Raw genomic sequence first — 72,089 nt, forward strand, 5'->3', positions numbered from 1 at the left:
AATTTCCGCTCAAATTATCCCTCTCACGGTATTCTATGACTACTGGATCGGTACGATGACCCCTGTGAAAAAAAAAATTAGGGGATGTTTCCCCCTTTTTTCGAAAATAAGACACATTTTTTCAGGCTCGTGACTTCTGATGGGTTAGACTAAATTTGATGAAACTTATATATTTGAAATCAACAAAAAAAATCCGATTCTTTTGATGTATCTAATGGTATGAAAATTCCGTTGTTTTGAGTTTCGGTTACTATTGAGCCGGGTCGCTCCTTACTTACAGCTCGTTACCATGAACTGTTTTATAAACAACCTTGATCATTACTTTTTTGCTTTTCAGTCTCTTCATATTCAAACGACTTATAGTGATTTATTAAATCATTGTTTAATCATGATTTATTAAATTCTCTAATGATTTATTAAAAAGCATTTTATGGCTAGTAGCCCAGTAAAAATAGCGTTTGAGGTCAAACAAATTGCAACAAAAATGCTTTTTGCACCAAAAAATGCAAAAAAATCAGGAGAATATCATACTAAAAGCCCACCAAAATCCATCAATGGTAAAAAGTTTGACAAGGGAAAAAAGAGGGGAAATAGGGAAAATTCTGAAAAAATGCCAGGACTTCTGATTTTCGCAATGTAAATACCCAGTCCTACGTAGTTCAAGTTACAGAACTCGAATTCTGCATCAGAATTATTATATCACACCACCAGAGGTATCTGATAGGGTTAGCGGTGGAAACAGGGGAAAATGAGGAAGACTCCGATTCTCTCGATTTCATCGCTGTAAAGACTATTCCTGATATTATTTGAGACGCAGAATCCAAATCTTCCTTATGAATACTAGTTTTTCCTCATCGGAAAAAACTGGCCAAGGGTGAAAAGTAGCAAAATTGAATTCTCTTTCTTTTTTTTTTTGGCTGCGGAGCCCATTTCAACAAGGATTCGATCACAGTATATTAAGAATCATCACGGTGTATAAAATTGGTGCAGATTGATTGTACTTCGGCAAATCTCAGACTTAAAACAAATCGAATAATAAAAAAACTAAAACAGGAACTTAGTTGTTAAAACCATCATCAAGGTCAATGCTTTCTGAATTTTGGCAGTCGGTACCATGACACTCGGCACATGCTTTTGTGCAGTGAAGTCCGTTTCTTTTGCAACTGCAACGCTTTGGTTCACAGCCTGACTTGTAAGCACATCGTACCATTCTCAGTAGTGCGTCGGGTGCTGGCTTCGAGTCCATCGTTACAGGTACGTACTTGATTCTGTCTAGCCATCAACCCCGGTCACATGGGTCCTGATCAGCTAAGCAACCCATCCATTCCATGACCTGTAGGAAAACTCTGAAGAAGTGAAACTTCGCAGCTGACAATGTCGAAAACCATCTTGCTGGGTAGGAGAACGACGTCGAAAAAGCCAGTTTTGTGACAAACATGGTGTGACGCAAATCCTGAAGGTTGGTATCAGCTTTAGCCCGATAAACAAGCAGTGTGAGCTTTTCACCTGCACCGATGATCTGATGCTTTTCTGAGTTCTTCCGGCAAAACACTGCCATATTTTTTCAAAATTCTTCATTGATCTTATCCAATAAAAGTGACGCTGGCTTTCCTACGCCGTAGAACCTAGAGGTCATATCGCATCCCAGGAAAGCATGGATGGGCAGTATAACCTCTGCGACTTCCCCAAGCTTGCTTTTTAGTTCTCATATGTTGTAGAGTTTGGCTGTTCCCGGCTTGGTCTCCGCTCGAAAGAAAAGTGGATAGCTTCCTGGCTGGCGATGGTGAAGAAGCAAGACGAGCAGGTCTATGTTATTGCCAAGAAGACAGGTTTCTACCTCAGAACAACTTGTCACTGCGACTGTTGCAATCGTGAAATCTGCATCACCTGAAGCATACACCACCTGACATCCTGACGAGCTTAGCACTCCACCAAGCAGGAGGATGAACTTTCCCTTGTTCTTCAGGTTGTTCTGGAAAAAGTCTTTTTTTGAGGGTTACCGTTGTTGTCCCAGTAAAGTCAATATCAGGAGATATTATGGCTTTCGATCTTTTCAAGTGAGTCTGGTCTTTTGTTGACGGCGAATCTTCGTATCCGTCGAACACAACCGTAGCATTTACAAAATGAGCTTTGACATAGCTGGCGTAGGCCAGACATATTTGTCCAAAAGTGGCAACGGTTGTCCAAGGCAATTTATGTAGGAGCTATCCTTCATCTACAACACATTTGTAACTCATTGAAAGATTCGCAGAAGAGCCTTCGATCATTTTCCAAAGGGCATTTGAGAGGGAAGCCTTGTCAGCTGTGCGTAGTAGTTGGTATGACCCGAAAAGTGCAGGAGGAAAAGAACAAAGTTCGTAACCAAGAGTATCCGACAGATCTTGACCGTCGGCAGTGGCTACAGCCGCTAGTCGCTGGAACAATAACGTTTGGTCAATCTCAACCGGCTCACCATCAAGCTTTGGAGCCGACTTTGCAGCCATAGTTACGACTTTATCTTTCCTTTTTATCACAAAAGTCTCTACTGGCTTTCCAACCATCCCTTGCAGTATTTGCAACCCAACGTCTTTTACTTCGTCGACGTTGACCTCTGGCGAAGCATTCACTCTGGTAACAATATTCATTAGCTTCTGACCTCTGTTGAACGGCTGCAAAGGCTCAAGGAACTTGAGCAACTTCTGCAAATGTTCGCTGTCTCTCAATATCCTCCAATATCCTGAATATCCCAATATCCTATAGCTCGCACTGGCATAGACAGTGTCCAGATTGACCGATGTGCTTCATTCATACCTCTCCCTCTAGTGAGACCGCTAGCGGTCTTCAGAGTTTTCATGAAGACTTGTTCTATAACAAGGTCTGCTGCCAGTCCTGACTACGAATGCTCGGTATTGTCAACAGAAAAGTGACCTTTGGATCCTCTCGTGTGGTTCTGGCTACGATTCTTTTAAACTGACCAGGCTTTACAAATAAAGACGGACTGATTCTAACTTTGTATTCTGACCTCTTACCACAAGATAAGGAAACTTACTAAACCCGCTTTCAAGATACAGGTTGAAATCTCCAGTCAGTTCAGCGCGAACTGACATCCTAAGAATTTTATTCATTTCAGAATACTGTTCAAGCCACAGTTTTGCAGTCCTAGATTCACTAACTAGCTCCTTCTTTGCCTGCTCAATTTCTTCTAAAAGTGAAACCATCGCTGGAGACGCAGAAAGGTCTTCAATAGAAATATTTTCGGATGTCAGCTCTGTATAGGTACTGGGTGCGCTCACCATTTGGGGTGCGGGTTCCCTTCGTAGACCGTTGGCAATATCTTCGAAATCACAGGCAAAAATTAAGATGTGCAGAGCTAAGTCAAGAGGAGAGTGTGCCGTCATTGCTCTTGAAACTGTTTTGCCAGAGATGGTGTGTTTTACAGTGTTCGGTGCGTAGATCTGTTCAGGCACTTCAGCCAAACCTGCTTCTTCCATAAAATAGCCCATACACCCAAGAAAACTCATTCTTCCATGATAGGACCCAAGCATCACTACAATCTCTTTCAAGTGGCTACTGAAAGGCGACGATTCAACCATCATTTTTGCTTTCTAATACAGTGGCTAGTCGAAAGTTACGACAGGAATCTGGTTCAGTTTCTTTGCCTTCTCTGCAATAAACATCAACGTTGTGTTGATGCACGTGATATCAGTTGGGTTTAAATCAATCATAGGCTGGAAAACTATTGATGAACGCTTCTGGGTTTGTTCAGCATGAGCTGATTGCATTGCACCTGACCAGCCAACCGGAGAACCTCGTAGAGCCAGCTGACGGTTTACCCACATGATATCAAGATGTCTGCCATTGTCTCTGAACTCTGGAAGTACCAACTCTACGTAAGTGGCCTGATATGTAAAGGTAGTATGCTTCAAGCCAGGTTAGATAGGTATAACAGTTTTTTCTATAATTTGTTTCAAGTAAAAATTTTTTCTGGGAAACACGCGTAACTCTTCTTTGCCACCCGGTGACTTAACCTCAAGAATAGCCATACGATGTGAAGTACCGTGCCCTTCCAGAGCGTTTGCGCTATGATCGTAATTGTCTGCAATGTACCGAACAAGAGTGCCTGTTGGTATGTTGAGTTCTTGGTCGGGGCTTTCAGCCATTGCCGCATATCTTTCAAATCGGAGGTTTTCTGCATAGCCAATAAAAAAGCCTTGGCTGCTTAGTGTGTCGACAGCGTCGCGTGAACCGAACCGAAGATGCATAGAATCAGCCAACCCCAGCTGCATTGTTTCAATAATACTTCAAGGTCAGATGTTTTGCATTATTGCCTGCCCTATTGCACTGACCACAAGTTTGGCGTTGTTGTATTTGATCCAAATGGACAGGGAAAGCCGTAGGGATGGAACAAGAAACTCGAGATTGTCCTCTGCCGAAACTAAGGTGCGTATTTGGTCATATTCTTCTTTGGACGATATCAGAGTCTTTGTTTCGCTCTCCACTATTCTTGCAAAAGCTTTCGCAATCTCTACTTTTTATTTCTCCGGATTTACGTCTTTTAGCAATTGGTAATAATCACGGAGAATGTTTGCAGCCGTCTCCCTAAGCGTCACTATACTTTGCTTCCCAGGAACTTCAGATATGATCACATTTTCGCCGAAGTACTAAACTAGCACTTTCTTCAGGTAAACGCTGCTGTACGGCTTCAGATCCGCTTCGGCTAAAATCTCTACCATTTTTATCAAAATATTGGGTAGTGTAACCTGTATATCGTCCAGACCGACAAAGAAGTTCGCAGCTTTGTAAAACGCTTCTTTTCGAACCTCGTCGGAAGGTCTGCCATTCTTACACTTCTTTACTTCACTCCGGAAGTTCATTGAACAAACTGTGTGATAGATAGCATCAGCTGCGTGGACATTAGCAGTAGCTGCATTTAACCTTCCCAAAATGCTAGTCGACCATTCGTCTTGTCTTTGTGAACACAGAAGTCTAACACTGGCTTGAAATGTGTCTGTTCTAACAGTCTTGGATGGCGAATAGCCTGGATGACGCGGATCAGCAATGACAAGGGTCGCACAAAACAGACAGTCTTTGTTGAATGCGAATAAAGAACTTGCAGAACGTAAGAATCTACTGTTACTTTCTTGGTTGCTTGCTGAATTACTTTCATTGCCATGTTTAAGACTAGAAATTCTTCTGTGGTTACTAAAGTCTCTTCGACAGTGAGCATGAACCTTGTCACCTGGGTTAACTTTGACACAATCACCTCTTTCTTTACTGGCAGCATTAATTGTGACAGCAACTTTGCTGCCAAGTATAGTGAGGCTGTTATCATATCCTTCGCTCTGCCGACGGATTGCACATTGCGTATACATACTTGTCTGATATAAAGATACGAAATATTTAGAAAAAGAGAACTTGATGAATAGCTTAATTAGAATATTAATATTAATATTAGAATATTAGAATATTAGAATATAATTAGAACATAATATTAGAATATTGTATAATTAAAATAATTAGAATATTTATATAGTTAGAATAATACACATAAACTTAGGAGTTATACATGTGGTTTTTAATGACGAACGCTGGAGCAAAGATCTAAATCAGTTCTTAGAACAAATTACACAAAACGAGAAGGAAAATCTCAATTATAAACTCCTCTGTAGGTACGCGACATGTTTCTTTTTTTTAGGCTCCTAAATACTGAACAAACATAAATAATATGAACATCATTGCATCAAGCCGCAATTGGTAAAAAAAAATAACCCAAATAATCATCAGTGAATTAAATAAGATATGCAGTAGATAATCATATCAACTAGTGTAAATATGACAAGAAACGGTAAAACCAATTAAACGAACCAATCCCCAACGCAAGAACAAAACTGAACACTTTACACGACTGATAAGATGTTGTCAGTACTCCCTGTTTGTTCACAAGATTTGTCCTCTTCTTATAGAAAACTGAAATTGAAGCACAAATTGAACGAACATAGTGAACTGTTGTCAGTAAGGTAACTAACACAGTTTCCACGGATTGATCATTTCAAGCATTAAGATTCGGTTCCAGGAGCCGCAAGATGGCGTTGGTAAAAATAGAGATAAAATGCCACGAAACTGAGTATCGTAGTCGCTTAAAAGCGAAAGAATTCTCAATGGTACAAGATAAACAAAAAATGACTAACATTCTTGAAGATAAGGAACAAAAATGACCAAATATTCACAAGAAAACTTACCTATTTTGAGTATTCAGCGCGTTACATTTTGGGTAATTCAGTCACTGAAGAGACACTAGATGTCAGTCCAGAGAACTCGTCGCTAGGTGTCATGCCGAATGCTAACTTGTTGATGCCAGGCCTATATCCTGCTAGCAGGATGGTCGCATCTTAACATCGCAATGACCTGTAAAACCAAAATCTCCCCTTCTTCCCCCCTTTTCCACCTCATAAATGTTCAGGGGACGGAGTAATCGAGATTCTGTTGCAAGATTTCGCTTCTACATTAAAAATTACATTGGAAATCATCTTGACTTGGATCAATCCGAACACTTCTGGATTTTTGAAAGTTCCCCTGGTTCCCCCGTTTTTCCCCTGCCACGGATTTTCCCACGAATCGATTTTGGTGGGCTTTTAGTATGTTATTCTATGATTTTTCTGCATTTTTTGGTGTAAAAATCATTTTTGTTGCAATTTGTTTGAGGTTGGGCCTTTTTTTGAGCTATTTTTACTGGGCTAAAATAAGTGATAAACAACTTGTCTCTGCTACACCAGATTGTTTCGCATAACTTCAGTTTGGCTATGAGATATCTTAATAGCCTCTAAAATACTGCAATGACTTTAACTAGCCTGAATAAGCATAACGAAATGACAAACGAGTGTCTCTGTTACGCCAGATTGTCTCTCATAATTTTAGCTTGGCAATGAGATACTTTATTAACCTCCAAAATACTGCAATCACTGTAAATAGACTGAATAAGCACAAAGAAATGACAATGATTGACAATGAATGAATGACAATGAATGACAATGAATGACAAAGAAATGATTGTCTCTTTTACACCAGATCGTCTTTAAGTTTATTTAGTTTGGGAATGAGATACCTTAATAGCCTCCAAAATACTCCAAACACTTAATACTCTAAAAAGCATGCAGAAATGACATAAGATTGTCTCCGATAGACCAGATTTACTTGATAAGCATAAAGTAATGACAAACAATTGTCTCTGTTACACCAGATTGTCTCTCGTATATTTTTGTCTTTGCAATGATATATCTTAATAGCCTGGAAAGTACTGCAGACATTGTAAAAAGTCTGAAAAAACATGCAAAAATGACAAAAGATTCTCTCTATTGCACATGATTGTCTCGTATAATTTCAGTTTGGCTATGAGATATCTTAATAACCTCCAAAATGCTGCAATGAGAGTAAAAAGTATTAAAAAGCACGCAGAAATTACATAAGATAGTCTCTGCTACATCGAATTGTCTCTCGAATAATTCTATGTTTGCAGCAATATAAATGAATTTAGTTGTGGTAATGATATATGTTCTTCAGAATACATTGAGATTTAATAACCTCTAAAATGCTGCAGTCACGGCTAATTATCTGAATAAGCAGGCAGAAATGACAAAAGATTGTCTCTGTTACATTAGATTGTCTCTCGTATAATTTAAGCACACAGAAATGATAAAAGATTGTCTCTGTTATGCTATATTGTTTCTCGTATAATTTCATTTTTACTACGATGTATCTTAATTGCCTTAAAAATGCTGCAATCACTGTGAATAATCTGACGAAGTATAAAGAAATGACAAACTTTTGTCTCTGTTACACCAGATCTCTCGTATAATTTCAGTTTGGTAATGATATATCATAATAACCTCTAAAATACTGCAATGACTGTAAAAAGCTTGAATAAGCACAAAGAAATGACGAACGATAAATTCTGTTTCACCAAGTCTGTCTTATATAATTTAGTTTGGTAACAAATATCTTAATAATGTGTAAAATAGAACAATCTCTGTAAATAGTCTGAATAAGTGAGCAGAAATCACAAAAGATTGTCTCTGGTACATTAGATTGTCTCTCGTATAATTTAAGCACACAGAAATTATAAAAGATTGTTTCTGTTATACTAGATTGTATCTCGTATAATTTTATTTTTGCTACGATGTATCTTAATTGACTAAAAAATGCTGCAATCACTGTGAATAATCTGACGAAGCATAAAGAAATGACAAATGTTTGTCTCTGTTACACCAGATCTCTCGTATAATTTCACCTTCGTAATGATGTATCATAATAACTTCTAAAATACTGCAATGACTGTAAAAAGCTTGAATAAGCACAAAGAAATGACAAACGATTATTTCTGTTTCACCAGATTCTGTCTTATATAATTTAGTTTGGTAATGAGATATCTTAATAACGTGCAAAATACAGCAATCTCTGTAAAGAGTCTGAATAAGCACGCAGAAATGACAAAAGATTGTCTCTATTACACCAGATTGTATCGCATAATTTCCGTTTGGTTTTTAGATATCTTGTATCATTGTAAAGCTAATTGAGGAAAGACGACAGACATCAAATGCATCAACTGCAGTAAATAAAAAAACATTAAGTAAACAAGACGACACACACACAGAGACGACACACACATAGAGACAGATTAAAACCATCTTACGTCAGGACCGCCGTTAATTTTGGGATAAGGTTGCCCTAGATAGGGAAAGAGCAGCGAGAAATAATGACACGAGAAGGTTGTATAGAACTCTCAAAGAAATTACCGGAACAAAGTCACCTATCACTGGTCGCTTAAACGACGATCAAGTTAATAAGATTCCGAACGTGCAAGGTCAACTTGATTACTGGAGGAATTAATGATCATTGGTGGATCACTGCAGATCCTGAGATCTACATGGCCTCTCCAAATGTTGTAGCGGAACAACTAGAACCCCCCTTTAGTCTGATATGGGACAAAAAGACCTTTCCATATGAATGGAAAGTGTCAGAAATAATCCCAGTATTTAAAAAGGGGAACAAAGGTGGCAGTCATAACTACAGAGGGTTATCACTCGTGGACATAGCCACCAATGTATTCGCAATGATTTTGCTGAAAACGTTCGAGGGAGCAAGAGATGAGTGTAACCCTTCACGTTCACGTTCGAGGAAGTCATCAGTGTTGACTTCGCACAGGGAGAGGGTACAATAACCAGATCTTCACCATTTTTCTTATTGTACAACGGTTCAAACGTTACAACATCCCAATAATTAGCTTTATTCTGGATTTTTTCGCTGTTTTCGACTCATTAGCCGTGAAAATGTTTTATGAAATGGCAGAAGATATTATGCCGGTTGAATTTATAGAGCTACTGAAGGTCTACTATGAGCATTTTAAATCGATTGTAAAAGTCCTGGGTGAAAAAACAGAGCCCTTCAATGTGGATAGCAGTTTAAAACGAGGATGCATATTGTCACTCATTTTGTTTAACTACTTTATAGATTGGGTGCTAGAATAAGAACTCTCGATTTTTGACGGTGTCATTATGGGACTGGGCATTAACTTGTCGGACCTGGACTACGTGAATGACATCCTCGCTCTTGCTACTGATCCAGCAACTGGCTAATAAATGCTATTAATACCTAAATAAAATAGTATATTTCCCTCAGCTACTAGGTATGAAGATCAAAACGGTGAAAACTAAATTCATCGAGCTATATGTACAGTCGGAACATCAGCTTATGCCTTACTGGCAGTATTTGGGAAAAGTCGATAGCTTCACCTATCTTGGATCGCTAATAGACTCTTTTGGAGGCTGTGACTTTCACGTACAGAACATAATTAACAAAGCCCAAGCCAAATGCTCTCAACTTCGCTGTCATTTGTGGAACTGACGGGAGATCAATTTGAAGACAAAAATTTGTGTCTAAAAAGTGTCTGTTAGATCTGTTCTCTTCTATGTAGTTAAGAATCGGCCACTGAACGTGTCTTTCTTACCTATGAATCCATCCCTTTGTCCCTTTGTTTCCAGTTACTCTTCCTCTATCTATTCCTCTATCCCTACATCTATCCCCATGTCTCTTTGTCTATCTATCTTTCCATCTCTGCCCATTTCTTCTCTTATGTCAAACTATTTATTCCTCTGTCCCTTTGTACATCCCTTTGCCTTCATCCCTCTGTCAGTTGATCCACTCTGCGGTTCATCTGCCTCTTCTTCTATCCCTTTGATCCCTGCTCCTCATCAATTCCTATTTTCATCTGTCTATGCCCGCCTATCTATCTCTCTGTCTCTCTATCTACCCTTTTGTCCCTCTAAAAATACATTTTACCCTATTTCGTTATCTTCCCTTTTGAATACCTCTATTTCTCATCCACTCTATCTATCCCTTTGCCCCTCTTTCAATCTCTCTTGAAAATTTCACTTTACCGGCATTCCTCACTTGATTTTTTTCACTCTGCTTTCAATTCTTTTCTACTTCTGGCTGCTTTGTTTTAAGAGATTTGGAAGGCTTGCGATTCTTGGACGTATCATCTCCTTCTTGGAAAACTTTCTCACTTTGGTGTAAGATCAAGTTTTCATTCTTGGTTCTCGTAATACTTATCATGATGTGTTATGTCGATTGGTCATCGTTTTATGAGACCTATCAGGTTGAATTCTGAGTACCTCAAGGATTGGTTTTGGGTCCGACATTGTCTGAATTTATCTTAATGACTTTTCTTTGCAGCCAATCAGGATATCTCGAGGTATATGTCTGAATTTGACGAAGGTCTGGTTGCTTTCACAAACAATAGTAACTTAATCACTTTGGCTAAGGACGAGTCTAGTGTGCGCCTGAAACTCTCAGTTCTTTTCGAGCATGTTGTATCGTGGTTTGAGGCAAAGCATCTTATATTGGATGTTTTCAAACCAGAACTTCCCTTTTTGTTTAGAGTTTCTCAATGTTACCCTGGTTTAAAGGAAGTCTGAACCTCCCGAGAATCCATCCCAATACCTGATGGTGGATTTCTACGTTTTCTGGGAATTCTGAAAGATGAAAATATATTATTTAAAAACCAAAAAAATTAACCGAGCTGAAGGATGCAAGACCCACGGTGCTCTTCGGAAGCTTAAACACTCATTTCCTGGTGGCATTCTGAAACTTCTCTTTCTCATTGGTTCTTTCGTATGTTTTTTTTTTATTTTCCGATAATATGGATGTCTACTTTACTGTCATCTACACATTCATTATCTCATGTCCACGAGAGGGCATATTTCACTTTCTCTTTAGTCTTCGGGCAATCGCCAGCTGCCCGTGAGCTCTCTTGAAAGGAACATATATGAATCTCAGAAATATATTTTCTTCGTATTTTGTGGAATTTTGTTACAGAAGACAGTTAACTGCCATAGCTAGAACTAATTTTGTGTGCTTTTCATGCATATATTTTGTTTCTAATTTTTCGTCATTTGCCGTGCGAAATATTACTAATGTAAGAATTCCTGCAATGCGGTTCGTTCGGCCCGACTTTAATCTGGTAACGCAAGTTTAAAGGTATGGAATTAGCTATCAGCTGTGGCTCAAGGTAGTCAATCGTTTGGGACTTTCAAATAGCTGCATATCATTCAGAAGAGTTTGATTCTTAGGCTTAAATTAATAGTTTAAGTTTAATAGTATATCTTAAACTTTTTATTTATTATTTTTATTGTTGATGTATTTGTGGTGTTTACATTACCATAATTATGTTTTAGTATCATAAAGATTAAGTTTTTGGAAGGGGATGGCCTGTGCTGATCAGATTCATATTATTTTGAAGTTGTGAGTGTTGTGGTTTTGTTTCTCACTTTGCAGGGTCCTAAAGTTTAAAAAGAAAGGTAAAGAGCTGCAGTGAACCAAAGCAGAAATAGATTCTTATAATTCTCCAAGCGTAAAACTACAACAAATCACCATAAAAAAATAAATGAAACTCAAAACGAACAGAAACTAGGATGAGTAGGACTGACACGCTCCATGTTTTCTGAAGACTAGAACGTAGTTTGCCCTTTACTGAAAATAGTCCTTTTTTTTAGGCGATTGTGTCTGTTTCTAACCATATCAATAAAAACTGAAAAAACTGTACTGTAAAAAAAATAAAAAAATTAATGTGGATTGACATTTTAATATATATATATATATATATATATATATATATATATATATATATATATATATATATATATATATATATATATATATATATATATATATATATATATATATATATATATATATATATATATATATATATATATGTATATGTATATATATATATATATATATATATATATATATATATATATATATATATATATATATATATATATATATATATATATATATATATATATATATATATATATATATATATATATATATATATATATATATATATATATATATATATATATATATATATATATATATATATATATATATATATATATATATATATATATATATATATATACATATTCTGATTTTTATTCCTTAGACTATTAATCATTTTGGATTTATTAAAGTTGAAGCAATGAAAACACCTAAAATGTTTCAGTAGAGTACAAAAAATGTTATTGTCAAGAAAACGGTCATTATGCCCTTAGTTTCAGCTTTAGGGTAATAGGTTTGGAATAGCTTTCCCATGAGGTTTATTTGAGTGACAATGAAGACAATGACAATGACAGTGACAATAACTTGAGTGAAATAATTCTAAGTAACTGGTTTTCCTCTATTTTATGCATGATGATTTTCAAATCTTATATTCCAAGAATTTCCAGGTGTAGTTAGGCTGGTTTCAAAGCAAAAAAAAATTTTCCAAAGACTCGGTATGAAGATGTACGTGTTTTGAGTGTCAATTCCAATTGAATATATTTAAGAATCTATGACCTGAATTTTTTAGTTTTATATAAAAGGATTGCCTGACCGTAATTATTAGCTTAATCTCTTTCTTGGTGTTATGTCCTGTTTATTCAATTGTTAAGGAATGCAACATGTAAGTAAGCTTACCATTTACTTACCTGGGAAGTAAACATAGTTAAAAATGTTTCACAGAAACAAAGGGTTTCACTGCCATAATATTGCTAAATTGTATAATCTTGTTCACTTGAATGACCTTTGAGGAATAGTTTTCCCTAATATGGCTATATCATAATATGAATTAAAGCTATTACGATTTAATTTCATTTTATTTACTGGCAACTTTGAAAAATAATGGTTATTTCTAGCCCCAAAGCTACCTGGTCAATCTTTATACCCCCCTTGTCCATTTTAATTTTTAGTCCCCTCATCAGAGAACTGATCAGTGTAGTCATAAATCTCCATTCCCTTAACTTTATTTGTTTCATTATTTATCCCCCAATTCTAATACTTTGTGTGATTCATTAAGGGTAGAATTCCTCCTCCCCAGGATAACGAAAAATTAAAAAAATAAGAAATGCTTTAGTAGCCACCATTTCCAGATATGATCGAACTCTCAGAAAGATCTGGGAAAAACACCACCCTTGGGCGAGACCCCCCCTATAAACAGTTATCACGCAAGAAACACAAATTAAAACTAATCAAAAGTAGAAAGACTTTTAAGCAATAAATTTTCCAGAGTGTGTCTGGTCGAGAGGCAAAGTAAGATCGTAAATTATCTTAAAATTACCCACCTCCCATAAAAAATTGGAAAGAAGGAATCAAGGGCCCTCCCCTTCCAGTGAATTCTAAATTTGCAAAAAACTAAATTTAGTATTTTATTAATTTGTGAATCTGTTCTTATTTTAACAAAGGAAATGCCCCTAAAGTTGTGAATTCACTAAGAAATCTACTCCAGGTTATGTAATGGTCTGTGCTTTTGTGGCTCCTGCGGCTCTAATGATTTTCTCTTTGGCCCGATAAAAAACTTGAAAAAGTAAATAGAAACTTTTTAAAGTTAATTGAAAGCTTCAGAACAGAATATTTGAGATACCCCCTCCCCCTTCCACCAGACTGAAATGTTGGGTACTCTACTGTGCGATATAATATAAAGCCCTTAATGTCCTACTCGAAAGCTACCTGTGTATTTTGCATCTTTATTACACGATTTATGTACTACGAAAATAAGTTTTTTCTCGAGAAAAAAGAGAGAGAAAATAAAACTTAAAAGCAGATATAAATTATTTTGTATACGAAAGAGATTCGTCATTTCTCATCTCTACGCTCTCTACGCTAAGTATGTAGAATACTGTAGTGGTATCGTTTATTAGCGCAACATATGTACAACCGATTGCCTTTTAAATCTTTAGGACTGATTATTTATAGTCAATGCACAACATTCATTTTTCTTAAATCAAATCGCCCTTGTGCTTGAGTAGTGGTTCCTAGAGCGTAAAAGACAAAAAAACGTCGAACCCTAGCGTATTAATTAAAAAACTTTTTCCACAAAATAAGTTTTTCAAAGAAAAGTAAAGAACTCCATTAAACAAAAAATGAGCAAAAATAAAATCAAATAATCTACCAAGATTGAAACTACCACAAATCAGCATCGATAAATACATGAAACCCAAAACGAACAGAAATTACAATAAATAACCGAGTCAAACTCAAAACGAGCAGAAATTAACATAAATTGGGCGCAAAACCCTTATGCCTTCCCAAGGCCAGAACATAATTTGCACTTTACTGAAAAGATTATAAATGTTTTTACTTTTATAAATTTAATCAATCAAGTAATATTGACATTTTGATTATTAAATATCAGTATATGTATATTAAACTGGCAATGTACATTCATTTGTATTTTTTCAGTAAAGTGGAAATTTTGTTCTGGCCTTGGGCATAGGGGTTTTGCGCCCAAGTTACGTTAATTTCTGCTCGTTTTGTGTTTGAATCGGTTATTTATTGTAATTTCTGTTCGTTTCGGGTTTCATTTATTTATCGAAGCTGATTCGTGATAGTTTCACGCTTGGTAAATTTTTGATTTTGTTTTGGTTAATTTTTTGTCTAATGTAGTTCTTTACTTTTCTTTGCAAAACTTATTTTGTGGAAATTTTTTTTTTAATTAATTTCCGTTTTTTTTTTATTGACATAATATTTTCAGTGGAAAATAAAATAATTCTTTAAATCCTTTCGTTTTTTAAAGAATTTATAGTTTGGCCTGCTATTTTTATACTGGAGAAAATTTTCTAGCAATTTTTAAAAACATATACCCTTTTAAAAATCTGGACACAGATAATACTGTTTAATTTAGTTTCATACCTCCTCTAGTTGACCTGAAATGGAAAACTTGATACCATTCGCAAAAAAATCTGTTTGCTTTCTTTGATAGCTTGGATACACTTACACTATTTTGATTTGGTTAAATTTTCACAGCAGAAGTAGCCCCGAAAGTTTGAACATAATACCCTCAGTCGTTTTTGGGGTACTGCTGAGATGCGGTATTTGGAAATAGAAATATAACAGTGCATTTTTATTTAATATTAAGGAAACATTTAGTTTTTAAACATATTGGGAAATTGGATGGGGGGGGGTGGTTGGGTGGAGTGGAAGGGGGATTAGTTGCCCTCCAAAATCACTTTCGACTATTAAAAAGGGCATCAGCCCTTTTTATTTTCAATCGAATGAGCCCCTTTCGATCCCACGACAACTCCTTCGATACGAAGTGCCCTGGTCTAAACAACAGCAACAACAACAAAAAATATTATTATTCACTTTCGACTATTAAACAGGGTACTAGCCCTTTGAATTTCGAATCGAATGAGCCCCTTTTCAAGTTTCTACGATAAAGATTTCAATAAAAAACCTTATATGCCCCCAGCGCATAACTTATAACCCTTGCCCGGAGGGTCGTGGGGGAGTGTCCTCCTGAAAAACATATTTTCTTTCTGGAAATCAACTACGCTGAACAAAATAGCTATCTCAAAATTTTTATTGGATGTGTTTGGAGGAATGATGGGCGTGGGGGTTGGGGGCTCGTTGCCTCCAATCACATTCGACTATTAAAAAGGGCACTAGCCACTCTGAATCTCCAATCGAATGAGCTTTTTTTGAAGTTTCTAGGACAACGCCTTCATTAAAAACCGTATATGCCTCCAGGGCATAACTCAAAACCCTTGCCCTGAGGGCTGTGGGGGAGTATCCTCCTCAAAAACATATTTTCTATCTGGAAATCAACTACGCTGAACAAAATGACTATCTAAAAATTTTGATTGGATGTGTTTGGGGGAATGATGGGCGTGGGGGGGGGGCTAGTTGCCCTCAAATCTCTTTTAACTATTAAAAATGGCACTAGGCCTTTGAATTTCCAATCGAAAGAGCCTTTTTTGATGTTTCTAAGACAGCGCCTTCTATAAAAACCTTATATGCCCCCAGGGCATAACTTAAAACCCTTGTCCTGAGGGTTGTGGGGGAGTGTCCTCCTCAAAAAAATATTTTCTATCTGGAAATCAACTACGCTGAACAAAATAGCTATCTCAAAATTTTGATTGGATACGTTTGGGGGAATGATGGGTGCGGGGGGGGGGGCTAGTTGCCCTCCAATCACTTTCGACTATTAAAAAAGGCACTAGCTCTTTGAATTTCCAATCAACTGAGCCCCTTTTGAAGTTTCTACGATAACGCATTCTGTAAAAACCTTATATGCCCCCAGGTCATAACTTAAAACCCTTGCCCTGAGGGTTGTGGGGGAGTGTCCTCCTAAAAAAATATATTTTCTATGTAGAAATCAACTACGTTGAACAAGATGGCTATCTCACAATTTTGATTGAATGTGTTCGGAGGAAAGATGGGCGTGGGGAATATGTATATATATATATGGAATATGTATATATATATATATATATATACATATTCTGATTTTTATTCCTTAGACTATTAATCATTTTGGATATATTAAAGTTGAAGCAATGAAAACACCTAAAATGTTTCAGTAGAGTACAAAATATGTTCTTGTCAAGAAAACGGTCATTATGCCCTTAGTTTCAGCTTTAGGGTAATAGGTTTGGAATAGCTTGCCCATGAGGTTTATTTGAGTGACAATGAAGACAATGACAATGACAGTGACAATAACTTGAGTGAAATAATTCTAAGTAACTGGTTTTCATCTATTTTATGCATGATGATTTTCAAATCTTATATTCCAAGAATTTCCAGGTGTAGTTAGGCTGGTTTCAAAGCAAAAAAAAAATTTCCAAAGACTCGGTATGAAGATGTACGTGTTTTGAGTGTCAATTCCAATTGAATATATTTAAGAATCTATGACCGGAATTTTTTAGTTTTATATAAAAGGATTGCCTGACCGTAATTATTAGCTTAATCTCTTTCTTGGTGTTATGTCCTGTTTATTCAATTGTTAAGGAATGCAACATGTAAGTAAGCTTACCATTTACTTACCTGGGAAGTAAACATAGTTAAAAATGTTTCACAGAAACAAAGGGTTTCACTGCCATAATATTGCTAAATTGTATAATCTTGTTCACTTGAATGACCTTTGAGGAATAGTTTTCCCTAATATGGCTATATCATAATATGACTTAAAGCTATTACGATTTAATTTCATTTTATTTACTGGCAACTTTGAAAAATAATGGTTATTTTTAGCCCCAAAGCTACCTGGTCAATCTTTATACCCCCCTTCTCCATTTTAATTTTTAGTCCCCTCATCAGAGAACTGTACAGTGTAGTCATAAATCACCATTCCCTTAACTTTATTTGTTTCATTATTTATCCCCCAATTCTCATACTTTGTGTGATTCATTAAGGGTAGAATTCCTCCTCCCCAGGATAACGAAAAATTAAAAAAATAAGAAATACTTTAGTAGCCACCATTTCCAGATATGATCGAACTCTCAGAAAGATCTGGGAAAAACACCACCCTTGGGCGAGACCCCCCCCTATAAACAGTTATCACTCAAGAAACACAAATTAAAACTAATCAAAAGTAGAAAGACTTTTAAGCAATAAATTTTCCAGAGTGTGTCTGGTCGAGAGGCAAAGTAAGATCGTAAATTATCTTAAAATTACCCCCCTCCCATAAAAAATTGGAAAGAAGGAATCAAGGGCCCTCCCCTTCCAGTGAATTCTAAATTTGCAAAAAACTAAATTTAGTATTTTATTAATTTGTGAATCTGTTCTTATTTTAACAAAGGAAATGCCCCTAGAGTTGTGAATTCACTAAGAAATCTACTCCAGGTTATGTAATGGTCTGTGCTTTTGTGGCTCCTAGTAGAGATGGGGGTACCAGCGCAATCCCTCACCCCTGCTGCCACCTATAACTTTTTTGCACCCCAAATAAGGGCATAGCCTCCCTAGGGAGAACACGGTGTTAATGGGGTCAATGACCTAAATTTCCAAAGGTCGATGTTGTTGTTGTTTCCGAGGCAATTTTCAAGGTCAATGTTGTTGTTGTAAGTACACGCTCTCAGCGAATGTTATGATCAAGAAATAGTATTTGTTGTTGTTTTGGACATGTACATGCTCTCAGGGAATGTTATGATCCTGGAATAGTATTTGTTGTTGTTGTTCAAGCCAAATGTTATGAGTGTCCATGAAACAGTTAGATCACATGCGTTCTTCTCAGCCAATCAGAGGGCTTTGTTTACATATGGTTTTCCCCGTTACATAACAATTCGCCCTTGAGATTTCGTATATAACGGACATGGAATATGATTCAATTATCAGAAAGTATTTTGACACAGTGCAAACAACTAGAATGGATGAATAATTGATGTAATTGATGAGCTTGAGGCCTTGGCAACTACAATTTAGCCATGTAAGTTCCGTTTTAGTACATTTTCAAACGAATTTTCCTTGGACATCCTCCAGTATATTCAGCTAAAACGTAAATATATTCCTTTACCCCAAACCCCCCCCCCCCAAACCATACAAACATCATTATAATCAATGGAAAACATAAAATATATTCTTTTTACCCTAACCCCCCCCCCCACCAATTTTTTAAAATACCAAATTCTAGCAAAAAGAAAAAAATATACTTTAGTTAAATTTTGGCTTTTATCAATTTTAATATTTTATCTAAATGAGACATCCATCGCTCTGTTGTTATTATCGCGCTCTGATTTGACACAAGACTCCAATGTGAGGCCTATAATTAGCTGTCATCCTTTTCAGGTGTGTTCATGCTATCGGTCTAGTCAAAGGGTTTTGTTTTGGCTGTCAAATTAAAACAGTTTTAAGCAAAAAGAGATTGCTGTATATTAAGCTTGTAGTTTTGTAACCTTGTATTTGTCAAAGAGCTGGTGAAAGAGATTATTTTCAAATTAAGTTTAACAATATATTTAGAACATTATGTGAAAGGGGGGAGGGGGCAATACATTGCTTCTAACAGCTTCGTTGTAAGTAAATTATGTAAAGGGGGAGGGCAATGCCTTCAAACCTACCGCCATCAGTGTAAAATGAAAACAAAATATGTATTCTCATTAATTTAAAGGGTAGTTTATGGGTCTGAGTTGCGGTTAAATAGATTATTTTAAAATTATGTATACAAATATATTTAGAAAATTCTGTGCCCTGGCGTAGGAGGACCGATATTGATTATACAATCCTAGTGGTACGTCAATTATGTCAATGGGGCGCGCACTGCCTTCAATTCGACAGCAAGCAGAGTAAAATGAAAACACACTATTTCTTCGCATTAAAAGTAAGGGCCGTGTATTTGTCGGAGAAGCGGTGAAAGAGATTATTTTAAAATTAATTTTAACAATATATTTAGAACATTATGTGACAGGGAGGAGGAGGCAATACATTACTTCAAACAGCTTCGTTGTAAGTAAACTAGGTACAGAAGGAGGGCAATGCATTCAATTCTACCGCCATCAGTGTAAAATGAAAACAAACAGTACAGGGATAGAAAAGTCTTTGGGAGTTGCATGAAGCTAATATTATGCATAAACTAAATAGCATTTTAACCTATGTTTGCAAAATATAGGCCTACAGGTCGATGGGCTAACGATCTAATTTAAAGTCTATAGACAGGAAAATTTAATATTTTTCTAAATGGTAAAAAAAGAAACAATGATTCCTATCCTATCCAATGGCTATAGACTACTGATTGTCTAATAAAAACGTTTGATTTCTAAGCCTAATATATTTCTGGCGAAATTTTTACTTTTTGCTTTACTTAACAGAGATAAATGCTTTTCTAAACAAAATTATATGGACGAGGGCAATAACTTTCTTTCTGTAAAAAAGGGGCACATGATTTTGAAACTAATTTTTTCTCTTCTTTTTAAGGCAAATTATGAAGAATGCGTGCCCCCTCCTTCCAAGAAAGCCAGAGATGGTGAGGCAGCCCCATTAGTGCCAGCCCCAATGCGGCCTGACAGAAAACTTAAGAGAGAGTGGGTGGATAACTACAATGCCGAAGCTACGCAAGATCGTGAAATAGCCGGCCCGCCACCCCCTTATCATACAATGTCGAGGGTCTTAGGAGCTGCCCCGCCTATTCACGATCATGAGGATGCCCTTTAATACGCACTACCTAGACCTTCCGGCACCCAAGCCCACATGGATTATTCTGATGTAATAATTTTTTCCTACCCATATATTTATTCCAATGTTTTTTTCTTTTTCAATCCCAATATAAGCTTATCTCAGCAGGGAATTAACCCCTCACCCCCCAACCAGTGTTTTAAATTTCTCTCTCTCGGCGATATCTAAATATAAATTAATTTTTTTGAAAAGAAACCACTCTTTTCTAATCTTTGCTATCGATTTGATATCTCATAAGCAAATATTTTAAGGTAATTTCTATTAATAATCACCGCCTTTGAAACTGAAAATGCTATTTTTTCAAATCTTTGATCTTTTCTCTATTGCTATCACATATATTTTTAGGTACCTGTGAAACACTAACTGCTCTTTTTCACCTAATTTTAAAAGAGATTATCACATCTGCCAGATATTATCGTTCTAATTTACACTGAATATTTCTATCGTGCCATGTTTTACTCTTATATAGAATATAGATCTCCAATATCCTAAATATTAATTTTGCGGACAATTTGTTCTCCGCTATTTCAGAAAATACAGAATTGCGCAAAGGCCATTGAAACCTTGATTGAATAAAACTGCTAATGTAAAAACAAACATGAAAAGGACATGCCAAAATTATTTATAGCCTCGTACGGATAGCTTAATGTCAAAAAATAGCGATATAATGCCTAAGAAGTGTGGGGACAGCGACTTAACGGTTCTCAACATTTTGAAGTTCAAACTTATTAATCTAACCTCCTTCATTAACCTCGTGTTGAATGAACCTGTCCAGAATTATAAATATTTCAACTTTTTTGAGAGATTATAAAAAGTGTCGGGAGTCGCGGAGCCTAGGCTACGCCAGTGGGTCCGGGACGTACTGGGGGAAGCGCAGCGGGCCCAAGAAGCGCCACGAGTCATTGAAGCACCGCAGGGAGTCGCCCTAAGTCAAAAAGCACTACAGAATGCGCTTCTATGTAATATCTTTGATTATCTTCAGTTGAATTAACCAAATGTTATTAAGCAATAATCCAAATTTTAACAGTATGGGTGATTTGAAAACTGAAAATAAACTATTTTTTATTTATAGATTGCTTTGGTTCCATATTTACCATCTCCCCCCTGTTCGTAAGTTGGAGAAGGAGAGGAGGCCGCCGTGGAGTCCCCCAACACTTCAACATGGGTCGATAGCATTGAAGTACCTTTTAATATTGACGAGTTTTTAGATGATTTTCTTTTTAATTTAGATAATAGCACAGTTGAGCTGGTAGACTTGAGGCAAAATACCTTGCAAATTTTAGATGATTTTTACAAATTAATTAAGTGGTAACCCTCCTCCTCCAGCCTCCATGGCCCTACCGCGGCAACTTCTAAAACAGTAAGTGGCGAAGTCCTCTTTTTTTTTGTACAAACTTGGGGGAGGGGGTAAAATATACGCGGGGGAGGACGATACAACGTTTCCCAATTTTAAATTAAACAGCAGAATTCTATATAAAATAAGTGTTTACAATGCGACGTTCGGTGACCTCTATAATTCACTAATGGCGGGAAAATTTGTTTTGACCCTGTAAAAATTTGGCATACCTATGTAGATAAAATTCATGCACTTCTGGAAAATCAAATTAAATTTTGGGGGAATGAGTCACTCAAGGCCTCCATTGCTTTAAAAGTGTTCTATTTAAATGAGGGAAAAAGTGAAGTTTATTATCATTATGTACAGTCTAAGATGTAGTTGGTTTATTCGAATTTAGACAATTTTGAGGGAGCTTTCATAGATTGGGTAGCTAAAATTATAACACATCTTGTGAACTTTAATGAAAACGGTAGGGGGTCTCTAGTTCTTTTTGTTGAAAATTTAAGCGTTAATATTTGTAAATTTAAGAAATATTTTATTTTAAGAGGGGGGCCGGCGGGGGAAATTAAAGGGAGTCTGTTTTAAATGATAATCCAGATATAGAAAGTTGTAAAGGTGTCAAGCGTATTTGTTTTGAAACAGATCAAAAGTGTTTCAGATATGCTTTCCTCATATCAGCATTTGAGCCTCTAGCTCGGGACGCTACTAAGACGAATTTAGACAATTGGGCTGTGCATGGGAAGGACGGGTCCGATTTCCCCCTTGTAGATTTCTCATTCTTAGAGGGGAAATACCGAGTAACGCTTTAATCCATTGATATTTTTGAAAGGGGTAATACACACTTAAATATTGGCGTTTCTGTGGTAAAATATGAAGCAGAATTTGAAGATGGGACTCACTCTAAAAAGAAGAGGGGGGTAGTCACCTTAAGGAGTCCTTCAGTTGGTTTTGTTAAATTCTGTGTTTGGATTTTATACACACTACCTAGTCAACCGAACTTAATCGGAAACTTTAACTCTATCACAGACATTAGTAGACGTCTTGGGGGTGATAAAGATATAGGGGTATGTTTCTATTGTTCAACATGCCTGTCACAAGTTCGGAGTAATACAAAGTTGTGAACTAATATGAAGCATTGTAGATAACACGGACTACAGACAGAGGAAACGGTTTCTGGGGATAGGGCCATTCTACGCTTCAAAAATTTTCAGAACACACTTCTCCAGTGCGACAAAATATCTTTAGACTGTGAAGCTAAGCTAGTGGAGGTGAACGACCCCCAATTTCCAAACCGAGTCAAAGAACATCAGGCTATTGCAGTGTCCTATGCCCACGCACAAAGAGATAGTTCTAACACCATACGGTTGTTAGAAATAGTAGTAATAGTGGATTAGGGGCTCAATTTCATGAACAAGGCATTGACTAAACTGATTGGCGAATCTTATGGTGATATTTCTCGTTTTAGAAATACTCATTAACAATTGGTTTTGTCTGCTTTGGAGCTTTTAGATAATAAAAATAAAAACTTTGGTGGCTTTTGTACGGGAGAGTGTGCAGAGGTGGATAAGGAGACTAAAGGGAAAAGAGGCGGTGGGCAGACGACAGATAGAGCCAATCCACATTGGGCGCAGGAACGATCTTCCTGGTGTAGTAATTTTAGGGTGGTTGCGAATCAGTCGTGTAACGCCAATGTTATCCAGAATTTTTTTATCCCTGTTTTTATCCACAACTCTAATTATGACTTATAATTTATTTTACTGGCACTGACACGTCTTCATCGGGAGGGAGGGGGAGTAGATATTACATGAGTGAATAGTTCATTTACCTACAACATTATTCCCATATCAGCTGAGAAGTTATTGCTTCTCCAGCTGAAATGTCAGGTAGTGGATGATGAGCGAACGTGCTGGAATAAAATCAAGTTTTTAGATTCTTTTGGTTTTTTCCCCATAGCATTGAGTAAATTGATTCAAGTGCAAAAAAGCGACAATTTTGATAGCTTTCCCTTGCTTAAACAGCACTTTCCAGACAGTGAAATGTATGACCTGTTGACCTGCAAAGGTATATACGCATACGATTATTACTGTTCGGGCGCTCGCTTAATTGAGGAGAAACTACCTCAAATTAAAGTTTTTGACAATTCATGCACTAATAGTAAATACAAATCCGATGAGTACGTGTTGGCTTGTACGGAGCGGTTCAAGGGGATTTTTAGTTATATGTGGGAGTATTGTAGGTTGTTCGTGGCCATTTATGGTTATACTTTGCTAGACTTAGTCTGCCGGAACACGGACCAGATCTCTTCAGAGTTCGGGTTAGATTTAGGATATTATTTTTCCACAGCTCATCTAGTGATGGATTTAATTTTAAAAATTAGCAGGGAAGAATTAGGCCTAATCACTGATTTAGATCAACACCTTTTTGTAGAGCGTTCAATGAGAGGAGGGTATGTTTTTCTTGGGGATCGTTTCTTATCAACCGATCCGAGCGGACAAAGCACCGGTGCAAAGTCAAATGCAGTGTTCTTGGACATGAACTCATTGTACCCCTCGACAATATCATACTACTCTTTGCCATTTGGGAACTATCAATGGCTTGAGAATCCTTGTCAGTTACCTGACATTAACACAGTCGAGGGCAATGGCCCACAAGGATGGTTCTTTGAAGTTGACGGTCACAGTCCATTGGTCCTTCGTGACTCAGTCAAAGAGTTTGTCTTTCCCTGTATCAATCGGCCCGTGAGCAGGGACTCTCTGAGCCCCTACAATCATTCATTGGTTGAGGATATGGGGATGCACTGGACTCCCTCTAAACAGAAACTTTTTGCTTATTTGTACCCTATGTAGATTATGTTTTTTCACCATGTGCTTTTGCATTGGTTGGTGAGAATCGTTTTAAAGATAACAAAAATACACTGGTTCCTACTGTTAAATCAGCGACCCTACTTGAAAACGTTTATTGACACCTTTGTCGATAAACGCTCTAGGGCCAATTCAAAGGTGGAGAAGGAAATGTATAAGCTCATCCTAAATTCAGCGTTTGGTAAAATGTGTGAAAGCGTTCGTAATAGATCTTACTGCGACGTCGTGACTGACCCTCTCGAGTATGCACGAATTATTGCCGAACCCAATTTTACTTCGGTCACGGGCATAGAGACTGGAATGGTTCTTCTACACAGGCGAAAGCGAAATGTAGTACTGAACAAAAATATAGTAGGTGGTAGTTTAGTACTGGAAATTTCCAAAAAGATCTTGTTTTCGTTTTTTTACAATTTGTTCAACGTGCCCTTGCCCAAGGAGGGGGCGGTTAGATTTTACTATTGGGATAAATAGTATATTATGGTAAGTATAAATGGGCGGATATATTTATTTTGTGTTTTAGAAAAGGGTGGATACATATGCTCATGAATGGAGTTCACCAACTGGAATTCGTCACCCTACCCCAGGCTAGTAAAACGTCAAGCCTCCAGCCTATTATCAATTTTAAAATAAGAGACGAGGAATTCGGTGATATTCCGGGGGGTGTTCGTGGGTCCCAAAGTTTAGTGCTTGAACACTCATAGTGGTTAGGAAAAGAAGGCGTGTAAAGGGGTCTCTATACATTTTGTAAAGAGCACTGTTAACATGAGCGTTTACAGAGACTGTGTAGAAAGTAGCCTAGTGCCGAGAGCACAAGTGCTTGCAATTCGCTCTCTACAGTATAGAAATTATACTGTGAGAGTGGAGAAGAATGCAATGTCGTGTATATCCGACAAAGTCTATGTGCTCGAGAATGGTGTGACTGTCCTACTCCACGGCCACTACCGTATTTCAGACCGAGTTGAATGCGCAGACTTTCACAATCAACATGGTATGGATAAATTAACCTAACCAACTAACCACCACCCCAACCTGTTCATAAATTAACTAATCCCAATCTCACTACCCTAACCACTGACCCATCCACTAACCTGCAGTGACGGCAACTATTCTTTTTCCACCGCCGCTCCCGGGGGGAGGGTGAGGGCCCTTCCCGCGGCCGCCCCGGGGGGGGGGTCCCACCAGCGGCCGGCTGGCCTGTGACCCCTGCGGCCCCCGGGGGGGGGGACCTCACCGTTAAATTCACTGTAATGTTCAACGTTGCTGCTAGTTCCAAGGGATTTTCAAGTGTGTTTTATGTTTTGTTGTTTTTGTATAGAAAAGTGTTATTGTACAGAAAAGTGTTTAAGTACAATAAGTGCTTTATAAAATGGACATAAAAGGATTATATAGAAGAGTGTTTAAAGACAATGTCGGCTGCTGATTGGCAAAAAGTGTTTATATTTTACATAGAGTATTATCATTTTTCATGCTGAACAAATAGTTTTAAGTCTTACCATAAAATATTTTCAGTTTCTTGTTGAAAAGGTGATATTTTTATCGTTGTTCATGTTGAACAAATATTTGTTTTCATGCAGTGCCGAAATAAATGCTGCCATGAAATATTGTTTTTTTTGTTGTTCTTGAAAAGATAGATCTATGGGGGACATTACTACACATGATGTCAGTGGACACATATGAGTTACAGTTATTATCAGTCTGATTTTTGTCCCCAAAAGCAGCATCTATAAGCTTAAAATGTAATTCAGATAGTTATTATTCGGTCCCTCAATGTCGGGTAAAACACCACTTTTAGTTCGAATAATTAAAAATTGCAATAAAATACTTTTGTAGAAGCCGAAGAAAATCCAATATTGATATACTATTTTTTAGGAATCATATGGTAAAATAAAAGCTATAAACCCATCCACATCAATACAATTCATGGGGAGGCTTGATGTTTTCAATAGTATTGAATCGAACTCATGGCTGATTATTGACGATCTGGCTGAATCTATTGAACAGTTCTCACAGGAAATGCTGCAACTGTTCACCGTTAGCTCCCATCATGAACACATTTCTGTTACTCTGATTCTACACAATCTGTTTCATCAGAGCAAATATAGGCGAACCCTTGCATTGAATTGCACCGTCTATATTATCTATCGAGTTGTTAGTGATTCTAGCTTGCTCATAACTCTCAATAAGCAGATATACCCCGGCACCCCTTAATGTCTGTTGTCAGCGTAAACTCAGGGAACGAGCAATCCCTATGGTTAAATTTTATTGGATCTTAATCAGAGCACGCCCGAGGATCTGCGTGCAGTCACCGACATTTTCGACACTGACATTACAGTATATCTTCAGGTGAACCCTAGAAAAGGATATCAGTCATCATTATGACACTGAAAAAACTACACGAACAACCATATTTATCTTCCGATTTAAGCACTTCAAAACCACTGCTTAGAAAGGCTATACTCAAACATGGGGTTGATAATGATTTCATTCATCTAATATCTGAACTTTGTTTAAATTTAACTGAGGGCAATATTCAACTGTCAGATGGTGTTAGACAAAATAAAAAGCAACAGCGTACCACTTTCCGTGCCTGGGCTTTAAAAAAAAAGGGAAAAAATTTAAAAACAACGCGACTCCTTCAAGCGGGCGGTAGCTTTTTCACACTTTTACTACCGATAATTGCAGGACTTGTAAACAGTTTTCTCTAGTGAGAGAATGGCAAAACCATTTAGCGTGAAGCCTTTTGAACTTGTCCTTTTACCCGTCGAACACATCGTGGACAATCTAAGCAATTTCATTAATGATAAATGTATTGACGCTGACAAAAAACCGAATTTAAAGTAAGTTACACCATAACACGTTATACCACCGCAACAAGCTTATAAGAGACCCGTCACTGACATTCCGCCACAGGGAACATCTCAAGATTCCGCAGCAATTCATGTAGAAAGAATTGAATTCGATTATCTCGAGAATTGGAACCCAATTGCCATTGACCTATCGAGAACAAAGTAAAAGAGTATTATCTGATCTCATGTTGGAAACTGGCAATCAAGTTCAAGTCGAGAGCTCAGGGAAATGAATTATAATTCAGGGAAAAAGTTATAATCTAGTTGATTTAATTTGTGACATGGTAATGAATCGTAAGGGACTTCTATCCTTTGATGATAATCTATACACCTTTTTGTGTGTATCAAACTTCCCCAAAAGTCTTATTGGCAATAAGCAAATTCTAAAGAAACTAAGAGAATATAGTCCACCACACAACTCCATTTAAAAAAGAAGAAGATTCGATTTTTGAAGATACAAGCAGCTCCACTGATTTTACAACACCTGTGGTTGCTACTCAAAAGCGAAGACGAATTGATTCGCCCGCCAGTGTGCAAAAGGGGAGTGGTCATTACACTACGTGTTTACGCTCAAAATGGTTGAAGTTTTGAAAGGTGTCTATGAAAATATTGGTGAGGTGGGAAGTTTAAGTTCCCCCAAAATACTTTTTAAAGCCTCCTACGACACATTGAAAAAAGCAAAAGAGTATCTAGAGAAAGACTCAAGTTACACACTGCATCGGAATAATAGGCTTCGCGGCAAACAATATCGTCAAACTAAGCCCATTTCACATTTGCATATAATGCAAACGGATATTTTAACTTTAGAAACGCTTCAGCAACGTCACAATGCCCCCTAAAAATATAGTCTGGTGGCAATCAGTGTCTTTAGTCGCTATGCATATGCTATTCCACTACGTTCAAAGAGAGGTCTTGAAGTTGCTCGAGCCACTGAAAGTATTCCTGAACAGGATTCGTATAGAAAAATTCAATTTGATCGTGGCAGTGAATTTGTTAATCCCCATGTGCAAAAGGTTCTGTTGAAAGATAATACAACACTTCATCATAGTCACAGTCCTATAAAGGCTGCATTGGCCGAACGATTAATAAGAACGATTCGTCTATTAATTTCAAGATATTATACATTTAAAAATACACCGGCTTTTATTCATGATTTAGATAAAATCATGTTTATTTAGAATCAACGACCCCATCGATCTCAGTCCAACTGTACACCAACGGATGTTCATTACAATTAAAAAACATTTGATGTTTTTCTAAAGCAATGCTCCACTAGCAATGAGAAGAAAAAGAAGAAGAAAGTCAATATTGGTGATACTGTTCGAATTAATAGAACCACCAATATTTTTGAAACAGGGAATTATTTATGGAGCACTGAACTTTTTAAAGTGTCCAAAATTCTAGACACTGAGTAGACGACCTATGGACTGAGAAACACCAAAGATGACGAGATTCTCGGTTGTTTTTATGAATATGAACTGCAAAAAGTTAGAAACACTAGTGAAATTTATCAAATTGAAAAGATATTAAAGAGTCGTACTCGTAGGGGTAAGAAACAGTTGCTTGTTTGCTGGCTTGGATACAACTCGGATTTTGATTCTTGGGTCAGTGCTTAAGATATTGACAATGCTCAATGATTTCTTTATGACCTTCATGTTCAATTTTTCTGATCCTCTCTAAAATGACTTGAATAAAACAAGTGATTTTTGGACGAAAATTTCCCCCACCATCAAATTCGACGACAGAAAGTATGAAGTGGCTCTTGCTGACTGTACTCTTAAAAATACCTACGACATCATAAGAAATGATCGTAAATATAAAATAAAAATTAGACCCTATGATTGGCCACCTCCACCAACAGGTGATAAAGATAAAATTCAAAAAATCAATTGGATTAATTATTCTTACATTGAATTACCCTACGAGGAACTCACCTGTATAAACGATTTTTGTCGTTCCATTAATAAAAGAATTTCTACCCGTAAAAAAGGAGCTTATCATTTCAACTATTCAAAGAATGAGGCCAAGGTCTAAATTAGTTCGGCTATTGCCAATGAAAAGGTTATTCTCAACGATAATCTAAAGGACGTTCTTGGTTTTAAGCTCAATATAATCAATGGTAAAAGTGCCGGAAACACTAATTTCATTTTCGCTGACTACTCGCTTGCCTTCTCCACAGATACCCACTTGTATATTTCTCTATGCTTCATTTGTGGAAACATCTCGGGTTGGTAATTCAAATGTTCCACTCCTACGATTTCTTGAACGAAAAACCAACCAAGAACATGTTCACCACTACAATATAAAGCATCTTCAGTATATTCCCGTAAACACTTCCTATTTGGAACTCTGTCAGTTAACACTAAGAACCGAATTGGGCGATCCCATAGCGATTTCAAAAGGTTTGGCTGTGATTAAATGTCATTTTAGACCCAACTCTCAAAAGCAAGATGTCTAATAAAAGAGTGGTGTTCACTTGCCCTTATATTGACTGCTTTGTTAATACTCTTGGCCCGAGACCACAAGGCTGTGGAATGAACGCTCGTCAATGTCTGGCTACGGTCTTGGCAGTTGGTTTGCTAAGCTGTTTCGCTCTTCACTACCACTGGCTAGAAAATATCTTGTACCGGCTGCGACAGATTTTGCATCCTCGACACTTTACGATTGGGGCTCCGGCAAGGATTTAAAAAAAAGTGCTACGGAAAATCTTAGGTCCAGTGCACGAACCCTTGGCCAGAAATTAAAACAGACTGGTAAAGGCTTAAAAAGGTCAAGAAACAATGCATCACTCATCAGTCTCCACTCAGGTCGGAAACGAAAGACATCATCCCTCTTGTCAAAGAAAAGAAGGAAAAAGCTGACACGTGCTGTAAACAGAAGTCCCAGAAAGAAAATTGTCAGATCGAAACTAGATTTCTTCTCCTAAAATGTCCTACCTACCGCATAAGGATTCTCAACCTTCAATCACCGCCTCATTGAATCTATTCAATGCCGAAAATGTGGATGTGAGTGTCAAGCATGGATACTATGAACAATTTTATCCACAACAACCCATCTCTGATATTATTCTCTTACGATTTTAGTCCAATGAAGACTACTTTATGGATTTGTCTTTGACATTTATAGACTTACAAATTAAAGTCCGAAAAGTCGATAGTACAATGACTGTTTGGGGTGATGAAATATCGTATGGAAATTGTATATTGCATAATTTATTTCGTCAAATTAGTGTCTACATCAATGGTATGCTGGTGAGCACTAGCAATAATCTCTCAAATTATACAAGCTATATGCAATTCATGCTGATGACACCCAAGTCATACAAGGAATTGAGAGACACCTCCAATGGATACGAATATATTACTAATACTGATAGTACAGATGCACTTAAAAATGGTAAAACTAGTGAGTTACATCAAGTTTGAAAAATATATCATGAAATATTTAATATACCCCAATGGCTACCACCCAATGTTAAAGTGGATATAAAACTCACGCTTACACCCTCCAATTTTATATTGAGAAAGGGACTTGCTGCCAATCTTGATGTAAATCTCTCCCTCACCTCGGCAATACTTCAGGTACGCAAACAACAAGTTTAGAGTTCTGTTGCTTTGGCCGTGGAAAAACTGAGAGCCAATGGCAACAATATTAAACTACTTGTTCCTCATACAGTCACCAATCAGCGTCATATTGCAATGGGCTCACGCACCTTCACCGATTCATCCTTTATCAATGGTGAAATTCCGTCAAAACTTGCGTTGGCATTTGTAAAAAGCGCCAGTGCAATAGGATCATGGACTGAATGCAAACATTAATTCGAGATGTTTGGACTTTCATCTCTTGTGTGAAAAGTAAATGGCATCCCACTCTACAATCTATCTTTTGATAAATCCTATAGAACATTGTACGAGTTGACCATGCAAACCCTAGATCATGACTCTCAACTATTCGAAAATGGTATAACCGAAGATATGTCTGCTAAAACCCATGGTATCATTGTATTGGATTTGTCGGGTACACAGGATATGAGTATAGTACGTACAGGGAGTGTGCGTTTAGAGTGTACATTTACCGACCCATTGGCTGAGAGTATTGCACTAATCTCACTAAATCAATATGAAACCTATTGGGAAATCACTCCCAAAGGCAGTGTTCTACTAGACTTGGTGCCTTGAACACCAGTCAAACAATCAATGTATTTACTATGGACCCCTACATTTCTCAGTAACAATCCTATTGTCTGCCCTTGGACTTTCTTGGAAAAATTCTATGTTTCAACAATGCCTTAATTATTGTTAATAGCAGTTCGTCGACTGTGCTGACGGGTCATTGGCTGTGCATCTTTCAAACAGTGAAGAAGATTGAATTTTTTTATCCTTTAGGTCTACCCTATACATTCTATACGCCCCAAATCAGCAACTATATCGAGAGCAGTCGGAAAACTATCGTTTAAAATTGAAAGAGGGTGCAGTATCTAACGACTAAAATCTGTGCCTTCCATGCACTACTATATTATGTGTTCCGATGTCGCGGCTATACTTAGAATTAGTTTCTCCACATTTATGTTTACAACCCACGTCTGAATGACTTTCTAGTGGAAAAAAACCTCTCAGACCTATATGGTTTTAATTTCAGTGCCCTAGGAATAAACTGCTTAAAAATGTTTGTGAATTTGTTTATTAATAAAATGCATATATATATAACAATGTCTTTAAATCTTTACTTTAGATTTCTTCATCTTTGATGTATAGGCAACTGTCGTGAAACACTAATGCCGATAAATCATTTGGATTCACTGTATATTGATCTTGATTGATTGAAAAGTCAGGGTCACATTTTCTGCAGTAAAATGTAACTTCACTCTTGACATATCTCTTTGTATATTCAATTATAATATTTTCATTCATATTATTAAATTCATGAGTTTCAATCTGTCTATTTGAAGCAATATCACATACAATTTTTTCAAGTGGTGAATCACATTCGTTCAAAGCCAAATAAAAATAGTTTGGTTTAGAATAATAGCAGGTGGTGTCATCGCACCTGGGTGTTAGAATCCAAATTGTTTTGATACCCCAGCATTTGAGTAGTAGACCCGATTCCTCTTCCCCGAATAATTTAAATCAATGATGATACCAATCTCGTAGCAATAAATTGAAATCATGTTTGGGATTCTTTCCATTCATAGCGGGTCTAAGTATTCTCCCACTGATCACATTTATCATAGTGACAATTGGAGCACAGGTGCCCTCTAGGGTGAGAGTCACACACCTCTTCAAGACATGAATTACATCCTTTAATTTGTACTGCATAGCCTCTATGTAATTTACAAGGATTACATAATTTACACTTTTCACTATAGTCATCAATAATTTTACAATTCTCACATTGATTCCAACTGCCAAGAGTGTACATGCACAATGGACATATATAGAACATTTTTCTGTTTCCGATGTCGACTCACTCACAGCTAAAACGAAACTGATCCTCTTCGTTCGATAAATTCAATGAGAGTAAAATGGGGGAGAGAGGAGTAGCTCTGTGACGTTACCTCTTTCGAATGATGGGGGGGGGCCATCTACATTGAATCCATTGGCAATATTTTCAAAAGTATATCCACAATATGATTCTGCTTTGTTTCAATTAATATATCAATAAATTGACTATAAGCATTTGAGTCACATTTTAAAAGTTTCATGCAATAGTCCAATGGGGGTGAATCAGTTTTCATTATATTGTCAAGTGTCGCCTGAGAGAATATCCTGCGTTTAAGAGATAACTAGAGAAAATCATCATCCAAAATCAAATGTTTTTCCATAAACACTAGATTTGATCTAATTCTCTCTTTCTCAAATTTATTCATTTTTCAGTCCTTTCACTCTGACTGCTGACTCTAGACTGACCATGATTCGTTAGCCCTAACCAGAAAAGAAAGAGAAGATTTTCGATTTCGAAACAATTTTATTGAATAATTACAACATCAACAATAATACTAAGCATGTATATTTAGCGACACAGTTTATTGTCTTCGATATGCTTCACCAATGCACTTAAAGCACATTGATGTCTATTCACATGTGCTATATCAACTTTTGCGGCGAAACATAATTGATCTTTCATTTTAAATTTGCTCAAGGATATCACATCTCTTGCATATACTGCATCCCATTCCAGACAAAGCCGCCATCCTTTCGTAATTTCCACCACAATGCTTGGTGCTCTTGTATTATTATCATCAACTCCACTATCAACTTCTAATAGGGTAAACATTCCACTCATCGCCATCACAAATATATATCCAAATGAGTAAAGTCAAAACTGTTCTTCTTCTCACTCCTTTGAATTCTATTCACAGACTAATAAAACTTTGGCAAAAATCCTTTCTTTATATTCACTCCATCACTAATATGTAAACAAAGCCCTCTGATTGGCTGAGAAGGAACCACGTGATCTAACTGTTTCCTGGAAACTCATAACATTTGTCTCGAGCAACAACAACAAATACTATTCCAGCATCATTATATTCCCCGAGAGCATTTACATGTCCAAAACAACAACAAATACTATTTCTGGATCATAACATTCGCTGAGAGCGTGTACTTACAACAACAACAACAACATTGACCTTGAAAATTGCCTCGGAAACAAAAACAACATCGACCTTTGGAAATTTAGGTCATTGACCCCATTAACCACGTGTTCTCCCTAGGGAGGCTATGCCCTTATTTGGGGTGCAAAAAAGTTATAGGTGGCAGCAGGGGTGAGGGATTGCGCTGGTACCCCCATCTCTACTGCTCCTGCGGCTCTAATGATTTTCTCTTTGGCCCGATAAAAAACTTGAAAAAGTAAATAGAAACTTTTTAAAGTTAATTGAAAGCTTCAGAACAGAATTTTTGAGATACCCCCTCCCCCTTCCACCAGACTGAAATGTTGGGTACTCTACTGTGCGATATAATATAAAGCCCTTAATGTCCTACTCGAAAGCTACCTGTGTATTTTGCATCTTTATTACACGATTTATGTACTACGAAAATAAGTTTTTTTCTCGAGAAAAAAAGAGAGAAAATAAAACTTAAAAGCAGATATAAATTATTTTGTATACGAAAGAGATTCGTCATTTCTCATCTCTACGCTCTCTACGCTAAGTATGTAGAATACTGTAGTGGTATCGTTTATTAGCGCAACATATGTACAACCGATTGCCTTTTAAATCTTTAGGACTGATTATTTATAGTCAATGCAGAACATTCATTTTTCTTAAATCAAATCGCCCTTGTGCTTGAGTACTGGTTCCTAGAGCGTAAAAGACAAAAAAAACGTCGAACCCTAGCGTATTAATTAAAAAACTTTTTCCACAAAATAAGTTTTTCAAAGAAAAGTAAAGAACTCCATTAAACAAAAAATGAGCAAAAATAAAATCAAATAATCTACCAAGCTCGAAACTACCACAAAACAGCACCGATAAATAAATGAAACCCAGAACGTACAGAAATTACGATAAATAACCGATTTAAACTCAAAACGAGCAGAAATTATCATAAGTTGGGTGTAAAACCCCTATGCCTTCCAATGGCCAGAACAAAATTTGCACTTTACTGAAAAGATTATAAATGTTTTTACTTTTATAAATTTAATAAATCAAGTAATATTGACATTTTGATTATTAAATATCAGTATATGTATATTAAACTGGCAATGTACATTCATTTGTATTTTTTCAGTAAAGTGGAAATTTTGTTCTGGCCTTGGGAAGGCATAGGGGTTTTGCGCCCAAGTTACGTTAATTTCTACTCGTTTTGAGTTTGACACGGTTATTTATTATAATTTCTGTTCGTTTTGGGTTTCATTTATTTATCGATGCTGATCTGTGGTAGTTTCACGCTTGGTAGATTATTTGATTTTATTTTGGCTCACTTTTTGTTTAATGGAGTTCTTTACTTTTCTTTGAAAAACTTATTTTGTGGATAGTTTTTTTTTAATTAATTTCCGTTTGTTTTATATTGACATAGTATTTTCAGGGGAAAAGAAAATAATACTTTAAATCTTTTCGTTTTTTAAGACTTTATAGTTTGGCCTGCTATTTGTATGCTGGAGAAAATTTTTCAGCAATTTTTAACAACATACACCCTTTTAAAAATCCGGACTCAAATAATACTGTTTAATTTAGTTTCATACCTCCTCTAGTTGACCTGAAATGGAAAACTTCATACCATTCGCAAAAAATCTGTTTGCTTTCTTTGATAGCTTGGATACACTTACGCCATTTTGATTTGGTTAAATTTTAAGAGCAGAAGTAGCCCCGAAAGTTTGAACATGATACCCTCAGTCGTTCTTTGGATACTGCTTAGATTCCTTATTTGGAATTAGAATTATAACAGTTAATTTTTATTTAATCTTAAGGCAACATTTATTTTTTAAACATAATGGGCAAATGGATGGGGGGGGGTGGTTGGGTGGAGTGGAAGGGGGATTAGTTGCCCTCCAAAATCACTTTCGACTATTAAAAAGGGCATCAGCCCTTTTTATTTTCAATCGAATGAGCCCCTTTCGATCCCACGACAACTCCTTCGATACGAAGTGCCCTGGTCTAAACAACAGCAACAACAACAAAAAATATTATTATTCACTTTCGACTATTAACCAGGGTACTAGCCCTTTGAATTTCAAATCGAATGAGCCCCTTTTCAAGTTTCTACGATAAAGATTTCAATAAAAAACCTTATATGCCCCCAGCGCATAACTTATAACCCTTGCCCGGAGGGTCGTGGGGGAGTGTCCTCCTGAAAAACATATTTTCTTTCTGGAAATCAACTACGCTGAACAAAATAGCTATCTCAAAATTTTTATTGGATGTGTTTGGAGGAATGATGGGCGTGGGGGTTGGGGGCTCGTTGCCTCCAATCACATTCGACTATTAAAAAGGGCACTAGCCCTTTGAATCTCCTATCGAATGAGCTTTTTTTGAAGTTTCTAGGACAACGCCTTTTATTAAAAAACGTATATGCCTCCAGGGCATAACTCAAAACCCTTGCCCTGACGGCTGTGGGGGAGTATCCTCCTCAAAAACATATTTTCAATCTGGAAATCAACTACGCTGAAAAAAATGACTATCTAAAAATTTTGATTGGATGTTTTAGGGGGAATGATGGGCGTGGGGGGGGGGGGCTAGTTGCCCTCAAATCTCTTTTAACTATTAAAAATGGCACTAGGCCTTTGAATTTCCAATCGAAAGAGCCTTTTTTGATGTTTCTAAGACAGCGCCTTCTATAAAAACCTTTTATGCCCCCAGGGCATAACTTAAAACCCTTGCCCTGAGGGTTGTGGGGGAGTGTCCTCCTCAAAAAAATATTTTCTATCTGGAAATCAACTACTCTGAACAAAATACCTGTCTCAAAATTTTGATTGGATACGTTTGGGGGAATGATGGGTGCGGGGGGGGGGGGCTAGTTGCCCTCCAATCACTTTCGACTATTAAAAAAGGCACTAGCTCTTTGAATTTCCAATCAAATGAGCCCCTTTTGAAGTTTCTACGAGAACGCATTCTGTAAAAACCTTATATGCCCCCAGGGCATAACTTAAAACCCTTGCCCTGAGGGTTGTGGGGGAGTGTCCTCCTAAAAAAATATATTTTCTATGTAGAAATCAACTACGTTGAACAAAATGGCTATCTCACAATTTTGATTGAATGTGTTCGGAGGAAAGATGGGCGTGGGGGGGGGAAGGGGCTAGTTGCCCCCCAATCCCTTTTGACTATTAAAAACGGCACTAGCCCTTTGAATTTCCAATCGAATGAGCCTGTTTTGAAGTTTTTACGACAATGCCTTCAATAAAAACCTTAATTGCCCCCAGGGCATAACTTAAAACCCTTGCCCTGAGGGTTGTGGGGGAGTGTCCTCATTAAAACATATTTTCTATCTTGAAATCAACTAAGCTGAACAAAATGCCTGTCTCAAAGTTTTGATTGGATATGTTTGGGGGAATGATGGGCGCGGGGGGGGGGGCTAGTTGCCCTCCAATCACTTTCGACTAAAAAAAGGCACTAGCCCTTTGAATTTCCAATCGAATGAGCCTGTTTTGAAGTTTTTACGACAACGCCTTCAATAAAAACCTTAATTACCCCCAGGGCATAGCTTAAAACCCTTGCCCTGAGGGTTGTGGAGGAGTGTCCTCATTAAAACACATTTTCTATCTTGAAATCAACTACGCTGAACAAAATTGCTATCTCAAAATTTTGATTTGATATGTTTGGGGGAATGATGGGTGTGGGGGGCTAGTTGCCCTCCAATCACTTTCGACTATTAAAAACGGCCCTAGCCCTTTGAATTTCCAATCGAATGAGCCTGTTTTGAAGTTTCTACGACAACGCCTTCAATAAAAACCTAAAATCCCCCCAGGGCATAAATTAAAACCCTTGCCCTGAGGGTTGTGGGGGAGTGTCCTCCTCAAAAATATATTTTCTATATGGATATCAGCTATGCTGAACAAAATTTGGATTGGATGTGTTTGGGGGAATGATGGGCGTGGGGGGGCTAGTTGCCCTCCAATCACTTTCGACTATTAAAAAGGGCACTATCCCTTTGAATTTCCAATCGAATGATGTGTTTGGGGGAACTATTGGTGTTATGGCGGGGGGGGGGGGCGAGGTGCCCTCCAATCACTTTCGACTACTAAAAAGAGCACTAGTACACTCGATTTCTAATCGAAGAAGCGCCTTTTGAAGTCTCTGCGACGACCCCTTCTATATGAAGTGCCCTGCTTTAAAGAAAAAAAAAATAATAACCATTGTGTCAACATTGATCTTATATGCCCTCAGGGCATAACTTGAAACCCTTGCCCCGAGGGTTGTGGGGGATTTTCCTCCTCAAAAAGATATTTTCCATATGGAAATCAACTACGCTGAACAAAATGGCTATCTCAAAATTTTGATTGGATGTGTTTGGGGGAATGATAGGCGTGGGGGGTTAGTTGCCCTCCAATCACTTTCAACTATTAAAAAGGGCACTAGTCACTCCAATTTCCAATCAAATGAGCCCTTTTCGAAGTTTCTACGACAACTCCTTAGATACGAAGTGCCCGGGTATAGAGAAAAAACCAAAAACACATTGTGCCCGCATCGTTCTTTACTTAGGTAGCGCTAGCGCGCTGCCTATCATAGAGGGGGGAATAAGCAAGCAAATATTGGCATGAAAGTGTATTTTCTTAGGTTTCCTCTTCCTTACCTACAGAGCTCTGGAGGGGGGGGTATATTGACCCAATTTTACCGTTATTTGACTGTTGGACTATTTCAAACAAACTGATTATATCAAAATTTTGATCGGATGCATTTGGGGAAAAGAGTGTATGTGTGGGGAGGGGGGTCAGATACCCTCCAAACACTTTTGATTCATAAAAAGGTAATTGTCCGGGGTAAATTTTCACCAGGATTGAATTGTCTCGAGAATACATCCTTGGGGAAGAGGGATTATTCCGTGGAGGAGTAGCCAGATTTCCAAGCATTATTTAAAAAACGATCAGAAATTAAACAGAAATAACAAGTTTTTTTAACTGAAAGTAAGGAGCAACATTAAACGAACAGAAATTATTACGTACATGACGGAGTTAATCCTCCACAACACCTCGCTCTGTACGCTAAAATTTGAATTCGGTCCCAATCCTTTAAGAGTGACTCTTGAAACACTATGTTCGTTTAGTACAATAAGAAGCTCTTATTTAAGTACTAAAAAACTTTAGCGTAAAGAGCGAGGTGTTGTGGAGGAGTAACCCCCTCATATACGTACTAATTGCTGTTCCTTTTAAGTTTTAATGTTGCTCCTTACTTTCAGTAAACCGAGGTCTGGGAGCGGCAGTTGCCCCCTGCCAGATAGCAAATTACGCCCCTGTCCCAGATCCACTTCAAATGTAAGTGGTGGTCGTAGACATTTTAGGGGGGACTCACCCGATCGAAAAGTAAAACTTTTAGTGCCTTTTTTAAAGTTCGAAAGTGATAAGGAGGCAATCGGGCACGCTCCTTTCACCTTCTTATGGCTATATTTTTCCAAAACACATTTTATCAAAATTATGAGATAGGTATTTGTTCAAAATAGTCTGAAATCCAAATAAGTTGTCTTCGGGGATTTTGTAGCCCTCCTCCCACAGCCCCTAGGATAAGGGTTGTAAGTTATACAAGTTGCCATTTGTATAAACGGGAAGAATTTTTATCGGGAAAGGGGGGTATGCTTGTTTTTTTATCTTAAAAAAGGCCTAGGGTATAAAGGTAAAACTGTTAGAAAGAGGGGTGTTTAACAAAATCAAAACACACTATGAGTATGCCGGTTGTCAAAAGGGGGTATCAGCAAAATCTAAGAAATGGATTTGGGTATCAAGTTGAAACTTTCATTGCATGTATTAAATGGATGCTGAAAAGTATTCGGAGGGCAAATTTTGAAATATCCATTTTTTCAAAATAGTCAAAAGTCTAATAGCCATGCTTCTTGGGATACCATGCACTCCCCCCTCAAAAGTCACGGTTAAGGGGCTGTAGACTATGCGACTTGTTCATTGCTTACTTACAGGAATTGTTGTTGAGAAACGAGGAAATGTTTGATCCTGGTTGTGTTTCGAAAATTCTAAGGGTACTAAGGTAAAACTTAATGGAATGATGAGGGCAAAGTTGAACTAACTCAAAGTATACTATGTACATCCATTTTATCAAAACGGTGCATCTGTGGTATGTCAGGGACGGCCAAGTATATTAATATGACACTTTCAGGGCTACTACCACTACTATTGTGACTACTTGTGACTGCAATTGCAACTAAGCTCGACTGCAACTACGGCTACTTGCGAATACTTTTCACTGGCGACTTCGACTACGACTTCTTCCACCTTTAACCACTTGTGACTCTGACTGCGACAGCTTGCTTACTTACTTTACTTTACTTTAACTCCCATCCGGCCGGATTGGCCGACTCGGGGCTTCTCCTCTGACTGAACTATGGCAAAGCTTCTTATACGATTCCCTGTTCGCTGCAGTCCGAAGGAGTACCGACAGGGGATGGCTGGGAAAGTGTTCCCTCCAGCGCTTGGGAGGTCGTCCCTTTGGACGGGAGGCATCAATCCTTCCTTCAAACGCAATTTTCGGAAGTTGGGCTGGGGACATCCGCTGAACGTGGCCTAACCATCGAAGCTGTTGAAGCTGGATGGTCTGCATGATGGTCTGGGACTAGTTGAGCAAAGACAATAGCCGTTCGTTTGATATTCGGTCACGGTGGGTGATACCAGTAAGCTTCCTGAGGGATTTTGTTTCAAAGGCCGCCAACCGGCGTTTGTCTTTTGCTTTCAAGGTCCATGTCTCTGCTACGTACGTTGCTACTGGAACCACAAGAGCTCGAAAAAGGCGTGTTTTTAGTTTCAGCGACAGATGTTTGTTTTTCCAGATCGATCGCAATGACTTGAAGCATACTGAGGCAAGGGCGAGGCGTCGTTTAATGTCTTTTGAAGAGTCGTTTGTGGACGTCAGCTCACTTACAAGGTAAACGAAAAGGTCAACCCACACGATCCCTTCCCCCAGGCTCATAATTTTGCTGGGTTGAAGGCCTTTATCTGTATGCCGGGTTACCTTCATGGCTTTTGTCTTGTTAGCATTGATTTTCATCCCAAAGGAACTAGCTGCATGATCAATATCGTTAGCGCTTGATTGCAGTTCCTCTAGTTGTTCGTTTAGGCGATTAATGTCATCGGCGTCTGCAAGCAAGTCAAAGAGGTTTCCACTCATGAGTGCTCCCGTGTCATTGGGCACCAGTGCCAGTACAGCATTCAGGAATAGGCAGAACAGAGTGGGGGAGAGTAGGCATCCTTGCAGCACACCTGAAGAGGTTGAGAATTTTTCAGTAAAGCCTTCGCTGGTCTGCACCATGCTTCTCGACTTCTTGTACATGCTCTTGACAACGTCAATAATGTCAGTGGGAATACCGTAGTGTGCCAGGATGTGCCATAGACCATCTCACCAAATTAGATCGAAATCTTGTTTGAAATCGATAAACAGCTGGTATAGCTCTTTCCCGAATTCCAGGTATCTTTCCATAATTTGTCTGATCACAAAAATTTGGTCTATGGTGGATCGGTTTTGACGGAAGCCAGCTTGATATTCAGGGATTACTTGTCTTGTCAGGTTTCTGATCCGATCAAGGAGAATTTTCGTAAGGATTTTAGCTGGTTGGCAAGTAAGCGATATGGGTCTGTAGTTTTCACAGTTACTTTTAGATCCTTTCTTGTGCAAGGGCACTATGACAGATTTCAACCAAGACTCAGGGAAGTATTTTATTTCCCCTAAAGCTGTTACTACGTATTTTGTGGTACAGATCAACGACGATATCAGATTCCACTTTTAGCAGTTCTGCCTGTATACCGTCTATTCCCGGTGCCTTATTTGACTTGAGGGATTTGAGTGCGGCTTCTACTTCTGACCTTAAGGGTGGTGGGGGTGGTTTCTCATCTCTGTGTGCTGGGAACTTTCGAAGCACTTCAGGATCCGGGTTTACTGTGAGATTAAGCTTTTCCTGGAAGTGTTCTTTCCAGCGATATCGGATTCCGGCACAAGTAGTGATTTGTGTCCATTTTTATCTAAGAGATCGAGGCACTTCGCTTCTTTGCGGTTTTTCAGCTCTCTAGCACGTTTGAACATGAGGTGTGAGTTACCCCTACGGGAGTCCTCCTCACACTGCCAATATTTTTCAGTAGTCATGTCTTTTAGTGCTTGGCGGGTTTTCGTCTCAATTTGACGTTTAAGGTTTTTGAATCTATCCTTGCTTTCTCGATCTTGCTTGTTTTTTAGAGTTCGTTTCTCGGTACACATATCAATAATCTCCTGGGTAATCCATGGCTTGTCTTCTGCAGATTTACGGCCGAGGACGAGCTCAGCTGTCTCGCATACGGCCAGGCTGCTTTTCGAAACAAGTAGATCGATGTCGGCTGGACTCAGCAGATCAGGTGTTTCTTGCAAGGTCTTTGACAGTCGTTCGTTGAGCTGCATTCTGTACTCTTGTCTCGTTTTAAGGTCTTTAAGTGCTTTTATCCGGAATCTCGGAACTTTTTGTTTCGACTTGACAACGACCTTTAATCTTAGGCGAAGCGATGACATGAGGAGATTGTGATCACTATCAAAGTCCCCTCCTCCTAGCCTCACTGTCTCTGTGAATGAAGATTTCCATCGGCTGGATACCAGTATATAATCTTTCATGTTGGCAGTCCTTCCATCGGGGGACCACCACGTGACTTTTCTCTTTCGTCTGTGCTTGAACATTGTGTTTGTGATAAAAAGCTCGTTATCTCGGCACAATTCAGTGAGTCGTTCTCCTCTGCCGTTGATCTGTCCGATCCCGAACTTGCCCATGACATCTTCGTTTCCGCTATTGTCACTCCCCGCGATGGCATTGAAGTCCCCGAGGACTAACACGATGTCTTTCTTCGGAATGGTGTCGACAAGGCTCTGGAGCTGAGAGTAGAAATCTGCCGACTCTTCGTCTGACCTTGATGAATCCGGAGCATAGACCTGTACCACGGAGAGGTTTTTGAACTTGCTTTTGAGTCGGATCATCATTAATCTCTCCGACACAGACACCACTGATAGAAGAGATTTCCTTGCTGCTTTTGTCAGCAAAAAGCCGACTCCTTATCTGTGTGTTCCGTCTTGTCTTCCAGAGAGCAAGAGGGTTGCGTCTCCTATCTGTTCTCCGCTGATACCTGGTAGATGAGTCTCTGAGAGGCCGATGATGTCCTAATTGTAGCGGTTTGCTTCACGGAGGAGCATGTCTTTCTTTCCTGGTTTCGAAAGTGTCCAAAGATTTAACGTGCCGATTCTGGTGGTAATTTTTGTAGATAAAACCGGTCTAGCGTCCGTTTGTGACGGACTTGTCAAACGTTGCCTTGATTCGTTTCCAACGCTGTTGGCTGTGACTATGACAACTTGCCGTGACTATGACAACTTGCAACAACTACAATTGAAACTACTTCTGACTGTGACTACTTGCACTGGCGACTGTGATTACTGGTGGCTGTGACTCCTTATGACTACAACTACTTACGAAGTGACTACTTGCAACTGTGAATACTAGTGATTCTGACTACTTCTGACTGTGAAAAAGGCCAGATGTGATAGTGACTTTGACAACTTTTGGCTCTGACTACTTGCTGATTTGACAAATGGTGACTGTATCTACTTATGACTGCAAACATTTGCGACCTTGACAACTTCTGACTACTACTGAGACCAGTTGCCACTGCGACTATGATAACTTGTGACTCTGACTAACCACTACTTGCGACTAACAATTGGATAATTTGCGACTGTGACTGCTAGTACTTCCGAGTCCAGCAATAAATGCTGCTACTACTCCTACTGCTGCGATTACATGCGAGACTGCAATAGCTACTTTTACTTCTACCACTACAACTACAACTATTGAACTAAATCAAAAAGTTTAAGGGCATCCTGCCTGTCAATATGGCTTAGTGTTCCAGGTTGTCCAAAGGGCTAGTCTGCAATATCTAGTAAGTAAAAAAGGTTTTTAAGTGGGAAATTTTAGGGAATTTACACATAGATGTTAAACTAAATCAAAAGACTCTTATGTGCATCCAGGTACTCCAAAGGGCGCATCTCACTAACTATTTAGGATTCTAATTTAAACATCCAGAGAATGGCAAGGTGGATGTTGCACCAAATCGAAAGGCACTAAGTGCATCTGGGTTGTCAAATGGGTGTAACTGTTCGTACCTTAATTGATCTCGGGAATGGCTACGAACATTTAGCTGAAACTTTCAGGGAAAGATAAGGGGGATCATAAACTCAATCATAAGACATTAGATGCATGCAGGTGGTCGAAATAGGATATTTTCATTGCTTCCGGAGTATCTGAGGAAGGATATTAACTTGACATATTCAGAGAATGTTGAGGGGGCTGTTGAACTTAAAGACACTATGCGCATAATGTTTCTCAAAAGGATGTATCTGCAAAATCTCTTGGAACTACTAATGGTACTTCGGTGAAACTCGAGGGAGATGTTGAACTAAATCGAAATATGCTGCAGGCATTGATGTTGTTAGAATGGTGTTTGGAATGTGTCAGTAGCAGTTAAGGGTATTAATTTGAAACTTTCAGAGAATTTTGAGAGACACGTTGAACTTAATCACAAGACACTATATTTATCCTGTTGATCAAAAAGCTGTATCTGCAATGTCTCAGAAACTGCTAATGGTATTTAGCTAGAACTTTCACGAAAATTTATAGGGGATATTGAAATAAATCAAAAGACGCTATTTGCATCCATTCTTTCAAAAGGACGTATGTGAAGTATCTCAAAGACGGCTAGGATATTAAGTTTAATCTTTTAGGGAATATTGAGAGAGACTTTTAACAAAATGAAAAGACATGATATTCTTTCTGATCACCAAAATTATATTTTGTCCACACCCTGCAAACGCTCACGTCGAAGTCACAGATAAAAGAAAGTAAGGAGTCAGAAATAAAGAGAGCTGACTGATGTCCGTGATATTTATACAGATTTTTTTTTCTTGTATTCCATCTTAATTCACATGTAATACTTTGAAAATTCTCCCAAGAGAAATCTTTCGACTATGTTATAAATAAATTACTGTTGAATGAAATTTTAATTCAAAAGTTTTCCCAAGCTTAATTTAAAATTTTATGCAATAGCTATGCTGAACACAACAAAGCCAAATTAAGACCACATTATACAACTTGAGGTTTTAAATTGGAATCGAATAATTTAATTATTAAGCCAATATTGTATACTTTAATAGTAGCCAAAATCCTGATGCTAGTAATTTTGGTTTGGTTTTAAGCTTGACTTCAGTTTTCAATTTAATTTTTGCTCGTTTTGGGATTTATTTATTCATTTATTTATTCATGTCAGTATGTGTTGTGTTTATATTTGACATAATTATTTATTATAATTTCTGTTTCTTTGAGTTTTCATTATTCTTTAATAGTAAATTCTGGCCGTGTTAAGTTTGGGAAAATATAGTCTACTGGTCCACTGGTCTATATAGATAATATTTCTACTGGTCTTAAGTTTAGTATGGCTATTAAGTTTCTTTATAAAGCTTCTTTTTTTGAATTTTATTTTAAGGTAATACAATAACCAATAATCAAACATGCAAAGTAAACTATAACACAATTTTTAATGGCAGATCACCATTGTTTATCTAAATGATCATCAATTTCATCAGACTATCCTCAAATATACTAAAATATTCTCCCCTAGGACATCATGATCGTCCTCAGTAACTTTAATGACCTGTCATGTTCTCTATTTGAAGTGATGTTAAGTAACTATACGGCTTCACAATAATTGCAAAAGACAAAAAATAGTCCAATCGTGTTCTATTTTTAGGTTTTCCTGGTTATTTTGGCCATTGCCACGGTATCGTCAAGTAGAGCAGTTTCCAGTGAAGTGGTTGCACTTCAAAGTAAGAAAACCAAGGTTTTCCAACATCAAAAATTGAATAATTACCCTTCAAATGATGGTCGTCCCTTTTCTGGTTCTGGCTATATTTTGAGACAAGAAGTTTCTGAAATTAATGCTGCTGTTGAAAATGATCTGAAGGCTGAAGAGCATAAACAAAGAAGATATTGGCGCCATCCACCTTATGGGTATCGTCAAAACTATCCTTCTTACAAAAATCGTCGTTATTATCCTTCTTACGGATATCGCCGTTATTATCCTTCATATGGATATCGCCGTTATTATCCTTCATACGGATATCGTCAATATTATCCTTCTAGTAGATACAACCTTAATTACCCTTCATACACGAGTAGTTACAGCTCTTCATCGTATGGAGGAAATGGGCAAGTGGGAGCTACGGTTGGATACAACCTTAATTACCCTTCATACACGAGTAGTTACAGCTCTTCATCGTATGGAGGAAATGGGCAAGTGGGGGCAACGGTTGGAAGTAGTGATTGGAGTAGTTATAGCTCTTCATCGTATGGAGGAAGTGAGCAAATGGGAGGAACGGTTGGCAGTAGTGATTGGGGTTGTGGTGGCTGCTGGGGAGGCGGGGGAGGTGGTGTAAACGGGGGTGGCGAGGGGAGTAGTGGAAGTTGGGGGGGTGGAGGTGGAGATTGGGGTGGCAATGGAGGGTCCAGTGATGGTGGAGGAGGTGGTGGAAATGAGGGAGGGAGTGATGGGGGTGGTGATGGAGGAAGTGAAGGATAGTAGTTGACGATAGGATCCAGGAATGCAGAAGGATAATATAAAAAAAGTGTAACACTAAAGGGCAATTCTAGGAATTACTGTTTTTTGTTAATTTATTATTAATTACATTTCTTTATACCTGATTTATATTTATTGTTGCAGCTTTGTTTAGTTACGTGATTAATTTTGTAATTTTTTTCAAATTCAGATTTTTAAGTAAACAGCAGTAGTAAAGCCTAAATAAAGAAAAATAAAGTAGTTTATTAAGTCAAGGTTTAAACAAACAAACATCATTATATTATATTATAATACATAATGGTATATATGTGTTTTTTTTTATATATATATATATATATATATATATATATATATATATATATATATATATATATATATATATATATATATATATATATATATATATATATATATATATATATATATATATATATATATATATATATATATATATATATATATATATATATATATATATATATATATATATATATATATATATATATATATATATATATATATATATATATATATATATATATATATATATATATATATATATATATATATATATATATATATATATATATATATATTCACCGCTAATATTTCTAGCTATCTCTTTGGAGGGTAGATGGACCCCCCTGTCAATATCTTAATGACGGTACTTCTCGCAAACTCTTTTCCTACCCTGCCTGGATTCGGGGAAAATAACCTTACATGGTTGGAGAAAATAACTCACTTTTAATCTCCCAAAGTTAAATTCCAACAAAAAATGTGTCTACAAACTCTGAAAACAGACTAAAAACAAAATCACTACTTTAGTACGAAGAACTTGCTGAAGGAGTAAAACCCCAGATTGACCGTGGCCAATCCTGTAAATAGTAGCTTAAAAATCAAACACTTTTTGAGTATCACTAACTATCAATGGCCAAGTCTAGACAGACAGAAACAGATTTTATCCCAAAAGTTCACTTATTGCGGAATTACTGGCTTGGCAACGAGACTTTAACTTATAACTGAAAATTATATTATAATCTAATCTAAGCAAATGCAATTTAGGAAAGTAAAACAGGTCATTTACCTGAAAAAAGAAATAAAAGGGGCAGGGAGTCATAACACCTCCCCCCGTAAGATAAATGACCACCCATGTTCCATGCTGGTCCACCCTAACAAATATAAACACTGAAATTCAACTTTACAATAGCCATTTGCCTTCTTTCTTCCACCAGTGTCTGTGCTGCTGCTTTCTCATCTTAGCTCCTGATCTGTCGCCCTTCACACGTCTTTACTGCAGAAAACCATGGTCTAATTCGTATGGGCATCCGAATGAAATTTGGAAAAATTGAAGCCCACAAGATTAGCAGCAAATAATTGTGCCAATCTGGTCAAGCAATCTTCTGGTCAAGCTAAAGTGAATTCCAACTCCCCAATCCAGAACATAATGGAACCAAATGGTGCTAAACATGATTAAATTAAAATTTCGAAGCTCTCACGAATTTGTCTTTGTGAGAAGCGTAGAATCGGTTCTGGCACATTCGATGATGCCAGCCATCAAGAAAAATTGGCTGAACTGGTTTCTTAGTCTCCAACAGTGAAAGCAACACCTCATCTCAATTAAAACGCGAATTGCCCTTGGAATAGTTTGAAATAATTCATGGATGAAAATAAAAAGGCCTGTGAAAACAATAGACGTACAGGGAAAACAGCTAAAAGTCCGAGCAAATTGTTAATCAGTTAATTCTAGGTCCCATTCCCTAGGACAGTTGTATGAATATGAAACGGCGATATCAACTGAAGATGAGATTAAAGACTGGAAAGGCAAGGCCTCGGTAAAGGGATCGCAACTGGCCCACCAGCTGTAGGCTGAGGGAACTGCCACTCTTTTACGACTTCCCACAGGGTATCTTCCTCATGGGATACCTCCCCCTCTTGAAAGACCATAACCTCTTTTGGGTTAATAAGGGTACTCTCATATTCCTTCCCAAGCTTTTCCAATACAACCTGACATTCAATATCTCCCAACTTTTCCATAACCCTTTGTAATTCATTGCATTCTATTTTATGATCATCTGATGTTTTTCCAATGGATCCAGGACCTCTTTCCTTCTCCTAAACTTGTTTTACAATTCTCCAAAAATTCAATTCTCCACAATCGCAGGCTGAATTTGTAAATCACATTTCTTTTTTGTGTCTCTTAGCTCTTCCTTACTTTCCTCCCATTTCTTTGTTCCATGAAAGAAATGGCATCTTCAACTTTTAGTTGGACCATAATGCCACTTTTCTTAGATTTCATTGTTCTGTTATAGTCTTGTTTTATTCCCATCGGTCACAGGCCTCTTGGTTCTCCCTTAACTCTTTTTTGGTCTCGTCATGTAAAAATTCGCCCTTTTTCCGCCACTGCATTCTGAATCTGTAAATGTTGTCTCTTTTTTTTTGCATTTCTATTTTCTCTTTCACTTTTCTCAACTTTTTCAATCGTGCAAAATAAATTATCCTTGAATTTGTCTCCAGTGTCCACCATCTTTGACTGCATCTCTTCATTGTATTTGTGTTTAATATTTCTTTTCTCCCTTTTAGTTTTCTTTTCGTTTTCCGTAGTATTAAATAAATCTCTGTCAAATGGGAATTGGATTCCCACATTTGGCTTTTCATATTGTACTAACATTTCTCGAGCTTTTCAAGGTAAAGCGTGTACGATAAATTTTCTATCAGCCTCTTTCTCTTTTTTTTCTCTGGCTATTCAATCAGCCCCTTTCTTGTTTCTCTCACTATTCTTTTTTCCTTCTTGAAATTTAATACATGTTGTGTCATATCTGCATTACATCTTTTTCGTGACCCCCTGCTGAATATTAAGGTCCTATTATTCTTGCTGCTTGATCGACTTTGATTCCCTCTATCATTATATTCTCTTAGTTCATTTTCTGAATCTGTTCCGTTCATATTTTTTGTTCTATATATGTATAATCCCTGAGCGGCAACTCCCCTTCATTTTGGATGGCATATGAGGGGTGAGTTAGTCTAGTTTCCCCTTGTATTCTTATTTAATAATATTTTTTCGTGTATTTCCATTTCTGTTTCTATTATGTGCTAGTAGAAGGGGAGGTGCTACTCCCATTGCTCACCCCTGCTGCCACCTATAACTTTTTTGCACCCCATATATGGGCATGGAATCCCTAGGGAGAAAGATTGCGTAATCGGTCAATGACCTCTTTTTTCCAAGGTCGATTTATTTGATGTTTCTATGTGTAATAACTCCGGGACGAAGATTGCACATGCGCATTGATTTCTAACGGGAAACAATGTTATTGATCTAGGACTCGAGGGGGAAGTTAATTTCCGAGAACTTGATTACGTAATCGTTCGTGAGTGTCATGGTGTCCAGAAATAGTATTTTTTATTGTTTTTCAAGCCAAATGTTATGGGTTTCTCAGAATTTGGAACACCTGTGCTGTCGACCTCAATTCACCTATCGTGAATCAATAATTCCCCTTAGAAACAACAAATTAATTCCCCTTTCTTGACAGATCAATCAACCAATGACATCATCTATCAGACTTTAAAAATTTTCGCATCGAAACGATTCTCCAGGAATAGATCCAAGTCATTAATGTCTTTGCCTCGGAAACAACTCTTTTGGTCGAACTCCAAAGGATATTAATAGCCAAAGGCCATGGAAACAATTCTCAAACAAACATCTTAGCGATGAATTGTTTTAGCGCGGGAATCAGGTTTCTTATTAATTTGAAATGCATTAGCGCAGAGATGCCAAAAACAAAAGGAACACGCTGAATTACGTTTGGGGATTATTTGGGCGAAACTGTTTTAGACAGGTTATGGAACTATTTCGGCGAAACAGTTAGAGACATTTTAAAAGATGATTTTTGAAGAGATTTTTAGAAGAGAATTTAATAGTGAAACTATGTGGTCGTTATAATACACGAGTTTCATATTGAACAGTGTTGTGAGGTCCTCTAACCCAACCCCAAAGGGTTCCAATCCTCCTACCCCAAGCCCGAAGGAAGCCCCCGGTCCTCAAAGGCCCCCCAAGCTCCCAAAGGGCCACCGGCGCCCCCAAAGGCCCACCCAGACCTCCAAAGGCCATCCCCGGGCCCCCCAAAGGCCCATCGAGCTCCCAAAGGACCAACGGGGTCCCAAAGGCCCTCCCCATGGTCCTCAAAGGTCAAATCGGTCCTCAAGTGCCCCCCGGACCCCAAAGGCCCTCCCTGTGCCCCAAAGGCCCTCCCCAAGTCCCCAAAGGTCCCCTGGGCCAGAGAAGCACCGCCGGGATGCGCCGTGGGCCAGGAAAGCGCCGCAGGATGTGCCGCAGGGATGCGCTGCGGGTCAGGAAAGCGCCGCGGGGATGCGCCGCAGGGAGGCACCGCAGGAAAGCGCCGCAGGATGCGCCGCAGGGATGCGCCGCATAAAAGTAAACTAAAAAGTAAAAATTTCGAAAGGTTATCCCCCAAACGCCCGCCTCAGACCCCCAAAGGCCCTCCCCTGGTCCTCAAAGGTCCCCCGGGCTCCCAAAGGGCCAACCGGCCCCCAAGGGTCCCCCAAACACCCTCCCTGGGCCCCCCAAAGAGTCCCCTCTCCATTTTTTTAATACTTTTTTATGGCTTTATTATATCTTTTCTGAACAAGTTCCATTCATAATGTCATTCCTAAACCCATTTTCCAACCTCAAAGAGCCCCCTCCCCAATTCGTAAATACTTTCTTGAATTTTTTAACATGGTATTTTTTAACTTTTTTACGTATCTTAAAATGACATGAAATATTCTTACGGCTCTACCAATCATACTCTGTGCTTGTTCATGGACACGACGTGGCTTTCCCACTGGTACTCTATGACAGGTTATCGACACTACCTAGTTTATTGCATGCATTAAATCAGCATTTTTTACGCAGTGGAAGGATAAACACACATTTCATATCTGTAAAAAAGTGAGGATGAATTATTCGACGAACGTATGTGCACATGATAAAATCATTGTCGTATTGAATACTGACAAGGAGAAATACCTGAGCTATGAAACGAGTGCAAACGGTAACACTATTGGAAATGTATGCATGCGTTGTCATGACAGCGAGAAGTTAGATTTCTTTGGAGTACCCAAGAATTTCAATCGTGTAAACGGTGGATATGCAAGAGTAACATTACCAGAGAAATTAGTGCTCAAAGAGAATGCGAAATTAAAAATAAGTGTCGATGATAGGGGACAAGTCCTTGCTAGGGTTTCTGGTAACACATTACCTGTTGATAAATCCTATCATCATCTTTCCGGTATTAGCATTTTAAAGAGAACAAGAAGGAGAAGACAAGCATACTCCTGCAATAATGTCATTAATCATATCTTGTCAATATGCCAAAACTGCCATCTATGTAAAAAAAAATGTGACAGTAGACAGTGAAATCACAGGCAGAATAAAAAGGACATTAGCAGACAATATCATCAATGAATATAAAGATGAATTGACGGAAAGTGAAGCGCAAGTGTACTAATAATGTGTAATAATTTATTTAACGTATTTATATATTAATATTCTACATATCATTATTTCATTAAAAATATTTTATGCATTATTTTTTTAAGTGTTCATTATTTTAGGGTATGCTAGAACGTCAAATGTTCAGAATATCTATTGAAAAGGTCAGAGATGAAAGAAAAAGAATTTTTAGAGATAAAGATACTACTAGCAGGCTCATTGTTTCATAGAAGATAGAAAAGTTCAAGATCACTTCTGAATTTTACCAAAGAACACAAATCACTTCTAATTTCACCAGAGAAAATAAAAAGCTTCCACTTCAGTTTTAAGTTCATCGAGACATAAAAAATTTAAAGTTCACTTCTAAATTTTTCTTTAGAAGATAGGAAAAGTTATGATATGATTATGATTATTTTCCATGGAGATAAAAAGTTTCACTATAATTCTAAATTTTCTTAAATTCAATTCCGACCTTTCTCAAAGAGTCAAATTTAAAGTTCTGTTCCAAATATTTTCCCGGAAGACGAAAAGTTCAACTTTGATTCTGAAATTTTCTCAATGAAAATGAAATAAGCTATTGATCATTTCTATTTTCCCAAAATAATATAAAAATTTTCCACTTCAGTTCAGATTTTTCTCAAACAGATGAAAAAATTTAAAATACTGTTCCAAATTTTTCATAGAAGATAGAAAAGTTCAAGTTCTCTTCTGAATTTTATCAATGAAAATGAAATAAGTTACTGATTAATTCTAATTTCACCAGAGAAAATAAAAAGCTTCCACGTCAGTTTTAAGTTCACCAAGACATAAAAAATTTTAAGTTCACTTCTAAATTTTTGCCGTAGAAGATAGGAAAAGTTATCCTATGATTGTGATAATTTTCCATGAAGATAAAAAGTTTCACTTTAATTCTAAATTTTCTTAAATTCAGTTCCAACCTTTCTCAAAGAGTCAAATTTAAAGTTCTGTTCCAAATATTTCCCCGGGAGAAGAAAAGTACAACTTCAATTCGGAATTTTCTCAATGAAAATGAAATGAGATATTGATCATTTATATTTTCACAAAATAAATATAAAAATTTTCCACATCAGTTCAGATTTTTCTCAAACAGATGAAAAAATTTAAAATACTGTTTAAAATTTTTCATATAAGATAGAAAAGTTCAAGTTCTCTTCTGAATTTTACTAAAGAACACAATTCAATTCTAATTTCACCAGAGAAAATAAAAAGCTTCTACATCAGTTTTAAGTTCACAAAGACATAAAAAATTTTAAGTTCAATTCTAAATTTTTCCGTAGAAGATAGGAAAAGTTATCCTATGATTGTGATTGTTTCTCTATCAGGGTATCTCCTATCAGGAAATAATTCCTTCTGAGTCTGCAGTCTATTTTTTTTTCTCCCTCCACTGTTTGTACTGGAGATCGTCCTATTCGTGAATTTGTTGAGAAGTTCCCCGCTTCGTACGCGTTAAAACTTTCTATTTCACCCATGAAAGATACAGGGCCCCACTTGATGGTGAAATCCCTCGGGTACTTTTAGCGGGAATCACATATAAATGTGAAACCGTAAAGGATTTATCTGGTTTACCGTGATAGCTTTTCTCTACTTTCTTTTCTCGACTCGACTATCTAATTCAATTAAGTTTTGCTATTTTTAGACCTTGTGTTATTCTTCACTCTGCCCGACACTATTCGAGAATTCAGCTAACATCAAAATACAAATGATAAACTACACTTCCGACAATATCTCGGGATAAATTATTACGTGTCAAATAGCAGATTTTGTTCGCAAATTAATTAGTTACGCCGTATATTTCTTCGTAAATTTTTGTTTTATTCTAACTAGGCTACGCCTATTCAGACTTTCGTAATATTCAAATAATTTTGTTCGGTATTTTTTTATTATAAAGCCTACTTCTGTAGGCTAATTCATTCATATCTTCAGACAACGAGGATTCCTTTAGCTATCTCCTGATTACTTTCCTTAACTAGCTGCCACCGTTGTTTGTTCTGAATGCCTTGGGGCTACGGGTTATTTGTTATGGTATCCTATTGGTTACCACTCTTTGATATCTAACGGCAAACTAGTTCCACTTTAGGTTTCGTTAAAATATAGTAACGTGATCGAACGATTAAAAGGGCCAAAATATGGACCAAGGGTGCCACAACATGCGTCACCATTAGAGGCCTGTAGGTTACAAAATTTGCCTATTGTTTACGTATAGTATTTGTTATTGCAAAGTGTGACGAAATTTTTGGGGGAAAGGAGGGGGAGTTTGAGCTTGGCGTGTGTTTTCATAGGGAGAATTTTCCCAAAAGTTCACCTATTGCAAAGTTACTGGCTTGGTCTATTTATTTATTTTTTATCCCCCCCCCCTAGGGGTGATTATATCCAAACAATGGAACAATAGGCAAATTTCGTAACTTACAGGTGTCTTCCAGCGGACTGTCGGGGATCATTTTACCCATAAGGACATAGTTATTGGATCTTCAAACTATATCGACCAAAATGAATATTTATGAATTTAATCGGTTTACTTTAGGGAAAAAGGGCATTGGAGGGGGCTATTGCCCTCCAATCTTTTTGGTCACTTTAAAAAGGCAATAAAATTTTAATTTCCAATTAAATGCACCCTTTCCCGATCTTATATGCATTTGTTATTGTAAAGTATGATGACATTTTTGGGGGGAGAGGAGGGGGAGGGAAGTTTGTGCTTGGTGTTTGTTTCCATAGGAAGAATTTTCTTGGGGAGGATAATTTCTTGTGGCAAATTTTCCAGTGAAAATTTTGCACTGGGGGATTTGTCAGCATTCATATATAAAGTTCGTTTAAATTGTCTTACTTTCTCTTTACCGAGTCAATTTTGCATGTGGAGATGTTCCGAGGGAATTTTCCAGGGGCGGTTTTCAGCGTGTTTGGATTTCTGGGAAAAAAATTCCACGGAAGGGGGATCGAGAAAACGATTAGAAACTAAATTCTATTTTCAAATAAAAGTATGGTAAGGAAAATTTTTCAGGCTGAATCGTCCACATGAATTTTTAAGAGGAGGGGATTTTTCAGCAATGATGGAACTGTCTGGAGGGAATTTTACGAGCAAAGGGTGTATTTTACCTGCAAAGGAATCTCCACGGTCAAGATTTTTTGGGAAGGGGGTAGAATATTTCATGGAGGGTGAGCCAGATTTACGGGCATTATTTGAAAAATGATAAGAAATCAAATAAAAAAAAAAACAAGTTTTTTCTACCGAAAGTAAGGAACAACATAAAATCTCAATACGAACAGAAGGGGTTGCTCAATACGACGGGGTTGCTCCTTTCCACAATATCTTGCTCTTTACTCTAAATTTTGACTGTTTGACCCAATTGAAAAACACAAGTTGATTAGAATCGAATACTTTTTTAAAGTGCTAAAAGCTTTAGCGTAAAGAGCAAGCCGTTGAGGAGGGGGCAACCACCTCATATATGGAATAAATTCTGTTCTTGTTGAGTTTTAATGTTGTTCCTTATTTTCAGCTTAAAAAACTTGTTTTTTATTTAATTACTATTAAAGAATGAATGAAACCAAAAACGAACAGAAATTTAATAAAGAGTCATAGCAAACAAACCTACAACAGGTATTACTATAAATAAATAAGTAAACCTTAAAAGGAGTAAAACTTGAACTGAATATGCAAATCCAGCTTAAAACAGAAAAAAATACTACAAACCAGAGTTTGACTTCTGTCCCCTCCCCTAACCGTATAAGTCTAAGGCCTACTGCGTCATTTACGCTTTACTGAAAACGAACTATATTAAAAACATATTCTTTAGTACTTAACATCTTGAATTACAGAGATTTCAGCAAATAATTTCATTATATATCCAATATTCGGTTTAGTTTTATTAGTTCTTTCCAAGGACTGTTAAAGTTCAAGACATATAGTTTTCAATAAAACACAAATAACGCAGTAGGATTTAAACTTTTACAGTTAGGAATGGAGGCAGTGGCATAACTCTTAATTGGAGTTACTTTGTTCGTTTTAAGCTTGATTTGAATATTAAATTTAAGTTTCAATCATTTTAATGTTTATTTTTTCATTTATATTAGTTGCTGTTGCATCTTTGTTTGCAATGACTGTTTATTTAATTTTTGTTGGTCCTGGGTTCAATTTATTCTTTAATAATAATTTCTGGTTGTTTCAAGCTTTGATTATTCTAGGAATTCTGTTTTGCTGGTCTTTAGTTTAATATAGCTCTTTGCTATTCTTTGAAAAACTTCTTTTTCGGAAAGTAATTTTGAATATGATAAATGACCAAGTCAAACTCAAAACGAGTAGAAACTAAGATGAGTAGGGCTGATATCACTCCCCCATGTCCTCTAACGACCAGCGCATACAAACCATATTTTTTTTGTTTTTGTATGTATTTCTTCTAAAAAAACGGCTCCATATTGTTTTTGGAAAATTAGTATCCTGGAATTTTCTGGCCTAAGAAAACGATCTATATAGATCAATATTTTGAGAAAATTCATTAAAAGCCTTAATTTTTAAAGAAAAAATCGCATGAATGATGTTATATTTATGGGACCATTTCATTATAATTGTTGAAACTACTACTAGTACTACTACAGTAGTAACCTATCTAGTACTTTGAATGATACATTCTACCATACATTCACGCCTACATGAATATGCTGTACAGTTTCATGTGCATATTGCAAAAAAAGCGTGCAATCCTTTGCCTATAAAGAGGTCAAACACGTTTTGGAAGTATGGTTGGGATTGTTTGACACAACCAGACTTATTATTGTTATATATTTCAACTATACAAAGATTTGCACAAGAATATACACTTCAGTTTCACGTGCACATTGCAAAAAAGTGAGAAAATCTTTTATACCTATAAAGTGGCCAAACACGTTTTGAAACTATAGTCAAGGTTGTATAAGACAATCAGACTGGTTTTTTGTTATTGATATCAATTGCACAAGAATATACACTTCAGTTTCACGTGCAAATTTTAAAAGAGCTGGCAGTACAAGTGGGGATTCCCCACTGGTTCCTGAAGTCTAGCTTGTTACACAAGTTTGCTTCAACTCCACGTTCTCATGGATGCTACAATCAGAAATTTTTGATTGACATTTGCAAAAAGGGATACGGGATTCGCGAATTGGACTGTAAGAACGATCTTATTTTAATAATAGGGAAAAACACAGAGCTAGATAAAATTTGCAATTGTATCGTATAAAGACGGAGAAAAAGTGTTAAACTGATTATCAGTTAAGGTAACCCCAATGGAGTTTGAACAGTGTTGTCAGTTTAAAATAGAGTCTAACGTTAGAGTATACTAGAAAGTCGATACTAAGAGAGATGTAGATGGCAAGAAAAGAATTTTAAAAATGGATAGCTTTACTTCTTCGATGTGTTCTGTATAATACACAGGTGGCGTTTGAACAGTGTTGTCAGTTTAAAATAGAGTCTAACGTTATAGTATACTAAAAAGTTGATACTAAGAGAGATGTAGATGGCAAGAAAATAATTTTAATAATGAAATTCAGAACAAACCTTAGAAATCCTTGCAAATCAGGTAGTAAGGTGTATATGAGTATGAACCATCAAGGATCATAAGCACCAATGACTCTAACCAGCAGAGACACCAACCCCCCAAAGGTCCCCTTTCCCCAAACTCAAAGGGCGCCCCCCTCCCCTCCAACTTTTTGGCCCCCTCTCCCCATTTTTTTGGAATTATATTTCGATTTTTTCTTGATTTTTTTTTATTATTCTCTTTTTTTAACATGATATAGTTTTTCAAATTTTTATTTATATGTCTTCGAATGAGATGAATCATACGTAAAACAAAACAAAAAAATCATAGTTACATTCTATTGATTTTTCAAAGTTCATTTTGAATTTCTTTCGTTGAAATGTAAGAGTTGGAATTCTTCAGTAGTGTTTTGTCGTGGTTTACCTTGTCACACTTACATTCTCATGATTTTTCAAAGTTCATTTTGGATTTCTTTCGTTGAAATGCAAGAGTTGGAATATTTCAGAAGTTTTTTTTCATGGTTTACGTTATTATAGTTAAATTTTCGTGATTTTTCAACGTTCATTTCGGATTTCTTTCATTCAAATGAGATAGTTGGAATATTTCAGTAGTGTTTTGTTATTGTTTACGATGTTACAGTTGCATGCTCTTGAATTTTCAAATTTCATTTTGGATTTCTTTCATTGAAATGCAAGAGTTGGAATATTTCACTAGTGTTTTGTTATGGTTTACATTGTCACAGTGCTTACATGTATAGGAATTCCCATGTTATTTGCTTGTGTGTATAGGAATTCCCATGTTATTTGCTTGCATGCATAGGAATTCCCATGTTATTTGCTTGCATGTATAGGAAGTCCCTTCTTATTTGCTTGCATGTATAGGAATTCCTATGTTATTTGCTTGCGTGTATAGGAATTCCCAGGTTATTTGCTTGCGTGTATAGGAATTCCCTTGTTATTTGCTTGCATGTATAGGAATTCCCAAGTTATTTGCTTGCGTGTATAGGATTTACCTTGTTATTTGCTTGCATGTATAGTTAGTACCTTCTTAGTTTCTTGAGGGTATAGGTATTAACTTCTTCTTTGCTTGCATGTATAGGTATTCCCTCGTTATTTGCTTGCGTGTATAGGACTTCCCTTGTTATTTGCTTACATATATAGGAATTCCCAAGTTATTTGCTTGCGCGTATAGGAATTCCATTGTTATTTGCTTGCATGTATAGGAATTCCCATGTTATTTGCTTGCGTGTATAGGAATTCCCATGTTATTTGCTTGCATGTATAGGAATTCCCATGTTATTTGTTTGCGTGTATAGGAATTCCCATGTTATTTGCTTGCATGTATAGGAAGTCCCATGTTATTTGCTTGCATGTATAGGAATTCCCATGTTATTTTGCTTGCGTGTATAGTAATTCCCATGTTATTTGCTTGCTTGTATAGGAATTCCCATGTTATTTGCTTGCATGTATAGGAATTCCATTGTTATTTGCTTGCATGTATAGGAATTCCCATGTTATTTGCTTGCCTGTATAGGAATTCCCATGTTATTTGCTTGCTTGTATAGGAATTCCCATGTTATGTGCTTGCGTGTATAGGAATTCCCATGTTATTTGCTTGCATGTATAGGAATTCCCTTGTTATTTGCTTGCATGTATAGGAATTCCCATGTTATTTGCTTGCATGTATAGGAATTCCTATGTTATTTGCTTGCGTGTATAGGAATTCCCATGTTATTTGCTTGCGTGTATAGGAATTCCCATGTTATTTGCTTTCTTGTATAGGAATTCCCAAGTTATTTGCTTGCGTGTATAGGAATTACCATGTTATTTGCTTGCGTGTATGGGAATTCCCCTGTTATTTTCTTGCTTGTATAGGAATTCCCTTGTTATTTGCTTGCATGTATAGGAATTTCCATGTTATTTGCTTGCGTGTATAGGAATTCCCATGTTATTTGCTTGCATGTCTGTGTGAGCCTCTTTTGGCTGTTTGTGTCTTTTCGGGCATTGAGTCTCTCTGTTGGATGTGTGCGTCTCTTGTCTCTTTGGGCTGTGTGTCTCTTTGACCTGTTTGAGTCTTTTTGGTCTATTTGTGTGTCTCTTTGAGCTGTTTGAGTCTTTTTGATCTGTTTGTGTCTCTTTGGGCTGTTTGAGTCTTTTTTGGGGTGTTTTTTACTCTTTGGGATTCTGTCTCTTGGGGCGGGGTGTGTTTCTTTGGTCTGGTGTAATATCTGGGTGGTTTGTGTTTCTGGTTGTTCTGTGTGTCTAACTTGTTGCTGTTTGTCTCACGTAGGGGTGTTGTATTAAACTGTGGGAGTTGTATGTCTATTTTTTACGTTTTGTAACTGTTTATCTGGATTGTTAGGTAGTTTCGTTTTTTTTTTGTGGTCTGTGTGTGTTTCTTTGGGCGTTTTGCGTCTCATTGGGCTGTGTGTCTCGTTGGACTGTTTTAGTCTTTTTGATATGTTTGTTTCTCTTTGAGCTGTTTGAGTCTTTTTTGGGCTGTGTTTGTCTCTTTGGAATTCTGTCGCTTTGGGCTGTTTGTGTTTTCTTTGGGCTATGTGTGTCTCATTGGGCTGTTTGAGTCATTTTGGTCTGTGTGTGTGTGTCTCTTTAGGCTGTATGTCTCTTTGGGCAGTTTGAATCTTTTTGGTCTGTGTGTGTTTCTTTTGGCTGTTTGTGTCTCTTAGAGGCCATGTGTGTCTCTTTGGGCAATGTGTGTTTCTTTGGGGTGTTTGTCTATTGTGTTGAGTTATGTGTAGGTATTGGCTTTTGATTGTATCTGTTATCTGTGTGTGTGTGTCTCTTCTGGCTCTGCGTGTTTCTTCGGACTGATGGTCCATCCAATTTTACTCTGTGTGTCTATGATTGCAGAATGTTTCCACTTGTTCTGTGTGTCTATTTGTACAGTTTGAATCTTTATGGTTTTTGTGTGCATCTTTTGGCTGTTTGTGTCGAGTTAGGCTTAGTGTATATATGTTGGATGTGTGAGTATATTTGTGCCGTTTAATTATCTTTTATCTGTATTTTTATCTTTTAGCTGTTGGTGTATATTTTTGATGTGTTTGTCTATTTATGCTGTGTGTGTCTCGTTGGACTGTGTGTCTTTTTGGGGTGTCCGAGTCTTTTTGGTCTATGTTTGTCTCTTTGGGCTGTTTGTGTCTCTTTGAGCTGTGTATGTTTCTTTAGGCCTTGTGTGTCTCTTTGAGCTATGTGTCAATACGTTTAAGCAATACATATCTTCAAGCTTAACCCGTCTTTTATTCTTTAGAATAGTTCTATTGTAAGCATGTAACAAACTCGTTCCTGAAGTCACCTCTTGGATACACAGTGCAGAAACTTCATTTAAGAAACTATGAAAAAATTGTAAGCATGTAACAAACTCGTTCCTGAAGTCACCTCTTGGATACACAATGCAGAAACTTCATTTAAGAAACTATGAAAAAATTGTAAGTAAGTAACAAATTCTTATCTTGAGCTCACCTCTTGGATACACAATACAGAAATTTCATTAAAGAAATTATGAAAAAATTGTAAGTAAATAGCAAATTCTTTCTTGAATTCACCAGCTGGATAAACAAAAAGACATTTCGTTCAAGAAATTATGACAAAATTCTAAGTAAGTAACAAACTCTTTCTTGAAGTTACCTCGTGGATATGAAAAAATTGTTAGTAAGTAGCAAATTCTTTTTGAATTCACCTGCTGGATAAACAAAAAAAGACATTTCGTTGAAGAAACTATGACAAAATTCAAAGTAAGTAACAAACTCTTTATTGTTTTCATGACTTAGATATACGATGTAGAAATTAAATTCAAGAAATTATGAAAAAATTCTCAGTCTAAGTAGCAAATTCTTTCTTGAATTCACCTGTTGGATAAACAAAAAGGCATTTCGTTCAGGAAATTATGACAAAATTCTAAGTAAGTAACAAACTCTTTATGGTTTTCGCGAGTTAGATAAACGATTTGGAAATTAATTTAAAGAAATTATGAAAAAATTCTCAGTAAGTAACTATTTCTTTCTTGAAGTCAACTCGTAAGTAACAATTTCATTCTTGAAGTCAAATCTTGGATACACAATACGGGAATTTCATTCAAGAAATTATGAAAAAATTGTCACTAAGTAGCAAATTCTTTCTTGAATTCACTTGTTGAATAAACAAAAAGACATTTCATTCAAGAAATTATGAAAAAATTCTAAGTAAGTAACAAACTCTTTATTGTTTTCACGAGTTAGATATACGACGTAGAAATTAAATTCAAGAAATTATGAATAAATTCTCAGTCTAAGTAGCAAATTCTTTCCTGAATTCACCTTTTGAATAAACAAAAAAAACATTTTGTTCAAGAAATTATGACAAAATTCTAAGTAAGTAACAAACTCTTTATTGTTTTCACGAGTTAGATAAACGATGTAGAAATTAATTTCAATAAATTATGAAAAATTCTCAGTAAGTAACCATTTCTTTCTTGAAGTCAACTCTTGGATACACAGTACGGAAATTTCATTTAAGAAATTATGAAAATATTTGTAAGTAAGTAACAAACTCTTTATTGATTCCACCTCTTGGATATACAGTACAGATACTTCATTCAAGAAACTATGAAAAAATCGCAAGTAAGTAACTTTTTTTTCTCTTTATCACAAACAATTTTCACTTAGCTACATGATGAAGAAATTTAATTCAAGAAATTATGAAAAAATTCTCAGTAAGTAACAATTTCTTTCTTGAAGTCAACTCTTAGGTACACAATACGGGAATTTCATTCAAGAAATTATGAAAAAATTGTAACTAAGTAGCAAATTCTTTCTTGAATTCACTTGTTGAAGAAACAAAAAGACATTTCATTCAAGAAATTATGAAAGAATTATAAGTAAGTAACAAACTCTTTATTGTTTTCACAAGTTAGATATACGATGTAGAAATTAAATTCAAGAAATTATGAAAAAATTCTCAGTCTAAGTAGCAAATTCTTTCTTGAATTCACCTGTTGGATAAACAAAAAGACATTTCGTTCAGGAAATTATGACAAAATTCTAAGTAAGTAACAAACTCTTTATTGTTTTCACGAGTTAGATATACGATGTAGAAATTAAATTCAAGAAATTATGAAAAAAATCTCAGTCGAAGTAGCAAATTCTTTCTTGAATTCACCCGTTGGATAAACAAAAAGACATTTCGTTCAAGAAATTATGACAAAATTCTAAGTAAGTCACAAACTCTTTATTGTTTTCACGAGTTAGATAAACGATGTAGAAATTAATTTCAAGAAATTATGAAGAAATTCTCAGTAAGTAACCATTTCTTTCTTGAAGTCAACTCTTGGATACACAGTACGGAAATTTCATTCAAGAAATTATGAAAATATTTGTAAGTAAAAAATTCTTTATTGATTCCACCTCTTGGATATACAGTACAGATACTTTATTCAAGAAATTATGAAAAATCGCAAGTAAGTAACTTTTTTTTTTCTCTTTATCGCAAACAACTTTCACTTAGATGCATGATGTAGAAATTTAATTCAAGAAATTATAAAAAAATTCTCAGTAAGTAACAATTTCTTTCTTGAAGTCAACTCTTAGATAGACAATACGGAAATTTCATTCAAGAAATTATGAAAGTATTTGTAAGTAAGTAAGTAACAATCTTTTTATTGATTTCACCTATTGAATATACAGTACAGATACTTCATTCAAGAAACGTGATTAAACACGTTTTGAAACTACATGCTATTTGCATGCCTTTCCTTGGCACCTTTCCAAATGAGCGGGGATTCCCCACTGCTTCCTACACATTGCAAAAAGTGACCAGTACGAAAACTCCACGTTTTCAACCAGACTGGTTTTTTAGACAACACACCCACAGAGATGACACACACACATAGAGACGAGACACGCACAGACACGACACACAAACAGAGTCATATTGAGAGAGATATCCAAAAAGTTGGGTTGATCTAGGTTCACTTAGAGTGGCGCGCCACTTGACCCTACCCTAACCTCCATTGACCCTACCCTAACCTCCCCACCCCCAACCTCCAAGGGGCCTCCTCCCACCAACTTTTTTGGCCCCCTTTTTTTTTAATATATTTTTTTTCAACTTTTTTTTAACATCTCTTAGAATGACATAAAATATACTTAAAACATAAAAAAATCATATTTAATATTTACCAAATTCAAAATGAGAATGATATAGAAATGTTACTCGTGACTTTTACTATTAGAAAATTATTGTTTGTAGTAGCACTTTTTTTTATTGGACTAAATGTTTTTTGGACTTCGAAGTTATTCAACTTTTTTTACGTATCTTAAAATGAGAGTTATAGTTTTAGTTTAGTTTTAGTTAAGAGTCTTAGTTTATAGCTTTAGTTAGAGTTATAGTTTAGTTTAGTTTTAGCTAGGGGTTTTAGTTTAGAGATGTAGTTTATCTTTAGTTAAAAGATTTAGTTTAGAGTTTATAGTTTAAGTTTAGAATTTTAGTTTAGTTTAGATTTATTTAAGAGTCTTAGCTCAGAGGTTTATACTAGAGTAATAGCCTATAGTTTTTACTTAAACTAATAGTTTAGTTTATTTTCAGTTAAAAGTTTAATTTTAGAGTTATAATTTAGTCTAGTTTTAGTTAAGAGTTCTAGCTTAGAGTTTTAGCCTAGAGTCTTAGCTTAGAGTTTTTAGTTACACTTATAGTTTAGTTTAGTTTCAGTTAAGAGTTTTAGTTTAGAGTTATAGTTTATTTTAGTTTTAGTTAAGAGTTTTAGCTTAGAGTTTTAGCCTTGAGTCTTTGCTTAGTTTTAGTTACACTTATAGTTTAGTTTATTTTCAGTTAAGAGTTTTAGTTTAGAGTTATAGTTTAGTTTAGTTTTAGTTAACTCTAACTAAAACTATATGCTAAGATTCTAAGCTAAAACTCTGAATTAAAACTAAACTAAACTATAAATCTAACTAAAACTCTAAGCTAAGACTCGAAACTAAAACTCAAATATCTAAACTAAAACTCTGAACTAAAACTAAAATAAAACTAAAACTCTAACTAAAACTCTTAACTGAAACTAAACTACAACTCTTAACTAAAACTAAACTAAACTATAAAGTCTAACTAAAATTCTAAGTTAAGATTCTAAGCTAAAACTCTAAACTCTAAGCTAAAACTCTTAACTAAAACTAAAATAGAACTCTAAGATAAGACTCTAAGCTAAAACTCGAAATTAAAACTCTTAACTAAAACTAAACTACAAACCTAAACTAAAACTCTTATCCGAAACTAAAATAAACTATAAGTGTGACTAAAAACTCTAAGGTAAGACTCTAGGCTAAAATTCTAAACCAAAACTCTTAAGTAAAACTAAACTAAACTATAACTCTAAACTAAAACTCTTTAACTGAAACTAAACTAAACTATAAGTGTAACTAGAAACTCTAAGCTAAGACTCTAGGCTAAAACACTAAGCTAAAACTCTTAACTAAAACTAAACTACACTATAACTCTAAACTAAAACTCTTAGCTGAACCTAAACTAAACTATAAGTGTAACTAAAAACTCTAAGCTACGACTCTAGGCTAAAACTCTAAGCCAAATCTCTTAATTCAAACTAAACTAAACTATAACTTTAAACTAAAATTCTTAACTGAAACTAAACTAAACTATAAGTGTAACTAAAAACTCAAAGTTAAGACTCAGGCTAAAACTCTAAGCTAAAACTCTTAACTAAACTATAATTCTAAACTAAAACTCTTGACTGAAACTAAACTAAACTACAAGCGTAACTAAAAACTCTAAGCTCTGACCCTAGGCTAAAACTCTAAGCTAAAACTCTAAACTAAAACTCTTAACTGAAAATAAACTAAACAATAAGTGTAACTAAAAACTCTAAGCTAAGACTCTAGGCTAAAACTCTAAGCTAAAACTCTTAACTAAAACTAAACTATACTATAACTCTAAACTACAACTCTTAACTGAAACTAAACTAGACTATAAGCGTAAGTAAAAACTCTATGCTAAGACTCTAGTCTAAAACTTCAAGTTAAACCTCTTAACTAAAACTAAACTAAACTATAACTCTAAACTAAAACTAAACTAAACTATAACTCTAAACTAAAAACTCTTAACTGTAATTAAATTAAAATATACGCTTAGCTAAAAACTCTACGATAAGACTCTAAGGATAAAGTACAAGCTAAAACTCTCAAATATAAATAAATTAGAGTGTAACTATAAACTGAAATTCTTGACTGAAACTATACTAAATTTTAAATTCTAATAAAAACTCTAAACCAAAAGTATAGTTTAAAACTCTATGCTAAAACTATCAACTTAAACTAAACTAAACTATAACTATAAAATAAAACTCTTAACCGAAACTAAACTATAAGTGTAACTAAAAACTCTAGGCTAAGACTCTAGGCTAAGACTCTAGGCTAAAACTCTAAGCTAAAACTCTTAACTAAAACTAAACTAAACTATAATTCTAAACTAAAATGATAAACTATAAACTAAAACTTTTAACTAAAACTAAACTACAGATCTAAACTAAAACTTTTAACTAAAACTAAACTAAACCAGAACTCTAACTAAACCTCTTAGCTAACACTAAACTAAAACTATAACTGTCATTTTAAGATACGTAAAAAAAGTTGAATAACTTCGAAGTCCAAGAAAAAAATTACTCCAATAAAAAAAAGTGCTACTATAAACAATATTTTCCTAATAGTAAAAGTCACGAGTAACATTTCTATATCATTCACATTTTGAATTAAGTGAATAATAAATATGATTTTTTCATGTTTTAAGTATGTTTCATGTCATTCTAAGAGATGTTAAAAGAAGTTGAAAAAACAATGTTAAAAAAAGGGAAGGGGCCAAAAAGTTGGGGGGAAGGGCCCCTTGGAGGTTGGGGGGATGGGGAGGCTTCTGAGGTTGAGGTCCTTGGTGGTTAGGGTCAATTGTGCTTACGATCCTTGATGGTTCATGCTCATAATCACGTCACTACTTGATTTTCAAGGATTTCTAAGGATTGGTTTTTGAACTGAGAAAATAACTCATCATCAGAGTTTTTATACCAGTGTTAAGGTTAAACATAAAAAAAACAGACAAAATTTCATAGCCATCAACTTCATTCAACAATACCAGGAAAACAACCATCGATGTGTGCATGATATGTGAACAGCCATGACTCTATCAGAAACATGAAATTTAATACAAAATCGTTGAACTGTGAACTGCACGAATTTTCATGGTATGTTGATTATAATTACAACATAAAAATAAAAAAACCAAAGATATGACTTTTTAGGCGTGGTGATTTCTATCTGTCTGCTACCTTAGATTAATCCAGATATGCCCCACCTGGCCGCTACCTTTAATTGATACAGTAATTTGCTACCACCCTCTCCGGAACTGTTATAGCTACACGACTTACTACTAGTACTACTAGTACTGCTAATACTGCAAATACAAGTGCTGCTTCTATTAAAACAACTCCTACTTCTACTACTGCAGCTACTGCTACTACTGCTGCAACTGTTAGTTAAACTCAAATCACTTTCGACTATTAAAAAGGTCATAAGCCCTTCTAATTTCCAATTGAATGAACCCTTATTGAAGTTTCTACAACATCAGTATCTATAAAAACCTTATATGCTCCCAGGGCATAACTTACAACCCTTGCCCCGAGGGCTCTAGGGGGCTATCATCCTCAAAAACTGAATTTTTAAAACTTTTAACTACGTTGAACAAAATGGCAATTTAAAAATTTTTATATGATGGATTTGGGGAAAAGGTTGGCTTGAGAGGGGGGTTAGTTGCCCTCCAATCACTTTCGACTATTAAAAAGGAGCTAGCTCTTTGAATTTCCAACCAAATGAGCCCTTTTTCAATTTTCTATGACAAAGCTTTCAATAAAAACCTAATATGCCCCTAGGACATAACTTACAACCCTAACCCTGAGGGCTGTGGGGGGAGAGTCATCCTCTAATATATAATTTCTTGGCCTTTCAATTACTTTGAACAAAATGGCTATCTCAAAATTTAGATTGGATGTTTTTGGATAAACGGTGGGCGTGGAAGGGGTGTTAGTTGCCTCCCAATGACTTTTGACTAATAAAAGGGGGACTAGCCATTTCAATTTCAAACCAAATGTTTTGTCCTTATCTCTTCTAAATTCTCCTTATAATTTCCACTGTCCACGTGTTCTAAAAGGGCTGCATTAGACTCATAAGAATTGGTGAAATCATGATAATGGTCTTTACAGATGCTGCAATCGCAATAAAAAGATATTTTTATTTTAATATTTTCATTTATCATAGCTTAGTTTGAAACTGACAGAGCGATTGCTTCTCGTAACAGACTCTCTGAAACATGATGCTGAAATGACAGTGAAATGATAGCTTCTCCTGAAATATAAATAAAACCCTGAAAATTCCAATTGAAATGTCTCTGACTTTTTGAAAAAAATCAGTCGGCACCTTTCCAGCTTTGGAAGAAAAAAAATCCTGTTTTTCTATCTCAGACTCCTGGTGAAGGGGGGGGGGGTTATACCTAGAGTAAGATTTTACTTATGAACTAGAACTATTCTACAGAATAATGAGCTTAATGATATTTATTGCGTAAACATATTAAAAAAGATTTTTTTGAAAAACACATATTTAAATAAAAAAAATACTTAAAGTTCACTATTAAACATCCACAAACAAGGATCCCATGATTTAGAATAGTTTTTACCGTGTCTTATGCAATTATCGTGATCAGGTATGTGCCTTGGTATCCACTGTGTGAAGAACCTAACCTCGTCTACGGGACAGTGATAAGTCCCTTAAAATTTAGGATATTAAAATTTTTCTAAATTTAAAAGTGAAATTCTAGGGTTACAGTTTTGACTTAAAGCTTTATCTTTGGGTACGTTACGCTTTACTTACAGTACTTCAGCCCCAAAACATTGCATATTTCTCTGACTTCTTCCTGAACTGTTCTCAGTTCTTTACCACTTTTATTATGTGGTGTAATCACTCAGCCGTAGAATCTCAGTCTGTTCATTTGGCGTATTGTAGTACTGCACAAACTTTTATCATAAACAAACATATTATAGTACACTTTCCAATGATAACAGTCAATTTCTTCAAGCTCCCTAGATAATAACAAAAATACCTTCAAATATAACACCACAAGATGTTATTTTCAAACCAATAGATTCTGTGTCATATAAATCTATCATCTTGGAAGCTATTAAAGTAATATTTAAGCAGAGATGTACTTCATCAAACTTTTATACCTTTGTTCATGATTAAAAACACTTGTTTCGTAATAGCGAAAGTAATAGTTCATTGCACAACTAGAAGTACTTCATCAAACTTGTATTCCTTTGCTCAAGGTAAAACAAACTTGTTTCGCAATAGCAAAAGTAGTAGTAATTCATTGACCCCCACAGAATCCGAGTCATTTAGGTTTAAATCATTACGCAACTAACATTCAAGGCAAAAGAAATCGATTTGCATTAGTTCGTTGACTCCAATAGTTGCGCAGCTGGTTTCTGTTTCCTATGGTCAGGGGGAGGGGTCGCAAAACCATCTGAATTCATTTATGGGAGGAGTAAAAAAAACCTCAGAATTCATTGCAGGAAGGAACCATAGAACTTTCGGTATCTATTGCATGCAAATGAAGCGTGGAAATGGTTACGTAGCTTAGCTTGTAAAATATTATATGTTTATTAATATCATCATAACAAATTGAATTCTGCGAATTCGTTCCATAAAATGATTCATCATTTTTTCTCTTGATATGACACTTATTCCGTTTCCAGGTCATACAAAACTTTTATTATGGTTTCAGTAACATTTTCAATATGTATTTTGTCATTAGTATTTTTGTGCTCAATAGAAATAAAGTTTTTCATGATATCTTTTTAACTTCGAATTTTTTTTCATCGTGACGTTTTTAACTTCGAGATGTTTTTTTTAACTATGAGACGTTTTTAATTTAACTTCGAGAGGTTATTTTTGCTTCGAGATTTTTTTTTACTTCGAGACGTTTTTATTTCTTTATGACATTTTGTTTTAACTTAGAGATGTTTTTTTACTTCGAGACATTTTTTTTCTTCGAGATATTTTATTAAATTCAAGAAGTTATTTTTTCTTTGCGTGTTTTTTTACTTCCATACTTTTTTTTATTCGTAAAGATTTCTCGTTAGAGACATCTTGTTTTAACTTTGAAATGTTTTTTTTACTTCGAGACGTTTTTATTTCTTCTTGACATTTTTATTTTAACTTCGAGACGTTTTTTTATTCGAGACATTTTTTTTAACTTCGAGACCGTTTTTTTCTTCGTGACGTTTTTGTTTTAGCTTTTGGAAGTTATTTAAGCAGAGAAGTACTTCATAAAACTTTAATACCTTTACTCAAGGTTAAAAAGACTTGTTTCGCAAAAGCGAAAGTAGTAGTTCATTTCACAACTAGAAGTGCTTCATCAAACTTTTTTGTCAAAAGCAGAGAGAGGATATGAAGGAATGATAATTCGTTTAAGTAATGCCCTATTTGTGTCATTAAAGTAATGTCCTATGTGTGTCGTGAAAGTAATGCCTTATGAGTGGCGTGAAACATTTCAACACCTTACTACTAACATTGCTGAAATCATCAGAAAACACTTAGAAAACGTTATAGATCATTACGCAATCAAAACATTCGCTTGGGATAAAGATACTTTATTAATATCATAGAACAATTTTGGACAACCTGAATCTGTTCCGTAAAATAATTCATCCTGTTCTCTCTTGATAGTGTAGGTATTCTCTTCTCTTAATTCGTAGCCAGTAGAATAGTCATTAATCCATTTTGATTCATTCACAATTTTTACTGTCATGTCAGCTATAGGTTGAATATGTGTTTCATCATTGGTATTTTTGGGTTCATTGACTTTACATCTTAGTAGACACTCAATTGCGGTAATAATGTTAACATGCGCTTTGTTTTCCATCAATTCATATTTATACTCCGTTGCTATATTGTATGCCAGTGCCCTTTTTTATTTTGCCTACGATTTCACCGTCTATTATCACATTATTTTTACACAGGAACAGTTCTGGTGCGTCAGACAAAATATGGTTTATAATGTTACTAGAAGAGTACCACTGTCTTCTTTTTACCTTCCGTTGAATACTAATACCCGAAAGATGGCAATGGGATTTATCTACAGCTAACATGTTACCAGAAGAATAAGCGTGAAGTAACCCCTCTTCATCAACTATCATTTTTATCTTGGCATTCTCTTTGAGCGACATCATCTCTGGGTATCTCACTCTTGAACATCCACCATCAGTGATGTTGAATTGCTTCGGTAGTCCAAAAAAATCTAATATCTGACCGTCATGACTAGGCACGCACACATTTCCAATATTGTTACCACTATTACTTATTTTATAGTTCAAATATTTGTCTTTTTCAGCTTTCAACGCAACGACAACTTTATCATGTGCACACATTTTCTTTGAATATTTCATCTTCACTTTATAAAAACTATGATGCAAGTGTTTATCTTTCCAATATAAAAAAATACTAATCGAATACATACAATAAACTAGTGTCGATGACCAGACATAGAGTACTACGGGTTGACCGCATAAAAAATATCCAAAAACCATGTTCAACAGTCTGAAAATTTGAAGTGCCGTAGAAATTCACCAAAAGTTGGGAGGGGGAGGAGCTTGGGGACTTTGGAGGTGTAGACATTGATGCCTAAGGGCTGTCGTATCAACGCCTAAAATCTATACGACTTTTTGTAGTTGTTCCTTTAATATACCCACCATGAGAATCGTCAAATAACTTCTATGTTTAAATAAATGCAAAAAAATAAAAATAAAAGTTAAAAAATAGACTTAAAAAAAGCAAAAACTGGGAGGGGGGGGGGGTAAAATTTGGAGTGGGGGATGGGCTGGGGGAAAAGGGGGGGGGAAGTTGGGAGGGAGAGGGTTATTGTGGCCTTTGGAAGTTTGAGTCCTTAATGATTAGGGGCTGCTGTATCATTGCCTAAAAAGTATACGACTTTTTGTAGTTGCTCCAATAGTATACCCACTATAGGCATCGTCAAAAACTTCTATGTTAATTAGATATAAAATAATAGAAAATAAAAGGTAAAACTCATTAGACTTAAGAAAAACAGTATAAGGAAATATGGGGAGGGGTAACAAGTTTGGGGTTGGGAGGGGGGTAGAAAGTTGGGAGGGGGAGGGGCATTGGGGTCTTTGGAGGCTGAGTCATCGATAACAACGGACTGTTGTATCATAACTTAAAATGTATAAGATTTTTTGTCATGGCTCCAGTAGTATGCCCGCTATGGGCATCGTCAAATCCATAACCCCCTCACTACTGGATTTCTTTTC

At 36.4% G+C, this 72,089-nt stretch overlaps 1 protein-coding gene across 1 annotated transcript; it reads left to right on the top strand.

The window, feature by feature from the left end:
* Positions 1-17,256: 17,256 nt before the first annotated feature.
* Positions 17,257-46,724, top strand: LOC148939229 (uncharacterized). Its single transcript, XM_089106818.1, has 2 exons — positions 17,257-17,318; positions 45,897-46,724. The coding sequence occupies exons 1-2, from the start codon at positions 17,310-17,312 to the stop codon at positions 46,722-46,724; spliced, it is 837 nt and encodes a 278-aa protein (XP_088962944.1). The 5' UTR covers positions 17,257-17,309.
* The last annotated feature ends 25,365 nt before the right edge of the window (positions 46,725-72,089 follow it).

The sequence above is a fragment of the Artemia sp. Qi Xiang Cuo genome, chromosome 21 (assembly GCF_049724085.1).
Source record: "Artemia sp. Qi Xiang Cuo chromosome 21, ASM4972408v1, whole genome shotgun sequence".
NCBI lineage: Eukaryota > Metazoa > Arthropoda > Branchiopoda > Anostraca > Artemiidae > Artemia > Artemia sp. Qi Xiang Cuo.